At 44.2% G+C, this 72089-nt stretch overlaps 1 non-coding gene across 1 annotated transcript; it reads right to left on the reverse strand.

Annotated features, from left to right (window-relative positions):
- Window positions 1–14270: 14270 nt before the first annotated feature.
- trnaa-ugc (transfer RNA alanine (anticodon UGC)) lies at window positions 14271–14344 on the reverse strand. The gene has a single exon. It is a non-coding gene; the product is annotated as a tRNA-Ala (tRNA).
- Window positions 14345–72089: the final 57745 nt, after the last annotated feature.

Below are 72089 nucleotides of genomic sequence, written 5' to 3' on the forward strand. Positions count from 1 at the left end.
CTCTGGTCTGATGAAACAAAAATAGAACTGTTTGGCCATAATGACCATCGTAATGACCATCGTTATGTTTGGAGGAAAAAGGGGGAGAGCCGAAGAACACCATCCCAACCTTGAAGCACGGGGGTGGCAGCATCATGTTGTGGGGGTGCTTTGCTGCAGGAGGGACTGGTGCACTAGATGGCATCATGAGGTAGGAAAATTATGTGTATATATTGAAGCAACATCTCAAGACATCAGCCAGGAAGTTGAAGCTTGGTCGGAAATGGGTCTTCCAAATGGACAATGACCCCAAGCATACTTCCAAAGTTGTGGCAAAATGGCTTAAGGACAACAAATTCAAGGTATTGGAGTGGCCATCACAAAGCCCTGACCTCAATCCCATAGAAACTTTGTGGGCAGAACTGGAAAAGCATGTGTGAGCAAGGAGGCCTACAAACCTGACTCAGTTACACCAGCTCTGTCAGGAGGAATGGGCCAAAAATCACCCAACTTATTGTGGGAAGCTTGTGGAAGGCTGCCCAAAACATTTGACCCAAGTTAAACAATTTAAAGGCAATGCTACCAAATACTAATTGAGTGTATGTAAACTTCTGACCCACTGGGAATGTGATGAAAGAAATTAAAGCTGAAATAAATCATTCTCTCTACCATTATTCTGACATTTCACATTCTTAAAATAAAGTGGTGATCCTAACTGACCTGAGAGAGGGAATGTTTACTAGGAATAAATGTCAGGAATTGTGAAAAACTGAGTTTAAATGTATTTGGCTAAGGTGTATATAAACTTCTGAGTTCAACTGGAAGTATTTTTCATGATAATCAAAGAGAGAGAAAATTGAGTGATTGAAATCATTGTAAGTTTTTGGTTTTAATCACCTTGCATTTCATATCTTGCCACATGACTCTGTTTTTAGAGGATTGTGGGTAATTTCTTTTTAAGACTTTTAGATTTTTTCACACTGCTGTATACATGTTTGAAGAAAAATGTTTATTTCTATATTAGTATTAAGTCCAGTGAGACATGAGGTGTAATGGATCATGATGAACGCATATCTAAACCGTCAGGCGAATTGACGTTCGGTGAGGACAGCACCCATTCCCACATTACTAGAAGAAGCAAGTGTAGAATCCTGAGTTCTTGCAGTTCAACCCCAGTTAGTGCTGGTGGTTTGAACACTGTCCTTGACAATACCTGCTAAAACTGTATAAAATGGAAAATGATCAAATACATAAAACCAATGTTAACCGTTATTAAGACACCAGACAAAGGGATGTAGTTCTGCACCAAACAGGACTCAGTCTTTTCTCTTAGTGCTGCCAGTCCCTGGCAAGGTGTTGCACAACACTTGATAAAGTGGTGTTACAACACACCATGTCATGTTTCAAAACATCTCAGGATGATGTGTTTCAGTACTCCAGCAAAGTTAAGGTTTCGTCTCCTTCAAGTTGGTGGCAGCTCAATTGGCACTAGTTTTGGTGTTACTAAGCACTTCATTTTAACAGTGGATATTTTAAAGGTACTTTATTGTTAAATGACATGCATGACAACAATAAAAACAAAACAAGCCCATTCATCGACTATCATCCGACTATTAAATCACAATTTCAGTTCAGTGACCCTGTATTCTATCCAAGGAAATTCACAACAAAACTCTTGGCTTTCCCTGTACATGCTAATTGCTGCTTATAGGTGTGGTTGTTAAAGATAGTTTAAAAATAGGATATTGCGTACAAACATGACACAAAATCACTAAGCCTCAGTCCAGTAAACATGAAGGATTAATCATCTCTGTGTTCTATCGTTAGGTCTGTGTGAGGCTGCATGCTACAAAGCACAGTTTGGTGCTGGTGCTCACAGAGAGAGACAGAGAGAGAGAGAGATGGAGAGAGCTGGCACAGTGTCATCCAGGGGACAGGCACAGTTCTCCAGCACCATGGTAGCAGATTGTTTGGCAAAGCAGTCTCTCTTGTTTGGCAAAGCAGTCTCTTGGCACACACACAAGCACACACGCACATGGACGCATGCACGTCCATACTCACAACCACACACATGCACCATACATGCAAACATACATACAAACACTCACAACCACACACACACACACACACACACACACACACACACACACACACACACAACCACACACAGGGCACTCACACTTTCACTCACTGCCATGCTATCTGCTTCTCTCATTTCAGAAATGACTGGTATGCCTACAGGGCAGCATCTTCTGTGGGCTTTGGCCCCAAAGTGACAGAGCCTATAGTTCAACCCATGTAGACCATAAGCCTGTTGTTATTACTGTATTGTAATGGGTATACCTACACCCAGGTCCCCTATGGTATGGTGTTTAACATTATGAATAGGATTGTCTGACAGGCGATGGGGAGGGCGGAAGTGTGAGGTAAAAGGCAGTTTATCACCAGATCTGGTCCCGTTGAGGACATCTGCCACTCCTTTCCTGCTCAGTTATGGTCAGATTGTGACAAAATCAGTACTGGCAATGGAAACGGTGACCAGTGTGACGTGTGTGCGTGAATGCATATGTGTGACGTGTGTGTGTGACGTGTGCGTGTGTGTGTGTGTGTGTGAGAAAGAGACATTGAGGGAGAGAGAGAGAGAGAGAGAGAGAGAGAGAGAGAGAGAGAGAGAGAGAGAGAGAGGAAAAGGGAAAGAGAAAGAAAAGGGGAAAGAAAGAAAGAAAAGGGGAAAGAAAGAGTCAAGGGTGAGGGGGCGAGAGCAACATAGATATCTTCTGATGAGTGTGATGATATTGTATTGGTAATGCTGGATCAGTTACTGTAGAAAACAAGACTGTTGTTTTGTAGAGGTCGCCATAGCAGCCGATCTGATTCTATTTCCTCAGTCGTTAATTGACAAATAGAGATTGATGAGGAGAATAAGGAGGAAGAGAAAGGCCTTAATGATTGATAAGGAGGGCCGGAGAGAAAGGAGAGAGAAGTGATGGAGGGGAAGGAGAGTCCAGTTAAGGCCATAGCCTCCGTCTGAAATGTGACAATATGATTCATCTCAATGACTTTTGTAATGATGTCATTGAAATCTCTGAGTCGATTTAGGCTTTTAGCAGAAAGCAGATCCCACCACCAGTTACCTCCTGCCACCAGAGACACAAGAGAACAGCATGGCCTCTATGTCCCATCTCCACAGTCTCTACCCATGACATCCACATAGTCTGCCATGTGAACAATAAATACAACTCCTGATTTGTATATTTCTCCCCATGAATCACAATGTAATAAATACATAACCAGGAGTAAGCTATGGAACATTAGCTGTATTTGCATGAAATCCATTTGCCCAGAACTCAGCTGAGAGAACAATAAATAGTATTGGTGTATCACTCCCTCATCCTCATAGGGAAATGGATGTATGCCATAACCTAATTTAGATCATAGACATTCTCTTTCAAGTTTCAAGATTTATTATCATGTGTACAAGTGCAGTGATTTTTTTTCTTTCTTGTTAGCTATTTTCCCATCAATGCAGTAATCAATATCAGTAGTACATTTACGATTAAATAAAGTAAAGTAGAAAGAAAACCACGAGAAATAGAGAAAGCTTATGTGCTGATTTTATGTGAGTGTGTGTGTGTGCGTGGCGTCAGTATGAATGTGTCTTGTGAGTGTGCATAGTCGGGTAGCCATTTTGTTAGATATTTAGCGGTCTTATGGCTTGGTGATAGAAGTTGTTCAGAAGCCTGTTGGTGTTAGACTCCGGTACCGCTTGCTGTGCGGAAGCAGAGAACAGTCTATGGCTTGGGTGACTGGAGTCTTAAAACACATTTCTGCGCTTTCCTTTCACACGCCTGATATAGAGGTCCTGGATGACAGGGAGCTCAGCCCCAGTGATGTACTGGGCTGTCCGCACCCCTCTCTGTAGCGCCTTGCGATCGAGGGCGGTGCAGTTGCCATACCAAGCAGTGATGCAGCACGTCAAGATGCTCTCAATGGTGCAGCTGTAGAACCTTTTGAGAATTTGAAGGCCAAATCTTTTCAACCTCCTGAGGGGGAAGAGGTGCTGTTGCGCATTCTTTATGACTGTGTGAGTGGACAATTTTAAGTTCTTAGTGATTTGAACAGAGGAACTTCAAGCTCTCGACCCGCTCCACTGCAGCCCCGTTGATGTGGGCGTGATCGCCCTCCCATTTCCTGTAGTCCACGATCAGGTCCTTGGTCTTATTGACGTTGATGGATAGGTTGTTTTCCTGGAACCACACTGCCAGGTCACTGACCTCCTGTAGGCTGTCTCATCGTCGCCGGTGATCAGGTCTACCACCATCATGTCATCAGCAAATTTGATGATGGTGTTGGAGTCTTGCGTGGCCACGCACTTGTGGGTGAACAGGGAGTACAGGATGGGACCAAGTACCCCCCCCCCCCCCCCCTCCTGAGGGGCCCCCGTGTTGAGGGTCAGCGTGGCAGAGGTGATGTTGCCTACCCTCACCACCTGGGGTCAGCCCGTCAGGAAGTCTGGGATCCGGTTGCAGTGGAAGGTGTTCAGTCCCAGGATCCCAAGCTTAATGACGAGGTTGGAAGGGACGATGGTGTTGAATGCTGAATGGTGAGCTGTAGTCAATAAACAGTATTCCTCTTATCTAAGTGGGTGAGGACAGTGTGGAGTGCAATTGAAATTGCATAGTGTATGGATCTGTTGGGGTGGTATCCAAATTGGAGTGGGTCTACGGTGTCTGAGATGATGGAGTTGATGTGTGCCATAACCAGCCTTTCAAAGCACTTCATGATTACAGATGTGAGTGCTACAGGGCGGTAGCCATTGTGGCAGGTAGCCATTGAGTTTTTGGGACAGGAATGATGGTGGTCAGCTTGAGACATGTGGGGATTACAGACTGGGACAAGGAGAGGTTGAAAATGAACGTGAATATGCCTACCAGCTGTTCTGCACATGCTCTGAGAAAATGCCCTGGAATACTGTCCGTCCCAGTGGCCTTACGAGTGTTGACCTGATTTAAAAATCTTACTCACGATGACCTCGGAGAGAACAAGATCACCCAGTCGTCTGTGGTGACAAGGGCCCTTATGCATGGCTCGGTGTTGTTTTTGTGGAAGCGTATATACAAATGCATTGAGTTTGTCTAGTAGAGAGGCATCATTGGGCAGATCACTGCTGGTTCTTCCTTTGTAATCCGTAATGGGCTGGAGCCTCTGCCACATGCGGCTGGCGTTGGATCCTGTGTAATAGGATTCCATCTTGTTCCTATATTGTCCTTGTGCTTGTTTGATGGCTCTGCGGAGGTCGTAGCAGGACTTCTTGTACTTGTTCGTGTCGTCGGACGTAGCCTCGGGGTTGGCTGCGATAGCCCTGTGTATGGTAGCTCTGTCCTTTAGCTTAGTGCCAACCTCGGTGTTAATCCAGGGCTTTTGATTGGGGAAACAGTGAACCTTCACTGTTGGCACAACGTCGTGATGCATTTCATAATGAAGCCGCTGATGGAGGTAGTTACCTCATCAATGCTATCAGTGGAGTCCCAGAACATATTCCAGTCAGCACTAGCAAAGCAGTCCTGTAGCATAGCCTCCGATTTTGAGGACTATTTCTCTACGGAGTGCGTCACAGGTACTTCCTGTTTGAGCTTCTGCTTGTAGACAGGAAGCAGGAGTATAGAGTCATGATCTTATATGCCGAATGGGGGACGAGGGAGGGCCTTGTATGCTTGCTTGTGGGTAGAGTAACAGTGGTCTGGGACTTTATCGCCCGTAGTGACAAAGGAGAAGTGTTGATGGAAGTTGGGCATCATGTCTTATTGACGCAGAATTAAAATCACCGGCAACCAGAAAAACAGCCTGCGGGTGTATGGTTTCCTGCTTGGTTATAGCCTCATACAGTTTGTTAAGTGTCAGCTTGTTGTTTTTCTTGACCTGAGGTGGAATATATATATACACCAGTCACGATAACAGCTGAAAGATCTCTCGGGAGGGTCAGCATTTGACCATCAGGTATTCCAGGTGAACCATTTGAGTCAGCACACCATTTGCTGTTGATGAAGAGGCCTACCCCTTCCCCTCTCAGATTTCCCTGAAGCCAATGTCCTGTCCGCTCGGTGAAGGTGGAATCCATTGAGTTGGATTGCCATGTTTCAGAAAAGCAGATAATATTGCATTTATGAGAGTCTCGTTGATCCGCGATCGGAGGTCATCCATATTATTATCAAGTGACTAGAATGGAGGGTCAATAGAATGGAGGGAAGAGGTGGACGGTTTTCCCTTAATTTTGCCTTAATCTCAACAGGACTCCCTCTCCTGCCTCTTTTTCACCTGCGTTTCGTCTTGGGTAGCCTGAAAATTGGGTCGGAATTACACAAAGAGCCTAGGGCTCTTAGATCAGAGCTAGGGTCAATACCCTTTCAATTCCTGTCAGTTGAATTGAACATAATATTTTTACAAGACAAATGGAATTGACTTTATTCCAGATGGAATCAAACCCAATAATGATCAGAATAACTACTTTGTCAGAGTATTTAGCATAGAATTAGGAATTAGAATAATAGCATCTCTATGGTATTGTAAATAAGAATCTGTTCTTAACTGACTTGCCTAGTTAAATAAAGGTTTATATATAATAATAAATATACAATAATAAAACAAATGGTATGTAGCCTATTAATGTGCTATAGACAGAAGAACGGCGCTGCTGTGTGTCAGGTTGACTTAGTAAATCCACTTTGTCCTGCTCCTTTCTCTCTCTTGCTTTCTCTCTCTCTCTCTCTGCCCTGGAGACATTTTGCAAAGTCATGCTTCCCTCTGCAGTTGGCATTGGTCTGCCCGCCATTACTTCCACCGTGAAACCACAAAGGGCATAAGGAGTCTGAGGCTATGTGTACACGTGTGTGTTTGTGTGGGTATGAAAGAGATTGTGTGTGTGTGTGGTCAGTAATCTAATGGTATATGGGTGGATTTATATATATGTGTGTGTGTGTTTGTGTGTGTTTGTGTGTGTGCGTGCATGAGTTTGTGTATGTCCACAGTGGATCCCAAACCAATGCTATGTATGTGGGTTTATGTGTCTATATTTGTGTGTATATTTTCTTAGTTTGTGTGTGGTCACAGTTTCTGATTTTCAGTCACGTTGTTATCTGTGTTTTTGGTCTCCAGGTTGCCTAATGCAGCGTATCCAAGGAGACGTGAGGGAGAGTGCGTCATATGCTGCGTGTTTTGCTCCTATTTCGTGAGGTTTATAGTGAGTTTAGACTCAGGTTAAAGTTCTTTGCTAAAGGGTGTAGTCTCTCTACTGCAGCAGAAGCCCTGCATGCGTCCTCCTGTCTCACCAATCTGTGGATATGACTAAGCATTTTATTCTGAGTTTAGCAGTTGCCAAGGCTCAAGACGATGTATGGTGCACATGCACGACACAGTAATAAGATGCTTGTTACATTCTGCACACATTTTGTCTTAGTTGTCAGCTTTGCGGTGTCATCCCAATTGGAATCCTGGCTATAAGTCATTGGATGCAGTGGTGCCAAGCCTATTCAACGGAGGGCAGCGTGTCTCTGGTTTATCCTTTCAGTTAAGACCTAGACAACCAGGTGAGGGGAGTTCCTTACTAAGACCTAGACAACCAGTTGAGGGGAGTTCCTTACTGTGACCTAGACAACCAGGTGAGGGGAGTTCCTTACTAAGACCTAGACAACCAGGTGAGGGGAGTTCCTTACTGTGACCTAGACAACCAGGTGAGAGGAGTTCCTTACTGTGACCTAGACAACCAGGTGAGAGGAGTTCCTTACTGTGATCTAGACAACCAGGTGAGAGGGGTTCCTTACTGTGACCTAGACAACCAGGTGAGAGGAGTTCCTTACTGTGACCTAGACAACCAGGTGAGAGGAGTTCCTTACTAAGACCTAGACAACCAGGTGAGAGGAGTTCCTTACTGTGACCTAGACAACCAGGTGAGAGGAGTTCCTTACTGTGACCTAGACAACCAGGTGAGAGGAGTTCCTTACTGTGACCTAGACAACCAGGTGAGGGGAGTTCTTTACTGTGACCTAGACAACCAGGTGAGGGGAGTTCCTTACTAAGACCTAGACAACCAGGTGAGAGGAGTTCCTTACTGTGACCTAGACAACCAGGTGAGAGGAGTTCCTTACTAAGACCTAGACAACCAGGTGAGGGGAGTTCCTTATTAATCAGGGACCTTAATTCATCAATCAATCAAGTGCAAGGGTGGGCAAAAGCCTGCAGACACTCGACTCTCCGTGGAATGAGTTTTACACATGTTCTAATGTATAGCAAACATGCTCGATTGTCCCTTGACCTGTGACATCATATTAATATGCCTCTATATCCTCTAAAATGGGAATTGCCTAAAAGTTACAGCGGTGTAGCAAACAGTAGCATAGCATTTTGTCACCAAAGCCCCTTATACTACCCACCACTTTGACCTGTACCCTCTCGTTGGCTGGCCCTCGCTTCAGACTCGCCGCCAAACCCACTGGCTCCAGGTCATCTACAAGTCTCCGCTAGGTAAAGCCCCACCTTATCTCAGCTCACTGGTCACCATAACAGCACCCACCCGTAGCACCCCCTCCAGCAGGTATATCTCACTGGTCACCCCCAAAGCCAATTCTTCCTTTGGCCGCCTTTCCTTCCAGTTCTCTGCTGCCCATGACTGGAACGAACTGCAAAAATCACTGAAGCTGGAGACTCATATCTCCCTCACTAGCTTTAAGAACCAGCTGTCAGAGCATTTTACAGATCACTGCACCTGTACATAGCCCATCAAACTACCTCATCCCCATACTGTATTTATTTATTTATCTTGCTCCTTTGCACACCAGTATCTCTACTTGCACATTCATCTTCTATTCCAGTGTTCAATTGCTATATTGTAATTACTTTGCCACCATGGCCTATTTATTACCTTACCTCCCTTATCCTACCTCATTTGCACACACTGTATATATACTTTTTCTACTGCATTATTGACTATATGTTTGTTTATTCCATGTGTAATTCTGTGTTGTTTTATGTGTCAAACTGCTTTGCTTTATCTTGGCCAGGTCGCAGTTGCAAATGAGAACTTGTTCTCAACTAGCCTACCTGGTTAAATAAAGGTGTTCTCAACTAGCCTACCACCTGGTTAAACAAAGGTGAAATAAAATATAAAAAAATTAATAGGCTGTGACAGGTTTGATGGAGACAGTTGTCTGCATATCAGTTCTGAGTGTTAAGAGTACCCAGCTTCACACGTCTCATTGGGCGTGAGGGTATTGTTACTACTGTAGCCCTGGTTATGAACACACAGTGAGAGATGCCCATTCACGGTCTTAGGAAGCAATTAACCCTGTTTCCAATACCGTTGAGCTGATGGTGGGTATTCATTCATTCATTCATTCATCTGTTCATTCATTCCCTCCTCTTTTTCTCTCCATCTCTCACTCTCGCCATCCCTTTCTCTATCCATCTCTCACTCTCTCCACCTCTCACTCTCTCACTCTCTCCCTAGGACTTTGGGACTCTTATTCTAGGACGTAAACCAACAGTGTCAGTAAGAACAACAGCATAGTCATGTTATTTGTAGTTGGGGCTCCAAAGGCCCCCAAAGCAACATCTAGGACCTCTGGCTCCAAAGGCCCCCAAAGCAACATCTAGGACCTATGGCACAAATATGTTATTTGAAACTGATTTTGAAGCCTATATCTTTTAGATAGCAGAAACACTGGACCAAAGTAAAACATCTGAGCGATGAATGAAAATAATCAAATAACACTGTCCCTTGACACAGTACTGTACAGTATAGTACAGAATAGTACAGTAGACTATGATGAACCCCAGGTCAGACCACAGGATGAAGGGCGGTGGAATGAAGAGGTTGATTATGTTGATGACCGTTAGGGGTGAAGGTGAAGTCTTGTGTTGGCTTCTTCTATGAGGCACATTCACTAGATCGCTATCTACGTAGCTCCTATAGCCTGTTCTCCCACTCATCTATTCCCAAGCTAGCAGACCTGTAAAAGTGGGTGGTAGGCTAATCGCTAATAGCATATTTGTATTGGTGTGGGATCAAAGTGGCTGTGTAACCCACCCTTGAGGCACAGTGTTTCAAACATATCTCGCATTTGTAGCATGCCTTCGCTCTGCCCCCTCTTGAGAGCTGACGGATGGTGTGTGTGTGTGTGCGTGTGTGTACGTGGAGTATGTTAAGTGGAGTTCAATGTAACGGAATGCGCTAACAGCGATCGATAGCATCGAGTGTGAACCGGAGGCCCTTGCTGCGCGCTTGTGCGTGTGTATGTGTGTGCGTGTGCGTTTGTGGATTGTTGCCTGAATGGCTGTCTGTGTGAAGTGGCCCCTGTGAAGACCCCTAGGGGACAAAGACAGTGCTTGTGTTTATGCCTGAGAGGCGTGCCCACCGGGGGTTTGTCTCTTTCCCGATAAAATACAATCAGGCCTTTGGTCTGACGTTTTTTTTTTTTTTTTTTTTAAGTCTCTCCAGTTTTTTTGTTTGGCCTCGAAGACATTCTTCTGGGGCTTTCTGGGCGGCCGACAGCTTGGGTTTGTCCACCAGTGTCTGGTGTTTCTAGACTCTCATAGAGAGGCAGAGGAAAAGTCTGGAGTGGAAGAGGGCTTTACCGAGCAGCTCTGTCTTTGGTCAGTCAGTCAGTCTCCTAGTCCCTCTAAACCTACTCAGAGTTAAATCATTAGATTTAGCTGGCTTGATTTAGCTTTAGGATTACAGGCATCAAGTGCTCTTTGTGATGATTGTCTACGTTAATGGAATAAAAGCAGTTTTCGTTTAACGTCATATCGTAGTGTGTGTGTGTGTGTGTCTAAACACAAAGAAAATGTTTTAAAACACTTCACAATAAGCCTTGAAGTCTGTAAATTAAAGAAGTAAATCTTAGTGATTATAGCTAGGGCTGGGGTATTTTGCTTAAAACTCATATATCCATTTTTTTCAAACTTATGGGCAATTCAGGATATACTACATGCCAAAAGTTTTAGAACACCTACTCATTCAAGGGTTTTTCTTTATTTGTACTATTTTCTACAATGTAGAATACTTGTGAAGAAATTAGAACTATGAATAACACACATGGAATCATGTAGTAACCAAAAAAGTATTAAACAAATAAAAATATATTTGAGATTTGAGATTCTTCAAATAGCCACCCTTTGACTTGATGACAGCTTTGCACACTTTGCATTCTCTCAACCAGCTTCACCTGGAATGCTTTTCTAACAGTCTTGAAGGAGTTCCCACATATGCTGGGCACTTGTTGGCTGCTTTTCATTCAATCTGCGGTGTGACTCATCCCAAACCATATTTTTTTCTATAAATAAGCTTTTTTGTACAATTAAACTTCAAATACATTGCATTTAAACAGTCAGCAACAATCGAATGAATTCAGAGCTTCATACCTTGGCTACATATAGGCCTTCCACAACCATAAGACCCACTAATAATTACATTATTTTATCAAAATAATGTACCTGTTTTTTGTTGTTGCAGTAATCACTGATCTGCCTTTCAGGTCTGTCTATATAAAATGATTTTTTGTTGCAAATTGAATTAGAACTATGCATAATGCAGATTCACTAATCATGTAGCAATCTCTCAAGCACAAGCCCATGTGCTAGTGAGTAGCCAGCTAATATTTATATTTCAAGTTTAGCAAACTTGGATAAAGGTGTAATTATTTCAAAAGCTCTGAATTCAGTTAATAAGACAAAACAGTTGAATTGTTGTAAACACACCCTTCTGTCCGTCTCCAACTGTTATGAACACACCCTTCTGTCTGTCTCCAACTGTTATGAACACACCCTTCTGTCCGTCTCCAACTGTTATGAACACACCTTTCTGTCCGTCTCCAACTGTTATGAACACACCCTTCTGTCCGTCTCCAACTGTTATGAACACACCCTTCTGTCCGTCTCCAACTGTTATGAACACACCCTTCTGTCCGTCTCCAACTGTTATGAACACACCCTTCTGTCCGTCTTCAACTGTTATGAACACACCCTTCTGTCCGTCTCCAACTGTTATGAACACACCCTTCTGTCCGTCTCCAACAGAATAAACAGCATGCTAGCCTGTCCATTTGGTTCAAGTGTTGAAATCAAGTGACTTACCTTATTTCTCAGAATGGGAACGAGTTGCCAATTCCAATATATAATTATTTAATGCTTATTGCACATTTATGAAACACAGACTAAACAGATAGTACAACATTCTTTATTTGACTAAAATGCTGCTAGCGATGTGTGGTCCCGTAATGCGCGTCAAACTGACCATTCAGTTTCCAGAATGAATGTTCCTTGGTACATCTGCTTTAGCAGTGTCTGCTCTGGTCAAAATCATCTGAGGTATTAGACATTAATATAGTATGGTTCAACAGGTTCATTTCTCCTCTAGTACAGTAAAATAATGTATATCCATGTGTTTCAGTGTCCATATGACCGATTCTGTTGGACCAAACCTCAAATGCAAATAGCGAGTTGAAACCGTTTGTCAGAGAGGAAGAAATGATCTCTCTTTGTTGTTGTGAGTGGTAGGGGGGTGTACTTGGGAGAAAGAGGCAATGCGAGAGGTTTCACTCCCTTCAATATCTGTCCAAAATAAGCCCAATGCACTTCTATGCGCTTAATTTGAACCTAAACTTGTCGGCTGCCTTCCCGCCTTTGCGATATCGACTCCCATTGTTAGGGCGGAGACATGAGCGTCTCGTCATTATATACAGATCTCTGGTGTAAATGGTAAGGTGCACAGCACAGGAGCGAACGAGGCGAGACAACAAAGATAACATGACAACAAGCAGACATAAACTCTCATAAAAACGACAAATATCGTGCCCAGACCCAATTATAGCCTCTAACACTGTAATTAGTATTACAATAGCTCAAAGGACTGCATGCTTTGCTTTGGTTAACCTGAACAACAATATGCTTAAAACAGCCCATGTCAGTGCAGCAGGTAATTACACCTCTCTTATCAAGTGGCCTGCAGGAATCTGAGGGGTCAGTGGGAAGTGGTCATCTATCCCTGTTTCTTATACTATGCCCTTTAGGGCGTCTGGGGAGAACAGACAGGAGACAGTCAAGGCTTAAGGTTGTGGGTACAATAGACTTTATCAGATCAGAATTGTATCAAGTAGTGTGTACTAGCAAATATATCCAAACACTCACACTGCTTTGTTTTGGATCCACAGCAGCATGTTTGACTCCATGGGGCCGTTGTAGGGAACAATAGGATGAATATGTTTTGATCTTCCTTCCAATGCTAATCAGCTGAGAGGAACCCATTGACAGCAACCTGGTCTTTCAGAAGTTTCTGCAAGTGAGAAAATCAACAACAAAACAAACCCAAAGTTCCCTATAACGAATAGTTTGATCGCCCAGAAATGCCACGAGCTGTGATAGCTGCCTAGTGTCCTTATCATAAGACTCCACTAAGTGGGGTTGATTTTATGAATTTGTGAAGTGTGTGTTGGCAAAACAGAGGTGGTTTTGTGTGTCTGAGTGTGTGCACTGTATCAGTGCTAGAACTTCCTTGGCATCACTCACAGGTCATCACTCACAGGTCATACTCTTGCCTGCTCTTAGCTCTACCAGTCCTTGATGACCCACACCAGACACCAGAGCTCTTTGGCTGCTTTTAAACATATTATTTTGAGTCGCCAAATAAACCATACAACTGGATTTCAATGAACAGTTTAGAAAAGTCTCCTACAGTTCATTTAGGTTTTGATCGGAGATCTCAAGTACGGACTAGATTTCCATTGCATTGTCCATGGTCTCCTGCTGCAGTACAGCTCATCTTTCCAAACCTGTTCAGCTGACCGTCCCGATCACAGGAGCAGGTGCACAGCTTGCTTTTCTGTCTTTTGAATATCAACAATGCCACACACGCGCAGGAGAGCACGCACCTCTCCCTGTATCAAGACGTTATTTACCACCCTCCTCCTGGATATCAGCGAGGGGTAATGGCCGCGTGGCGGACCTTGAAGTCAAGGTTAAGGGCCTGCGTGGGAACCGCCAGTGTTTTTGAGCATCTATTATAAGAGGTCGAGTGGAGCATCCAGGGGTCAATACACACCTGATGAGATGCCTAACCTGTCTCTGATTGGTTAGCACTAGGCTGTGCACACAACACAGAAGCTGGTCATTCCAGGGTACTCCTGTAGTCGTTTTTCATATGGCGTCTTCCATTTTTACATTTTAGTTATTTAGCAGGCACTCTTATCCAGAGCGACTTACAGTAAGTAGTGAGTGCACACATTTTCATACTTTTTCGTACTCGTCCCACGTGGGAATTAAACCCACAACCCTGGCGTTGCAAGCGCCATGCTCTACCAACTGGGCCACACGGGACCATTCCCCGGTTCTTATTCTAATTAACCTCCTGGAGCACATTAATTACACTCACGCATGCGTACATGAGTATTTCCTTGCGCACACACAAACACGAACAAATACACACACAAACCCCACCTCAACCACACACTCTTATTCTCTTCATTCTCTGAAGTGGTATTAGGATGCCAGACCTGGAGATTTGCCGAGGTGACTGGTAGCATGCTCTGGGGTGTGTGTGCTGACGAGATTACTTAAAAGTGAATTCTCCATTGTTTCAGTGGAATGCAGTTATTCATGTCCGATGGCTCCACAGTTCAGAACTTGGTGAATATAATGCTCTGTGTGTGTGTGTGTGTGTGTGTGTGTGTGTGTGTGTGTTATGAGCACTTTCGTCCATGCATCTATGTGTGTAGAGTTGTTGACTAAGACTGAAGCCCAGTGTTTCCCCTGTCTTTTGTGTGTACGACTTCATGAATCTATCTTGGCTAAGCTGCTGTAGGTCTGTGTGACACACCACAGCTTTACATCTTAATAGCTGCTTTTCAGCGTTGTGATTCTGAAGTCTCCTTTGAGGGAAACGGGCTTTGAAGCTTTTCAGGATGAAAGTTATTGCTGGTTCTTTGCCCATGATGAGTAGGCATGTTGGCATAATGTTGTTGTAGTGAGAATAAGATGCTAAGGACTCTGGTAGTGTCCCTAGTACTCATATTCTTACAGTTTTTATAACAATGGTTTAGCCTATATCTTTGTTGTTGAATCCTATTTTTTAAGGAGTAGGCTAAAGGAATGAATTGTTTTGTTGGGGATTTACTTATAAATCTCAATCCAGTTTGATTCATAACTGTTCACATTCAGGCCAGCTGGACTTTCCTACACACACTGAATACAAATTGAATTCTAAGTCTATGCCATTTAGCAGACTACTTTGGCGGAGATGCATTAGCAGACTGGGGCACTGGGGAAGTACCCCCAGAAAGAGTCACTGTTTCTGGGTAAGACTCAGTGAATCTACTCCTGGTGAGTAGTGACTGACTGGATAATACCCCTTACTAGCACTGACCTTAGTAGCACTGCCCTTAGTAGCACTGCCCTTAGTAGCACTGCCCTTAGTAGCACGGTCCTTAGTATCACTGCCCTTACTAGCACTGCCCTTACTAGCATGGCCCTTACTAGCACGGCCCTTACTAGCACGGCCCTTACTAGCACTGCCCTTACTAGCACTGCCCTTAGTAGCACTGCCCTTAGTAGCACTGCCCTTAGTAGCACTGCCCTTAGTAGCACTGCCCTTAGTAGCACGGCCCTTACTAGCACCGCCCTTAGTAGCACTGCCCTTACTAGCACTGCCCTTAGTAGCACCGCCCTTAGTAGCACCGCCCTTAGTAGAACTGCCCTTACTAGCACTGCCCTTAGTAGCATCACCCTTAGTAGCACCGCCCTTACTAGCATCGCCCTTAGTAGCACCGCCCTTAGTAGAACTGCCCTTACTAGCACTGCCCTTAGTAGCATCGCCCTTAGTAGCATCGCCCTTAGTAGCACCGCCCTTACTAGCATCACCCTTACTAGCATCGCCCTTATTAGCACGGCCCTTACTAGCACGGCCCTTACTAGCACGGCCCTTACTAGCACGGCCCTTACTAGCACGGCCCTTACTAGCACTGCCCTTAGTAGCACTACCCTTAGTAGCACTGCCCTTAGTAGCACTGCCCTTAGTAGCACTGCCCTTAGTAGCACGGCCCTTACTAGCACCGCCCTTAGTAGCACTGCCCTTACTAGCACTGCCCTTAGTAGCACCGCCCTTAGTAGCACCGCCCTTAGTAGAACTGCCCTTACTAGCACTGCCCTTAGTAGCATCACCCTTAGTAGCACCGCCCTTACTAGCATCGCCCTTAGTAGCACCGCCCTTAGTAGAACTGCCCTTACTAGCACTGCCCTTAGTAGCATCGCCCTTAGTAGCATCGCCCTTAGTAGCACCGCCCTTACTAGCATCACCCTTACTAGCATCGCCCTTATTAGCACCGCCCTTAGTAGAACTGCCCTTACTAGCATCACCCTTACTAGCATCGCCCTTAGTAGCACCACCCTTAGTAGAACTGCCCTTACTAGCACTGCCCTTACTAGCACTGCCCTTACAGGCACTGCCCTTACTCGTCAATTTAACTAACATTCTGGTGAAAGGAAGACGTGGTTTTCCTCGTTGGGCCTTTGCTCTCACCCTAATTTGATTCTATTAAAACGTCCTCTCAGATGTCTAAGAGGGTAGAGGAGGCTGGAGAAGAAGCATGCTTTCTCCCCCTGCAATCTGGAGTAGTTTAGTCTGTAATCCGATGAAGGGGGACTGCCTGAGTAGAAATTAGATGAGCATTTTGGAGGGTTAATCTATATGCTGAATTGGTATTAGCTGGAGTGCAGCGCTCGGTTTGTGATAGTGGGGTAGGGGGTATTGGGGTCATTACTGAGCTATTCTACATTGGTTGAGAGTGTGTGTCTGTGTATGTATAGAGGGGTGGTATCTAGCACTGGCCTATGCGTGCCCATTCACTGTTGCCAGTCAGAGCATCTGCTTGTGTCTCTTTCACTCTGATTCTCTCCCTCCTTTCCTCTCTTTCTCCCTCCTTTCTTCTCTATTTATCCCTCATTTCCTCTCTCTTTCTCCCTCCTTTCCTCTCTCTTTCTCCCTCCTTTCCCCTCTCTTTCTCCCTCCTTTTCTCTTTCTCCCTCCTTTCCTCTCTATTTCTCCCTCCTTTCCTCTCTATTTCTCCCTCCTTTCCTCTCTATTTCTCCCTCCTTTCCTCTCTATTTCTCCATCCTTTCCTCTCTCTTTCTCCCTCCTTTCCTCTCTATTTCTCCCTCCTTTCCTCTCTCTTTCTCCCTCCATCCCTGAAGTCTCAGCATTCAGAACGGCTGCCAGTAATTACCACACCAGGGATAGATATAGCTGAATCAATTTATGTGGCTCCAAACTGAACCATCTTGGATGCAACTAGACTCCAGTACAGGTTGACTCACTGTCTCTTCGACCAACCATTAAGTCATGGATTAGTAGTACTTCTAATGAGTTATGATGTCAGTTTAGTGTGTGTTTTGTATTTCATGGCTGTTGGGTGTGGCCATTTTTTCCATCATACCCTAATGTGTTTAATTGACATGATATTACAGGTCTGAAAACAGCAGAGTTGAACCCGAGCAGGAATCAACCGCAGGCATGGATGCTAGTGCCCTGTACATTTTAAGTGATGTATAACTCATTAAATGTGTTTGTGTGAATGCCTCTCAGACAACTCTATTCGTAATTAGTGGGAATTGCCTAATGAGCGTGGAACTATAAATAACTAAACTATAAATAAACGATCAACTCTCTCTGTCTCTCTCTCTCTTTACACCTCTCATTCTGAGATGAAGCTGTTGACATTCCCCAGAGGGGTGTGTGTATTCACCTTCTCCACATGTGTATGTTCACTCTTCCTGGGGTGTTTTACCGTCGATGTAGCTTTCAGTGTTAGGCAAGAGGATGTGAGGACGCTGCTTGGCTGCAGCTGTTTAGTTGCTGGTGAGACTGATGTCGTTGTTGGACAGCTTTCCAAATTCTATGGAGCTCAGATTCAGAAGCACTTGACTACAGGGGTTTGGAAGTGTGTGAGTTTTGCCATGATGCTTATTATAGTGGCCAGAATCCTTTGCTACCATACTGTACTGTATTCTTTCTTCCTCCTATAAGCTTACAGTATGTGGTACAATCCTAAAAGCAGGCTTACAATGTTTTCCTTGTGTAATTGTTCCTGCAGTAGTATATGGGCTGTATCTACAGGCTGTGTGTGGTCTAGGGGTATCTACAGGCTGTGTGTTCTCTGTGTGGTTTAGGGGTATCAACAGGCTGTGTGTGGTCTAGGGGTATCCACAGGCTGTGTGTGGTCTAGGGGTATCCACAGGCTGTGTGTGGTCTAGGGGTATCCACAGGCTGTGTGTGGTCTAGGGGTATCCACAGGCTGTGTGTGGTCTAGGGGTATCCACAGGCTGTGTGTGGTCTAGGGGTATCCACAGGCTGTGTGTGGTCTAGGGGTATCCACAGGCTGTGTTTGGTCTAGGGGTATCTACAGGCTGTGTGTGGTCTAGGGGTATCAACAGGCTGTGTGTAGTCTAGGGGTATCTACAGGCTGTGTGTTCTCTGTGTGGTCTAGGGGTATCTACAGGCTGTGTGTTCTCTGTGTGGTCTAGGGGTATCTACAGGCTGTGTGTGGTCTAGGGGTATCAACAGGCTGTGTGTGGTCTAGGGGTATCAACAGGCCGTGTGTGGTCTAGGGGTATCAACAGGCTGTGTGTTCTCTGTGTGGTCTAGGGGTATCAACAGGCTGTGTGTTCTCTGTGTGGTCTAGGGGTATCTACAGGCTGTGTGATGTCTAGGGGTATCTACAGGCTGTGTGTGGTCTAGGGGTATCCACAGGCTGTGTGTGGTCTAGGGGTATCCACAGGCTGTGTGTGGTCTAGGGGTATCTACAGGCTGTGTGTGGTCTAGGGGTATCCACAGGCTGTGTGTGGTCTAGGGGTATCTACAGGCTGTGTGTGGTCTAGGGGTATCAACAGGCTGTGTGTTCTCTGTGTGGTCTAGGGGTATCAACAGGCTGTGTGTTCTCTGTGTGGTCTAGGGGTATCTACAGGCTGTGTGTTCTCTGTGTGGTCTAGGGGTATCTACAGGCTGTGTGATGTCTAGGGGTATCTACAGGCTGTGTGTGGTCTAGGGGTATCCACAGGCTGTGTGTGGTCTAGGGGTATCCACAGGCTGTGTGTGGTCTAGGGGTATCCACAGGCTGTGTGTGGTCTAGGGGTATCCACAGGCTGTGTGTGGTCTAGGGGTATCCACAGGCTGTGTGTGGTCTAGGGGTATCTACAGGCTGTGTGTGGTCTAGGGGTATCTACAGGCTGTGTGTGGTCTAGGGGTATCTACAGGCTGTGTGTGGTCTAGGGGTATCAACAGGCTGTGTGTAGTCTAGGTGTATCTACAGGCTGTGTGTTCTCTGTGTGGTCTAGGGGTATCAACAGGCTGTGTGTTCTCTGTGTGGTCTAGGGGTATCTACAGGCTGTGTGTTCTCTGTGTGGTCTAGGGGTATCTACAGGCTGTGTGATGTATAGGGGTATCTACAGGCTGTGTGTGGTCTAGGGGTATCCACAGGCTGTGTGTGGTCTAGGGGTATCCACAGGCTGTGTGTGGTCTAGGGGTATCTACAGGCTGTGTGTGGTCTAGGGGTATCCACAGGCTGTGTGTGGTCTAGGGGTATCCACAGGCTGTGTGTGGTCTAGGGGTATCTACAGGCTGTGTGTGGTCTAGGGGTATCTACAGGCTGTGTGTGGTCTAGGGGTATCTACAGGCTGTGTGTGCTCTAGGGGTATCTACAGGCTGTGTGTGGTCTAGGGGTCTACAGGCTGTGTGGTCTAGGGGTATCCACAGGCTGTGTGTGGTCTAGGGGTATCTACAGGCTGTACATATCGTGTCTCTGGTCAGGCAGTGGTATGGACTATGGTGTGTTTGTTTGGTATGTGTCCTCATTCTGTCTGGTAGTAGGCTTAATATGACATATCTCTCTCTCTCTTCTCTTCTCTTCTGTTCTCTTCTCTTTTTTTCTCTCTCTCTCCTCTTCTCTCTCCTTGTGTGTGTGTGTGTGTGTGTGTGTGTGTGTGGGGGGGGGGGGGGGGGGGGGGGCTCAATGTTAAATCTGGCAGTAGTACAGTATAGCCATTAATATACGTGTGTGTGTGTATGGGCACTCTTGTGGGCTCAGTGTCTCGTCTGGCAGTAATAAAAGCTCTGTATGTGTGCTGGCTGCTCAGTGGTGTAATAGTGGTGGGTCCTGATCCTCTCATCTCCCTCACTGAGCACAGAGGAGTGTGAGTGTGTACCTCATTACCTTACCTGCTGGCTTCTGGGACGGTCTCTGGTCTCTCTGTTGCTATTGACATGTGTGTTCATACACAGGGACACACACACACACACATTTCCTTTATAATTTGGTTTGTTTCGACCTTGATTTCAGTTCTGGTGTGGAGAATTCATCATAGAAGGATTGAGAGTGACCTACAGTATGTCTATGTCTTATAATTTGTAATATAATAAATCCTTCCCTTGATCCTTGGTCTTGGATTCCTGCCCAGGTAGCCAGGTTGTCTGACAAAATGCCCAAATGTTGGTCTGTGCCAAATCTCCCTCTCCCTCTCCCTCTCCCTTGCTTCGCCTCTCACTCTTTTTTTTTCTCTCTCCCCGTTTCTGCTATATTCTGTGTTTTGGATTTGTTCAATTTGTTTGAACGCGATGACATCTTAAGTAAATTAATTTTAGGAAACAAGAGGAGTGGTATTCTATATCATGATTTTGCTTTTCTGGAATTCAGAAATGAGAACCATGTGTCCATCGCTTTCCTTCCTCTCTCTCTCTCTGTCTCTCTTTCTCTCTCTGTCTCTCTCTCTTTCTCTCTCTCTCTGTCTCTCTCTGTCTCTCTCTCTCTCTGTTTCTCTCTTTCTCTCTCTCTCTCTCTCAGGCTGTTTGGGATGGAACGCTCAGCACTGAGTGTAGACATCTGAATAAAGAAAACATTTTCACTGCATAACCAATATGCACCCTGTTCAAAATGGATTGTTATTTCAAAGACCCAAGACCACAAAGAATGGATCTCACACCCACAGAGCCAGATCTCTTAGACAGGTTTCTCTGTTTTTGCGTCAGAATGAGTACACTCTTAGAAAAAGGGTTCCAAAAGGGTTCTTCGGCTGTCCCCTTAAGAGAACCCTTTTTGGTTACAGGTAGAACTCGTCTGAGTTCCATGCAGAACCCTCTGTAAAATGTTATACATGCAACTCAAAAGAGTTTTTACCTAGAACCAAAAAAGGTTCTTCAAAGGGTTCTCCTATGGGGACAGCCGAAGAACCCTGTAAGGTTCTAGATAGGCAACACTCTTAGAAAAGAAGCTGCTATGTTTTACACGGCAGACGGTGTGGTGACGTTTCTTAACACCGTAACCTGGAGTCATGCATACAGAGGCTTCTGAAGCTGGTGGCCAACTTTTCCTTTTTTATCCCCTCAGCATGATAACATCTCTGAGACGGATGTCCTTTGATCAGTAGAGTTGCCTATATGGAAGAGCTACACTGGGCGCCAAAAGTATTGGGACAGTGAAACATTTTCTGTTATTGTAGTGGTGAAAGGTTAGCATGTCTTGGGTATGATACACACACACACACACATACATCATTAATGAAAATAATCTGAAACACAACCAAAACAAACATCAAATGAATCCAACAAGTTTGTCAAGTCACAAGCTTGATGTAATCATTGCATGCTAGGATATGGGACCAAATACTTCACTTTTTACTACTTTAATACACATTTAAGTGAATTTGTGCTAATACTTTTGGTCCCCTAAAAGTGTACAAAAAGTGCTGTAATTTCTAAACGGTTCACCAGAAATGGATGAAAATACCCTCAAATGAAGGCTGGCAGGCTGCACTTTAACCTCCCAGTCAGTCATTGTATCATTTCAAATCCAAAGTACTGGAGTACAGAGCCAAGACAACACAACGTGTGTCACTGTCCCAATACTTTTGGAGCTCACTATGTATTAGCCTGGTAGGCTGGCAGGTGGGAGAGGAGGCCTAGACCTCCTGCATTTAATCACATTCAGGATTAGGCCTTATTTAGAGGATCACTGAACGTAAGCCACAAATAAATAAAAAAAGGGATGAAATTAGCCCATCTGTTAATTGCTTAGTCTAACATAAGGGATGCCCACTGAGCACACACACACACACACACACACACACACCTGCTAGACAGGGTGGCAGAGGGTGAAGGAAGGTTGAAACTCCTCCCCATTTTAAACCCACTCCCAGATTACACATTCATCCCGTTCATCTCTGTGTAATCCTCCAGTGTGACTCTAAATCAAAGTGTAGAGGGAGGAGGGCCTTTTCAGTTCCAGTCACTCCTCCTCCTAGCCTTTCTGGCAAGCTCCAAGGAGACTGTAGCCATCACTTCTGCTACCTGGGTCACTTTGCTGGGTGGAGTTAGCGGGAGTAAAGGGGGCGTGGTCTTATTATAGTAGTATATTAACCTGCAGAGGAAGCTATAAGCTTTGCCATCACATTGAGGATTGGGGGCCAGCTCTGAGATTTAATCATGTGTTTCTATAGAACTCTATTTTAGAGGGAAGTGTATTTTTGGAGAGGGGAGGAGGGATGGAGTATTGGGTATATATCGCCAAAAGGCAGGGTCTGTGAATAGCACCTATTTTCTCCCTATACACCTACAGTATTCATCAATAAATGATGGTGTGCCCCTTTTTAGAGGAAAGAGAGGGTATAGCCTTCACAAAATATATTTCTCTCGACATATTTTGTAAAACACGAGGTAAGCAAGCATGAGGTGCCAAGCTACCTCAGAGTGATACGGGCCAGTGATACGTGATACGGGCCATTCTTTATTACACAATGTACCATGTTCCTTTTAATTTCACCAAATACATAACTAGTTGATTGTTTCTTATTGTCAACAGAAGACGGAAGACAATTACACACAGAACCACCCACCAAGTATTGTTTTATCATTGATTTGTAATGAAATACATTCATGGTTGAATGCTGTAAATGCTTCCAAAGCTAAATCTGATCATTTAAAATGCTAATATATTCCTCACTTGAGCATACCGCTCCTCTCCCCCGGAGGAAGCTTAGATTGCTCAAAGAAATCCATGAATAACTTAACACAGCTTTCCTTTTATGATGATAAAAACTAAATTGTAGAACCACTCAGTTTCAGAAGTTTATCAATTTGTTTTGTTCTTGTCATTAGCTTAATGATTAACTGATCGCAGCCATACCTGCATAATGTTTTTCGAGTTATGCCTGTGAAGAGTAGAGATCGACCGATTAATCGGAATGGCCGATTAATTAGGGCCGATTTCAAGTTTTCATAACAATCAGTAATCGATACTTTTGGACGCCGATTATGGCCGATTATATTGCAATCCACGAGGAGACTGCGTGTCTGACTGACCACCTGTTACGCGAGTGCAGGCAGCAAGGAGCTATGGTAAGTTACTAGCTAGCATTAAACTTATCTTATAAAAAACAATAAATCTTAACATAATCACTAGTTAACTACACATGGTTGATGATATTACTAGTTTAACTAGCTTGTCCTGCATTGCATATAATCAATGCGGTACCTGAAATTGTGTCACTTCTCTTGCGTTCAGTGTAAGCAGAGTCAGGGTATATGCAGCAGTTTGGGTCGCCTGGCTCGTTGCGAACTGTGAAAAGACCAGTTCTTCCTAACAAAGACCGTAATTCATTTTCCAGAATTGTACATAATTATGACATAACATTGAAGGTTGTGCAATGTAACAGTAATATTTAGACTTCGGGTTCCGTATTTCACTGAAATAATAAATATTTTGTTTTCGAAATGATCGTTTCTGGATTTGACCATATTAATGACCTAAGGCTTGTATTTCAGTGTGTTTATTATATTATAAGTCTATGTGTCACGCCCTGACCTTAGAGCCTTTTTATTTCTGGCCGGGTATGGTTCCCAATCAGAGGCAGCTGTCTATCGTTGTCTCTGATTGGGGATCATACTTAGGCAGCCCTTTTCCCACCTTTGATTGTGGGATCTTGTTTGTGTGTAGTTGCTTTCTGCACTGCTTGTAGCTTTTCCTTTGGTTTTTGGGTTATATTTTGTTGTTTTTCCTGTGTCATTTAAATAAAATAAATGTAAAAATGTAAGCCTACCACGCTACACTATGATTTGATATTTGATAGAGCAGTCTGACTGAGCAGTGGTAGGCAGCAGCAGGCTCGTAAGCATTCATTCAAACAGCACTTTCCTCCGTTTGCCAGCAGCTTTTCGCAATGCTTGAAGCACAGCGCTGTTTATGACTTCAAGTCAACTCCTGAGATTATGCTGGCAATACTATAGTGCCAATAAGAACATTGACTAGTCAAAGGTCTATGAAATACAAATGGTATAGAGGGAAATAATCCTATAATAACTACAACCTAAAACTTCTTACTTGGGAATATTGAAGTCTCATGTTAAAAGGAACCACCAGCTTTCATATGTTCTCATGTTCTGAACAAGGAACTCAAACGTTAGCTTTTTTACATGGCACATATTACACTTTTACTTCTCCAACACTTTGTTTTTGCATTATTTAAACCAAATTGAACATGTTTAATTGAGACTAAATTGACTATGTATTATGTTAAATTTAAAGTGTTCATTGTTCGTTCAGTATTGTTGTAATTGTCATTATTACAAATGTAAAAATCAGCCGATTTTAATCGGTATCTGCTTTTTTTGGTCCTCCAATAATTGGTATCAGCATTGAAAAATCATAATCGATCGACCTCTAGTGATGAGGCTATTGAACTCCAATCTGTGTGGTGTGTGCTGGTGTGTGTGTGTGTGTGTATCAATCAAATGTATTTATAAAGCCCTTTTTACATCAGCCAATGTCACAAAGTGCTTATACATAAACTCAGCCTTATCAAAGCACAAGGCGAGACCCAGATGTAGACACAGGAGGCAGATGGTTGTAGTCTCACAATGTTTATTAATCCAAAAAGGGGTAGGCAAGAGAATGGTTGTGTACAGGCAAAAGGTCAAAACCAGTTCAGAGTCCAATAGGTACCGAAGGGCAGGCAAGGTCAGGGCAGGCATGATGATCAGGCAGGCAGGAAAGTAGTCCAGAGTCAGGCAGGGGTCAGAACCGGGAGGACGAGCAAAAGGGAATAGAAAATGAGTACGGGGAAACCACCACGCTGGTTGACTTGACTAAACATACAAGATGAACTGGCACAGAGACCCAGGAAACACAGGGAAAAAATACACTGGGGAAAATAAGCAACACCTGGAGGGGGTGGAGACAATCACATTGACAGGTGAAACAGATCAGGGCTAGACAAGCCTAAAACCCCAAACAGCAAGCAATGCAGATGTAGAAGCACAGAGGCTTGGAAAAACTCCCTCCCTCTGCGTGCTTCCTCATCAGTAGTTTTGACTATGTTACATAACAGTACAGTAGAGTAGAAGACAGTGTATAGTGGAACGAGGAGGAGAGGAAGCCCTCATTTTAATTGCAGATTTGTGAGAGCTGTGCCTGGTAGGATTCTGTGTCTTTGTCTGCTCATCTCAGTGGGACCATCTTAGAGAAAGAGGGAGGGAGGGACAGAGAGAGGGAGACCATCATTATTACCATTGTCATATCCTTGGTGTTGGGCCAGACGGAAGCTGAAATGCAGTGTCATTCTGTTCCTCCATGTAACACAGATATAGCTGTGTGTTGACACCTTGAGGGCACAGGCTCATAATAATGGCTGGACTCAAACACATGGAAACCATGTGCTTGAGGGGTTCCATACCATTCCAGCCACTAATATGAGCCCTTCCTCCCCAATTAAAGTGCCAACAGCATTTGAAGGACTACTGCTGTAAATTGGCTCTACTGCTGTAAATTAGCTCATGTGGGGCAGTTGATTATTCAATGCATGAATGATAGGACTACTGAAAGGTGTGTGTATGTGACAGCTTGTTAGCTATGTGGTTTCTCCTCTGAATTCTTTAATATTTGTAAAAGATTTAACTAGGCAAGTCAATTAAGAACAAATACTTATTTATAATTACAGTGGGTTAACTGCCTTGTTCAGGGGCAGAACGGCAGATTTTTAAACCTTGTCAGCACAGGGATTTGATCCAGCAACCTTTAAGTTACTGGCCCAACGCTCTAACCACTAGGCTACCTGCCACCCCCTCTGTAGGGAGGACTCTTACCTTGATCTGCTGTCTGTCTGGCAAGTGGAGCTTGTAGCTGTCAAAGTGTGTCAGTTAAGTTTAGGCCAGACATTTCTAGTCCTGGAGCTGTGAGCTGTGTAGGGAGCCCTCAGCTCTGGATATCTGTACTCTCACTATAAAGCTGGACACGTTGTTCTGAGTGGGGTTGAAGGGAGGGGATGTGAGCCCCCCCACTGAGCATTAGCCTATAGAGCTAGCTAACCACTCGTATCGTACCGCCTGGCTGAGAGGCTTTAAATTGATACAGCTGGAACAATAGCATTACAAACACGAACAGCTTGCCTCGCCTGCCCGGATCCGACGTACACGAGGAAGCAGTTGCATGGAAGAGCCAGCATAAGCCAGGAAACTATAAAGTGTATAGAGCCGGAATGGGCTCCTATAGGACGGAATAGAGAGCGAGTTTCTGGATAAGTTATCGAGGAAAATGGCAATAAATGCTTGGTCTTTTGAACATAGCTTTCAATATCTCTAGGGGTTTTGCGTTGGTAGTTATGACACTTAAAATTAAATATGCATGATTCTATGCAGGTTGGTTCTGTCTAACAGTCTCTCTCTCTCTCTCTCTGTTTTTTACACCCTTGGGAGCCTTCTTTCTCTTTTCTCGTTCTCTTCCTTTCTTTCTCTCTCTGTATCACTTCTCCAGTTCCAGGGGACACATCAAAGCCCCTTTACCTATAGGCCAGTCAGCCATTATCCTATTCAACTTATTCTGTAACCAGTGACCCACATGTTAGTAAAGTACCACACTTACCCTTAGCATAACCTACCTACAGCACAGATCAAAGCCACTAGATCCATAGGACATGGATATGGGCCCGGGACAAACATCTCTGGCCACAGCTGGGTTGTCCTAATGACTCCACTCCACATGGGGACATCATGGACACACACATACACACATACATACAGTGCCTTGCGAAAGTATTCAGCCCCCTTGAACTTTGCGACCTTTTGCCACATTTCAGGCTTCAAACATAAAGATATAAAACTGTATTTTTTTGTGAAGAATCAACAACAAGTGGGACACAATCATGAAGTGGAACGACATTTATTGGATATTTCAAACTTTTTTAACAAATCAAAAACTGAAAAATTGGGCGTGCAAAATTATTCAGCCCCCTTAAGTTAATACTTTGTAGCACCACCTTTTGTTGCGATTACAGCTGTAAGTCGCTTGGGGTATGTCTCTATCAGTTTTGCACATCGAGAGACTGACATTTTTTCCCATTCCTCCTTGCAAAACAGCTCGAGCTCAGTGAGGTTGGATGGAGAGCATTTGTGAACAGCAGTTTTCAGTTCTTTCCACAGATTCTCGATTGGATTCAGGTCTGGACTTTGACTTGGCCATTCTAACACCTGGATATGTTTATTTTTGAACCATTCCATTGTAGATTTTGCTTTATGTTTTGGATCATTGTCTTGTTGGAAGACAAATCTTCGTCCCAGTCTCAGGTCTTTTGCAGACTCCATCAGGTTTTCTTCCAGAATGGTCCTGTATTTGGCTCCATCCATCTTCCCATCAATTTAAACCATCTTCCCTGTCCCTGCTGAAGAAAAGCAGGCCCAAACCATGATGCTGCCACCACCATGTTTGACAGTGGGGATGGTGTGTTCAGCTGTGTTGCTTTTACGCCAAACATAACGTTTTGCATTGTTGCCAAAAAGTTACATTTTGGTTTCATCTGACCAGAGCACCTTCTTCCACATGTTTGGTGTGTCTCCCAGGTGGCTTGTGGCAAACTTTAAACGACACTTTTTATGGATATCTTTAAGAAATGGCTTTCTTCTTGCCACTCTTCCATAAAGGCCAGATTTGTGCAATATACGACTGATTGTTGTCCTATGGACAGAGTCTCCCACCTCAGCTGTAGATCTCTGCAGTTCATCCAGAGTGATCATGGGCCTCTTGGCTGCATCTCTGATCAGTCTTCTCCTTGTATGAGCTGAAAGTTTAGAGGGACGGCCAGGTCTTGGTAGATTTGCAGTGGTCTGATACTCCTTCCATTTCAATATTATCACTTGCACAGTGCTCCTTTGGATGTTTAAAGCTTGGGAAATCTTTTTGTATCCAAATCCGGCTTTAAACTTCTTCACAACAGTATCTCGGACCTGCCTGGTGTGTTCCTTGTTCTTTATGATGCTCTCTGCGCTTTTAACGGACCTCTGAGACTATCACAGTGCAGGTGCATTTATACGGAGACTTGATTACACACAGGTGGATTGTATTTATCATCATTAGTCATTTAGGTCAACATTGGATCATTCAGAGATCCTCACTGAACTTCTGGAGAGAGTTTGCTGCACTGAAAGTAAAGGGGCTGAATAATTTTGCACGCCCAATTTTTCAGTTTTTGATTTGTTAAAAAAGTTTGAAATATCCAATAAATGTCGTTCCACTTCATGATTGTGTCCCACTTGTTGTTGATTCTTCACAAAAAAATACAGTTTTAAATCTTTATGTTTGAAGCCTGAAATGTGGCAAAAGGTCGCAAAGTTCAAGGGGGCCGAATACTTTCGCAAGGCACTGTATATACACCAGTCACGATAACAGCTGAAAGATCTCTCGATAGGGTCAGCATTTGACCATCAGGTATTCCAGGTGAACCATTTGAGTCAGCACACCATTTGCTGTTGATGAAGAGGCCTACCCCTCCCCCTCTCAGATTTCCCTGAAGCCAATGTCCTGTCCGCTCCGTGAAGGTGGAATCCATTGAGTTGGATTGCCATGTTTCAGAAAAGCAGATAATATTGCATTTATGAGAGTCTCGTTGATCCGCGATCGGAGGTCATCCATATTATTATCAAGTGACTAGAATGGAGGGTCAATAGAATGGAGGGAAGAGGTGGACGGTTTTCCCTTTGCCTTAATCTCAACAGGACTCCCTCTCCTGCCTCTTTTTCACCTGCGTTTCGTCTTGGGTAGCCTGAAAATTGGGTCGGAATTACACAAAGAGCCTAGGGCTCTTAGATCAGAGCTAGGGTCAATACCCTTTCAATTCCTGTCAGTTGAATTGAACATAATATTTTTACAAGACAAATGGAATTGACTTTATTCCAGATGGAATCAAACCCAATAATGATCAGAATAACTACTTTGTCAGAGTATTTAGCATAGAATTAGGAATTAGAATAATAGCATCTCTATGGTATTGTAAATAAGAATCTGTTATTAACTGACTTGCCTAGTTAAATAAAGGTTTATATATAATAATAAATATTCCCAACACCGTAACCTAACCCTAACCTTAACCCCTAAGCCTAACCTCTAATCCCTAAGCCTAAAATAGCCTTTTTCCTTGTGGGGACTGTCATATTGTCCCCACTTTTTGTGTTTTACTTTCCTTGTGAGGTATTCTGGTCCCCACAAGGATAGTAAAACCAAAGCATATACACACACACACACACACACACACACACACACACACACACACACTGGAACAGAGTGTCTGGAACAGACTGATGTCGTGCTGTTTCCACTAGCTGTATGTGTATCTTCATTCAATTACTCACAGTCCCCAGCCACAGGTAGGAATCCACAGCCCTGTGCCACTACACTCCTGCTCCAGCTGTAGTGTGTGTGTGTGTGTGTGTGTGTGTGTGTGTGTGTGTGTGTGTGTGTGTGTGTGTGTGTGTGTGTGTGTGTGTGTGTGTGTACTCACTCACTCACTCTCAATCAGTGTGTGTATCAAATTCATCCCTTGCGAGCATGAGGAAGCTCAACTGTGCCAGGATGTGTTGTAATACTCAATGTCATGGTGGAGTATTAACACTGTCGGTGGAGATCTCTGTGTGTGTGTGTGTGTGTGTGTGTGTGTGTGTGTGTGTGTGTGTGTGTGTGTGTGAGTGTGTGTGTGAAACAGCCCACTCACTCAGGAGCTCTCTGCTGCATAAAATCCTGGGTCTATTTTGGGTCTGGATTGGGGTGTGGAGCGGTGCTGTGACAGACACAGCCCTGGGTCTGGCCCCTACCTCCCCCACTCCTTATTCCACACCACTTCAATTTAACTTGCAGAGAGGAACACTGAGAGGGACACTGCCGAGGGCTTCAACACTGTGTGTGTGTGTGTATTTATTGTACATGAATGAATAGCAGCATGGGTGTTTTTCCTCTGAGTAAACAGTAGGAGGGTTAACTAGGGTTAATGAGGATAGTGGATATGAAGAACCTGAATGTGGTGACACTAGACAGTGTTTTGTTTAGACTGGTGCTGATTTAACTGCTACTGGCTATTGCATTGAGATCAAGATTGAAATAGCTCAGTGCTCGCCAAGTGACAGTGCCGATCAATCTCTCGCTGTGTGTAGCCCGAGGTTTGCAGGCCCCAGTTTTTAATATGGCTGTCCAGTGCATAAAAAGATTCGGAGCGTATAGGACTGTTGGTGCCAGGGTGCCTTTGGGCTGGGCCATATAGCCAAAATATATGATCCTATCACGGTATTTAAAAATAAATTGACAGTATGACAGTTTTTTATGTTTTTGTTTTAATAAATGTTCTAAATGTGGTTTGTGAGTAGTGATTGACCCGAGGGTGGCAACAAAGTCAGGCTTTCTCCATTCTGATTGTTTTATACTGTTCAATTCAACTTAAACCTAAACTCAACCTAAACTCAGCAAAAAAAGAAACATCCTCTCACTGTCAACTGCGTTTATTTTCAGCAAACTTAATGTGTAAATATTTGTATGAACATAAGATTCAACAACTGAGACATAAACTGAATAAGTTCCACAGACATGTGACTAACAGAAATTGAATAATGTGTCCCTGAATAAAGGGGGGGATCAAAATCAAAACTAACAGTCAGTATCTGGTGTGGCCACCAGCTGCATTAAGTACTGCAGTGCATCTCCTCCTCATGGACTGCACCAGATTTGCCAGTTCTTGCTGTGAGATGTTACCCCACTCTTTCCACCAAGGCACCTGCAAGTTCCCGGACATTTCTGGGGGGAATGGCCCTAGCCCTCACTCTCCGATTCCAACAGGTCCCAGACTTCCTCAATGGGATTGAGATCCGGGCTCTTCACTGGCCATGGCAGAACACTGACATTCCTGTCTTGCAGGAAATCCCGCACAGAACGAGCAGTATGACTGGTGGCATTGTCATGCTGGAGGGTCATGTCAGGATGAGCCTGCAGGAAGGGTACCACATGAGGGAGGAGGATGTCTTCCCTGTAATGCACAGCGTTGAATGACAACAAGCTCAGTTCCGATGATTCTGTGACACACTGCTGTGACACATTCCTTCTTCGATAAACGCAAATCTGACCATCACCCCTTGTGAGACAAAACCGTGACTCGTCAGTGAAGAGCACTTTTTGCCAGTCCTGTCTGGTCCAGCAACGGTGGGTTTGTGCCCATAGGCAACGTTATTGCCGGTGATGTCTGGTGAGGACCTGCCTTACAACAGGCCTACAGGCCCTCAGTCCAGCCACTCTCAGCCTATTGCAGACAGTCTGAGCACTGATGGAGGGATTGTGCATTCCTGGTGTATCTCGGGCAGTTGTTGTTGCCATTCTGTACCTGTCCAGCAGGTGTGATGTTCGGATGTACCGATCCTGTGCAGGTGTTGTTAAACGTGGTCTGCCACTGCGAGCACGATCGGCTGTCCACCCTGTCTCCCTGTAGCGCTGTCTTGGGCGTCTCACAGTACGGACATTGCAATTTATTGCCCTGGCCACATCTGCAGTCCTCATGCCTCCTTGCTGTATGCCTAAGACACGTTCACGCAGGTGAGCAAGGGACCCTGGGCATCTTTCTTTTGGTGTTTTTCAGAGTCAGTAGAAAGGCCTCTTTAGTGTCCTAAGTTTTCATATCTGTGACCTTAATTGCCTACTATCTGCAAGCTGTTAGTGTCTTAACGACCATTCCACAGGTTCATTAATTGTTTATGGTTCATTGAACAAGCACGGGAAACAGTGTTTAAACCCTTTACAGTGAAGATCTGTGAAGTTATTTTGATTTTAACGAATCATCTCTGAAAGACAGGGTCCTGCAAAGGGGACTTTTTTGTTGTTGTGTGTGTGTGTGTGTGTGTGTGTGTGTGTCAAGACTCTGCAAAGCTGTAATCAAGGCAAAGGATGGCTACTTTGAAGAATCTCAAATATAAAATATATTGTGATTTGTTTTAGCACTTTTTTTGGTTACTACATGATTCCATTTGTGTTATTTCATAGTTTTGATGTTTTTTCTATTATTATTATTTTCTATTAATTAAAAATAATTAAAAACCCTTGAATGAGTAGGTGTGTCCAAACTTTTGACTGGTACTATACACTACACATGGCATATCACATTTAATAAACCAAACATTCAAATACCGTTATAGAAAGTAAAGTAAAAACCCAAACCAGTCCGTGCATCAATACCTGTATGTAGTCAAATACGGTATACCACCCAGCCCTAGGGTGCCTACCAATACCAATTAATCTGAGGAGGTGAGAAAGATGCCTTTAGGATGGTGTGGTTTTGTCAGGCTAACGTCAGGCTAACGTAAGGCCATCTCTCTGGGAACATAACCTGAACACTGTGTTAGCCTAACATGAACACTGTGTGAGCCTAGCATGAACCCTGTATGAGCCTAACATTAACACCGTGTGAGCCTAACATGAACACTGTGTGAGCCTAACATGAACACAGTGTTAGCCTAGCATGAACACAGTGTGAGCCTAGCATGAACACTGTGTGAGCCTAGCATGAACACTGTGTGAGCCAAGCATGAACACTGTGAGCCAAGCATGAACACTGTGTTAGCCAAGCATGAACACTGTGTTAGCCAAGCATGAACACTGTGTGAGCCTAGCATGAACACTGTGTTAGCCAAGCATGAACACTGTGTTAGCCAAGCATGAACACTGCGTTAGCCTAGCATGAACACTGTGTTAGCCTAGCATGAACACCGTGTTAGCCTAGCATGAGCAACACGGTTCACTCCAAAAGGCAAGGAGGAAAATAATAGTTTTCCAGGTCTAAGAAATGGAAACAGTGAAGCTGTTATAGTGTCACTACTATATAAACCTTTCAAAGGAGGTCATGGCTGCTAAAATATAAATAGTTAATAGCCCCCTGACTGGCAGATAATAGACTTTCAGAGTCTAAACATAGACTTTAAGAGACAAGGTGGGCCACTTCTGGGGCTTTGTGACAAAGCATTGCACCTGTCATAAACAGGTTAAACCTCTATTGAGTAGTTTAGAATTGGAGGGAGGGAGGGAGAATTATAGGAAACAACGGAAACACTTTCCACATGCCGTATAATGCATGGCTTACTTTCTTTTCAGGAAATAGGGATTGTAATAAAATCATAATGTAAATATTGAATTCATGAGATAAATATTTGGACCGAGCTGTCAAATATAATTTGGCCCAATCTGCAGTTATGAATAGCTTTCTGCGGATTAGCATAATATGGAGCTGTAGAGCTAAAAACAAATGTGAGGCTAGCTCGTGGTTAGATTCATGACATTTATCAACTTCCCTCATAACAAACACCTGTATAGAGGAGTTCTGTTCATAATAAGGTTTTCCAAGAGACTGGTAGACCCCTTTCTGTTTCTTAAAACAAAGGTGGATGACGTTATTCTACACTGAAGAATCTGTTCTGTGTAAAAAAACAACATGGGTTTAAATGCATATAACTGGATGAAAACACAATTCTGAGATAGTGACTGGCCTCCTCAGTAAGCATTGTGTATGCAGGAGCAGTGTATGAGTGACTGCTTGGGCCTGTCTGTCGTTATGTTGAGCTGGAAACATTACGTCTAACAGGGGAGCTCGTAAAACAGGGAATGGTCTCTCTATTTCTTAGTGTTCCCTTGTCTGAGCAGTGAACGTAATTTAAATACGACCTGTGGTTGACACCTTTGGAAATCCCTCTAGATCCACATGTATTGCGTTCTCCCATTCTGGTTTATGACATTTTTCCTGGGATCGTTTTAGCTCAAACCATTTACGTTAAACCTGAGCAAAAGCTCCTGCCTGCCCTATTTTCTTCATATTTTTGACATACTGTCACGCCCTGACCTTAGAGGGCCGTTTTATGTCTCTATTTGGTTAGGTCAGGGTGTGATTTGGGGTGGGCACTCTATGTTGTCTATTTCTTTGTTTTTGGCCGAGTATGGTTCCCAATCAGAGGCAGCTGTCTATCGTTGTCTCTGATTGGGAATCATACTTAGGCAGCCCTTTTCCCCACTTTCTGGTGTGGAATCTTGTTTTTGTTAGTTGCTGGTTTAACGCTACATTATTTTAAGTGTTGTTTATGTTTCTTGTTTTTTTGGTGTTCATTTAATAAATTCAAAATGTACGCCTACCACGCTGCACCTTGGTCTCATTTCGACGACAGCCGTAATACATACAGCAGCATCCGCTGGATGACAGTCACGCAGAGCATTGTCTGTCTGTGTCCCAAAGAAATGCTTCCCTGGGGAAACATCATAGTTACATTGTGTTAAAGATACAGCGTCGTCGTCACATGATCTGATCTCTTTATTCTCTCTGCCATTTCCTCTCCTTCCATTTATGTGCCTGTCAGAGTTTGTGTGGTTAGTATGTGCCTGTCACTGTGTATTTGTATTTATTATGGATCCCCATTAGCTGCCAAGGCAGCAGCTACTCATCCTGGGGTCCAGCAAAAGTAAGGCAGTTTATACAATTTTAAAAACATTACAATACATTCAGACTGTGCCCTCATGCCCCTACTCCACCACTACCACATATATACATACAAATCCATGTTTACGTGTGTGTGTGTATAGTGCGTATGCTATCGTGTGTGTGTGTGTATGCACCTATGTTTGTGTTGCTTCACAGTCCCCGCTGTTCCATAAGGTGTTTTTTAAATCTAATTTTACTGCTTGAATCAGTTACTTGATGTGGAATAGAGTTCCATGTAGTCATGGCTCTATGTATTACTGTGCACCTCCCATGTATTCCTGTGCACCTCCCTCTGGACTTGGGGACTGTGAAGAGACCTCTGGTGGCATGTCTGGTGGGGTATGCATGGGTGTGTGCCAGTAGTTCAAACAGACAGCTCGGTGCATTCAACATATCAATACCTCTCATAAATATAGGCAGTGATGAAGTCAATCTGTCCTCCACTTTTAGCCAGGAGAGACTGACATGCATATTGTTAATATTGGCTCTCTGTGTACATCCAAGGGCCAGCTGTGCTGCCCTGTTCTGAACCTGTTCTGAACCAATTGCAATTGCAAGTCCTTTTTTGTGGCACCTGACCACACGACTGAACAGTAGTCCAGGTGCGACAAAACTAGGGCCTGTAGGACCTGCTTTGTTGACAATACTTCTCCCCATCCTAGCTACTGTTGTTTTGTTATGTTTTGACCATGACAGTTTCCAATCCAGGGTAACTCCAAGGAGTTTAGTCACCTCAACTTGCTCAATTTCCACATTATCTATTACAAGATTTAATTTAATTAATTTAATTACAAGAGGTTTAGGGTTTAGTGAATGATTTGTCCCAAATACAATGCTTTTAGTTTTAGAATTATTTAGGACTAACTTATTCCTTGCCACCCACTCTGAAACTAACTGCAACTCTTTGTTCAGTGTCATTTCAGTTTCTGTAGTAGCTGACATGTACAGTCATGGCCAAAGGTTTTGAGAATGACACAAATATTAATTTCCACAAAGTCTGCTGCCTCAGTGTCTTTAGATATTTTTGTCATGTGTTACTCTGGAATACTGAAGTATAATTACAAGCATTTCATAAGTGCCAAAGGCTTTTATTGACAGTTACATGAAGTTGATTCAAAGAGTCAATATTTGCAGTGTTGACCCTTCTTTTTCAAGACCTCTGCAATCAAATCAAATCAAATCAAATCAAATTTATTTGTCACATACACATGGTTAGCAGATGTTAATGCGAGTGTAGCGAAATGCTTGTGCTTCTAGTTCCGACAATGCAGTAATAACCAACAAGTAATCTAACTAACAATTCCAAAAACTACTGTCTTATACACAGTGTAAGGGGATAAAGAATATGTACATAAGGATATATGAATGAGTGATGGTACAGGGCAGCATAGGCAAGATACAGTAGATGGTATCGAGTACAGTATATACATATGAGATGAGTATGTAAACAAAGTGGCATAGTTAAAGTGGCTAGTGATACATGTATTACATAAGGATGCAGTCGATGATATAGAGTACAGTATATACGTATGCATATGAGATGAATAATGTAGGGTAAGTAACATTATATAAGGTAGCATTGTTTAAAGTGTCTAGTGATATATTTACATCATTTCCCATCAATTCCCATTATTAAAGTGGCTGGAGTTGAGTCAGTGTCAATGTCAGTGTGTTGGCAGCAGCCACTCAATGTTAGTGGTGGCTGTTTAACAGTCTGCTGGCCTTGAGATAGAAGCTGTTTTTCAGTCTCTCGGTCCCAGCTTTGATGCACCTGTACTGACCTCGCCTTCTGGATGATAGCGGGGTGAACAGGCAGTGGCTCGGGTGGTTGATGTCCTTGATGATCTTTATGGCTTTCCTGTAACATCGGGTGGTGTAGGTGTCCTGGAGGGCAGGTAGTTTGCCCCCGGTGATGCGTTGTGCAGACCTCACTACCCTCTGGAGAGCCTTACGGTTGAGGGCGGAGCAGTTGCCGTACCAGGCGGTGATACAGCCCGCCAGGATGCTCTCGATTGTGCATCTGTAGAAGTTTGTGAGTGCTTTTGGTGACAAGCCGAATTTCTTCAGCCTCCTGAGGTTGAATAGGCGCTGCTGCGCCTTCTTCACGATGCTGTCTGTGTGAGTGGACCAATTCAGTTTGTCTGTGATGTGTATGCCGAGGAACTTAAAACTTGCTACCCTCTCCACTACTGTTCCATCGATGTGGATAGGGGGGTGTTCCCTCTGCTGTTTCCTGAAGTCCACAATCATCTCCTTAGTTTTGTTGACGTTGAGTGTGAGGTTATTTTCCTGACACCACACTCCGAGAGCCCTCACCTCCTCCCTGTAGGCCGTCTCGTCGTTGTTGGTAATCAAGCCTACCACTGTTGTGTCGTCCGCAAACTTGATGATTGAGTTGGAGGCGTGCGTGGCCATGCAGTCGTGGGTGAACAGGGAGTACAGGAGAGGGCTCAGAACGCACCCTTGTGGGGCCCCAGTGTTGAGGATCAGCGGGGAGGAGATGTTGTTGCCTACCCTCACCACCTGGGGGCGGCCCGTCAGGAAGTCCAGTACCCAGTTGCACAGGGCGGGGTCGAGACCCAGGGTCTCGAGCTTGATGACGAGCTTGGAGGGTACTATGGTGTTGAATGCCGAGCTGTAGTCGATGAACAGCATTCTCACATAGGTATTCCTCTTGTCCAGATGGGTTAGGGCAGTGTGCAGTGTGGTTGAGATTGCATCGTCTGTGGACCTATTTGGGCGGTAAGCAAATTGGAGTGGGTCTAGGGTGTCAGGTAGGGTGGAGGTGATATGGTCCTTGACTAGTCTCTCAAAGCACTTCATGATGACGGAAGTGAGTGCTACGGGGCGGTAGTCGTTTAGCTCAGTTACCTTAGCTTTCTTGGGAACAGGAACAATGGTGGCCCTCTTGAAGCATGTGGGAACAGCAGACTGGTATAGGGATTGATTGAATATGTCCGTAAACACACCGGCCAGCTGGTCTGCGCATGCTCTGAGGGCGCGGCTGGGGATGCCGTCTGGGCCTGCAGCCTTGCGAGGGTTAACACGTTTAAATGTCTTACTCACCTCGGCTGCAGTGAAGGAGAGACCGCATGTTTTCGTTGCAGGCCGTGTCAGTGGCACTGTATTGTCCTCAAAGCGGGCAAAAAAGTTATTTAGTCTGCCTGGGAGCAAGACATCCTGGTCCGTGACTGGGCTGGATTTCTTCTTGTAGTCCGTGATTGACTGTAGACCCTGCCACATGCCTCTTGTGTCTGAGCCGTTGAATTTACTTCTTTGTCTCTGTACTGACGCTTAGCTTGTTTGATAGCCTTGCGGAGGGAATAGCTGCACTGTTTATATTCGGTCATGTTACCAGACACCTTGCCCTGATTAAAAGCAGTGGTTCGCGCTTTCAGTTTCACGCGAATGCTGCCATCAATCCACGGTTTCTGGTTAGGGAATGTTTTAATCGTTGCTATGGGAACGACATCTTCAACGCACGTTCTAATGAACTCGCACACCGAATCAGCGTATTCGTCAATATTGTTATCTGACGCAATACGAAACATATCCCAGTCCACGTGATGGAAGCAGTCTTGGAGTGTGGAGTCAATCTGCCCTGGCATGCTGTCAATTAACTTCTGGGCCACATCCTGACTGATGGCAGCCCATTCTTGCATAATCAATGCTTGGAGTTTGTTAGAATTTGTGGTTTTTTGTTTGTCCATCAGCCTCTTGAGGATTGACCACAAGTTCTCAATGGGATTAAGGTCTGGGGAGTTTCCTGGCCATGGACCCAAAATATCAGTGTTTTGTTCCCCAAGCCACTCAGTTATCACTTTTGCCTTATGGCAAGGTGCTCCATCATGCTGGAAAAGGCATTGATTCGTCACCGAACTGTTCCTGGATGGTTGGGAGACATTGCTCTTGGAGGATGTGTTGGTACCATTCTTTATTCATGGCTGTGTTCTTAGGCAAAATTGTGAGTGAGCCCACTCCCTTGGCTGAGAAGCAACCCCACACATGAATGGTCTCAGGATGCTTTACTGTTGCCATGACACAGGACTGATGGTAGCGCTCACCTTGTCTTCTCCGGACAAGCTTTTTCTGGATGCCCCAAACAATCAGAAAGGTGATTCATCACAGAAAATGACTTTATCCCAGTCCTCAGCAGTCCAATCCCTGTTCCTTTTGCAGAATATCAGTACCAGTACCTTTATGCAGTTTGTGCCTGTCACTGTGGTTAGTATGTGCCTGTCAGTGTGTGTGTGTGTGGTTAGTATGTGCCTGTCACTGTGGTTAGTATGTGCCTGTCAGAGTGTGCGTGGTTAGTTTGTGCCTGTCAGAGTGTGCGTGGTTAGTATGTGCCTGTCAGAGTGTGTGTGTGTGGTTAGTTTGTGCCTGTCAGAGTGTGCGTGGTTAGTTTGTGCCTGTCAGAGTGTGCATGGTTAGTTTGTGCTGATGCCCTGCAGAGGCGGAAACCATTTACTTCAGTCACTGTTCCTCTTGGCACTCCTGTCACAAGGATGTGTTTTCCCCTGTTGTTGCCTCTGCCCTGCTACGGCATGCATATTAGGACATCCTCAGTTCTCAGCCTCAACTCTCATCTGTACCCTAGTCATCTCTCAACCCTGTACTATTTAATCTCCTAAACTGTGCCTGAGGATGTCCTAATGTGGTTGCCCTACTGCCCTTTTATTTGAAGATCTATGGTGACTCAGGGGATGGGGAAGCAACAGCTTGTCATATTGTCCAACTCCTCAGTTCTTAGAACAAGAGAAAAGTGACAGCTGTTCTCCTCAAATGGCCTGCACTGGCTTCAATAAACTAGCAGTGACAGTTATGACCACACTTTCCAGTCATTCTCTGTTAAAGGGACCTAATGTTATCAACTGCAGTTTGACCTAGCCCTGTCAGACCTCCTCATTGGTTACTGCTTCAATTACATTCAGCATAAATAACACTGATAGGTCAGTATGACATTTCAGTGGACCAATGATTCTCCCTACTGAAAGCAGTCAGGTATCAGGACCATTTTTTTTTTTTTGCCTGATGAAAAAGTATGTACAAATACTGTCTGTGATGCAGCTCTGGGGCAACGTACTGATTACATCCTGACCAGCTGCTGCAGACAGACACTCCCCTCACCCAGTAAATCACATCATATGGAGAGAGCACACAGGTAGAAGACTCTCTCTCCTTCTCCCTTTCTTTCTCTCTCTCCCTCCCTCTCTCTCTCTCTTTCTCTCGCTCCCTTCTCTTTCTCTCTCTCCCTCCCTCTCTCTCTCTCTTTCTCTCGCTCCCTTCTCTTTCTCTCTCTCCCTCTTTCCATTTCTGTCTATCTCTCTCTCCCTCCCTCTCTCTTTCTCTCACTCCCTTCTCTTTCTCTCTCTCTCCTTTCCATTTCTGTCTATCTCTCTCCCTGTCTCTCAGTCTCTCACCGTTTGCTTCACTTGGATTATTCTTTCTAATGCTCTTCTTGTGCACGAATGCTTGCTCTCTGTTCTGTGTGGGAGACAGTGTACGGTGGTGTGTGATTGGCTGCACTCGGCGGGTGGACATTAACCATCCTCTTCAGCCCCTGGTATTTCCAGGAGGAAGAATTGCGCCTCTCCTTTTTTCATCCTTTTTGTTTTATTCCTCTTGTCTCTTCCTTATCTTGGCTCTTGCGGTCTCGCTCACCCTAATTCCATTCACCTCTTTCTCTCTCTCTCTCTCTTCTCTCTCAATTAATTTAATTTCAATTCAATTCAAAGGGCTTTATTGGCATGGGAAACATGTTTACATCACCAAAGCAAATGAAATAGATAGGAAATAAACAATCAGAAATTAACAGTATACATTACACTCACAAAAGTTAAAGGAATATAGACATTTAAAATGTTATATTATTGTCTATGTATGTAGTGTTGTAAAAATATGCTAACAGTTGAAGTATTAAAGGGATAAATAAACAGATAAATATAGGTTGTATTTACAATGTTTTTTTGTGCTCCACTGGTTACCCTTTTGTCATGGCAACAGGCCACAAATCTTGCTGCTGCGATTGCACACTACGTTATTTCAGATATGGGAGTTTATTAATGTTTGATTTGTTTTTCAATTCTTTGTGGTTCTGTGTGATCTGGGGGAAATACACTATATACACAAAAGTATGTGGACACCCCTTCAAATGAGTGGATTTGGCTATTTCAGCCACACCCGTTGCTGACAGGAGTATAAAATCAAGCATACAGCCATGCAATCTACATAGACAAACATTGGCAGTAGAATGGCCTTACTGAAGAGCTCAGTGTCTTTCAAAGTAACACCGTCATAGGATGGCACTTTTCCAACAAGTCAGTTCATCACATTCCTGCCCTGCTAGAGCTGCCCCGGTCAACTGTAGGTGCTGTTGTTGAGAAATGTAACCATCTAAGAGCAACAATGGCTCAGCCGCAAAGTGGTAGGCCACACAAGCTCACAGAACGGGACTGCTGAAGCGTATAGCGTGCCCGAAGGAGGAGTAATGGTCTGGGGCTGTTTTTCATGGTTGGGTCTAGGCCCCTTAGTTCCAGTGAAGATAAATCTTAATGCTACAAATTACAACGACATTCTAGACAATTCTGTGCTTCCAACTTTGTGGAAACAGTTTGGGGAAGGCCCTTTCCTGTTTTAGCATGAAAATGTGCCCGTGCACAAAGCGAGGTCCATACAGAAATGGTTGACTTGCCTGCACAGAGCCCTGACCTCATCACTATCAAACACCTTTGGGATGAATTGGAATGCCGACTGCGAGCCAGGTCTAATCGCCCAACGTCAGTGCACGACCTCACTAATGCTCTTGTGGCTGAATGGAAGCAAGTCTAGTGGAAAGCCTTCCCAGAAGAGTGGAGTCTGTTATAGCAGCAAAGGGGGGACCAACTCCATATTAATGCCCTTGATTTTGGAATGAGATGTTCGACGAGCAGGTGTCCATATACTTTTGGTCATGTAGTGTATGTGTCTCTAATGTGGTCATACATTTGGCAGGAGGTTAGGAAGTGCAGCTCAGTTTCCACCTCATTTTGTGGGCAGTGGGCACATAGGCAGACCTTGCCCTCGAGAGGACAGGCTATGGCGGCCTCTCTCAATAGCAAGGCTATGCTCACAGGTATTCTGCCACTGTGTACTCTCTGTTTAGGACCAGATAGCATTCCAATTTTCTCTGTTTCTTGGTTGATTCTTTCCGGTGTTTCAAATAGTTTATCTTTTTGCTTTTTCATCATTTGGTTGGCTCTCTGTCCCACCTCGCAGGGCAAACAGAGAACTGACTTGTTCCTGACAAAGATATTATAATATACTATTGACAGAAGTAGTTCCTGCTTCCGAGCCAGCCAGTCAGAATAGAGACTGGGCGTGGTTTAGACTCACCCAGCCTATCGTTGATTGTTGGCGCAGAGCTGGTCCCATCCCCCGGGCGCTCCAGCGGTCAGTCGTTGTAATTGTGTAGAATATACAGTTATCAGGCACCAGGCTCCTGTTATCTAACAAAAGACCGTTTGTTCTCGCAACACTACGTTCTGAATGTGCCCCCCCAACTCATTGCACAGTTCCTGTCTTCATGTTATTCTGTATTTTTCCATCATGAGAAAGACCCATGGCCCTGAAACTGTTAACAATGTCTCAAGTCAGCTATGTTGCATAACACATACATCCACACAAGCCAACAGCAGATAATATTCAATCACATATATGGTAACGGGCTATAGTGCATAACACAGAATCCTCATAGTAATACAGTGTGCTATACAACAAAACTGGCGACGAGGAAGAAATGTTCTCACGTTTGCGGTCATTATCTTCGGCAGAAAGTCTGAGTTAAATTCGTAATTTTTTTTCCGCTGTAGAAAGACGCAAACAAAACGTGGAGCTAGCCAGTCGAGTGATGCTAACTAGCTTTTGATGTCACAGCAATGAGACCCTCGAGGGATAGGAAGAGTTTCGCTGCGGGAGAAAGTGAAGTCAGCGTGAGTTAAAAGAAAAAACGGTCTGGGAGTAAGGGACCGTCTGAAAAGTGTGAGAAATAAAAAATAAATGGAAAATGTCTGCATTGGTTTGAAATATAGGAACATTTGATGAATCTGTGGAACAATGGAGTTCTTACACAGAACGTTTGGAGTACTTTGTGTTGGCAAATGGAATTAAAGCAGAAGTCATTGTGCCAACATTTTTGACTGTTATGGGAGGAAAAACATTCAATCTACTGCGCAGCCTAGTAACGCCTGAAAAACCTGGTGATAAATCATATCGTGATTGTGGCTACCTTAAAAAGGCATTATTCTCCCAAACCACTGATAATCGCAGAGACATTCAGGTTTCACAAGAGAAATCAAGAAGAGGGGGAATCAATCTCACAGTTTGTGGCTGTATTGAAACAGTTGTCTGAACACTGTGAATTTGGGCGATCAATGAGTGACACTATACGTGATAGGTTAGTGTGTGACATGCGCAGCGAGGCAATTCAGAAACGCCTTTTGATTGAGAGTAACTTAACATTGCAGAGAACAATAGAAGTGAGTACGTCAATGGAAATGGCAAATAAAGACGCACAACAGCTAAGTGCATCGACCAAAGTGCATAAGGTGTCTACGTGGTTAAAAAACAAGGCACGAGGTGGGAAGCCATGCTATCGCTGTGGGAAACCAGGTCACCAAGCAGAGGAGTGTTGGTACAAAGACTTAGACTGCAGAAGTTGTGGGGAAAAGGGTCACATCGAACGTGCATGTAAAAACAAAAAGACACAATCAAACAAAGGTACTGAACAAAGGAAAAGCCACTTCAGGAAGTACAACAAGAAAGTGCATAAAATGGAGCACACAGAGGATGAACAAAGTGATACCCTGTCTGAAGGGGAAGAATCTTTGCATGTTTTGTCCATTTCAGACAATGGATACGGATACTGGGTGACACCGCTACGGGATGGAAACGCAGTACCGATGCAAGTGGACACTGGAGCAGCCATATCTTTGCTGCCTGAGGCTGTATACAAGGAGAAACTACATCACCTCACACTACAGCCCACAAAGATGATGCTGAAAACATACACCGATGAGATTGTTCCAGTGAGAGGAAGTGTGATTGTTACAGTGGAGCTCAACAAACAGAAGGTAAAGATACCACTCTACATTGTGAAAGGCAACCATTCAGCATTGCTAGGACGCACATGGCTGGAAAAGATCAAACTAAACTGTCAGGAAGTTCACATGGTTACAAAAGAGGACACAAACCTACATGGGATATTAAGGATATCATGGAAAGGAAAACTTGGCAGTATGAAGGACATAACAGTTAAACTGACCGTGAAACCAGACAGCAAGCCAAAATGCTTCAAAGCTAGACCTGTCCCATACGCCATAAAACCAAAAGTTCAAATTGAGCTAAGACTAGTGGAGAGTGGAGTATTGGATCCAGTGAATGTTAGTGAATGGGCTACACCCGTTGTTCCAGTCATGAAGAAAGATGGATCACTAAGACTTTCAAAGTCACCATTAACCCAGTCTTGACTGCTGAAAAATATCCACTACCCCTCATTGACGACCTCTTTTCTGTTTTAGCTGGAGGATAAACATTCAGTAAGATAGACTTATGTCAGGCCTATCTACAGATGCATGTGAACCTAGAGTCACAAGAACTGTTGACCATAGTGACTCACAAAGGACTGTACAGATTCCTTTTGGAATCACCTCAGCTCTGTCCTTGTTTCAGAGAGCTATGGACCAGATACTGAGTGGGCTCACTGGGGTCCAATGTTACCTCGATGATCTACTCATCACCGGCAAAAACGAGCAGGAGCACCTGAGAAACCTGAATGTTACACTACAGAGATTAGAGGAGTATGGTCTGAGGGTCCGAAAGAACAAATGCAAGTTTTTCCGGCCCTCTGTTGAGTACCTGGGCCACGTCATCGACAGTTCGGGGCTCCACAAGGCGCCATCGAAGGTGAAGGCCGTTGCGGAAGCTCCATCCCCACAGAACGTGAGTCAGCTGAGATCAGTCTTAGAACTACTGACATACTATGCAAAGTTTGTGCCAAACCTAGCTGACATGTTAAAGCCACTGCATGAACTTTTGAACAAAACCAAACAGTGGAAGTGGACAGACAGACGTGAGGAGGCCTTCAAGTGAAAACAGCCTTAGCTCAGTCAGAGGCCCTAACCCACTTCAACCCCAACTTTCCATTACAGTTGGCATGTGATGCATCGCCTTATGGCGTTGGTGCGGTTGTCTCACACATCATTCCATCAGGTGAAGAAAGGCCAATTGCTTTCGCATCACGGACCTTAAGTAAAGCCGAGAGCAATTATGCACAGATAGAGCGTGAAACACTCGCCATTGTGTTTGGAGTTAATAAGACATTTCATCAGTTTCTGTTTGGCCGACGATTCACACTGCTGACGGACCATAGACCCCTCACCTCCATCTTTGATCCCCACACCGGCATTCCGTTGCTTGTCCAAACGATGAAGCAAGCTTTAAAATCATCACAAGGGATCGGATCCCTCAATAGGCGCCTAAACACCTTCCTGTTAACCTACAGAAACACTTCCCATGCTACAACCAAAGTGGCACCCGCGTCAGCCATGATGAAAAGTCAGCTTCACATGCGACTCAACCTGAGACCTGGACTGAAAGACTTAACAGGTTGTACAGACACAACAGCGAGCACAGGTGGAGAGACAGAGCAAAGCAAAAAAACAGAAGCTTCATAGCTGGAGAGAGAGTTCTTGCTCGGAACTACTGCAAAGGTCCAAAGTGGATACCAGCCGCTGTGGTTGCACAAACAGGGCCTGTGTCCTACAGAGTTCACACACCGGAAAACATCATCTGGAGGAGACACGTGGATCAACTGTTGCCAGGAACCAACCTCAGAGATGACTCATACCAAGTGACAAACCAAGATCAGCTACTGGAGACCTACCATGACTACGAGCCATCACCTGAACATCCACTGCAGCAACCTACAAATGTGGAAAGTGCTCCGGACTAACCTGAACCAGCCAGAGTGCCTACTCAGGGTACTGTTGCACCCCTGTCTGGGCATACACCATCACCACTCAGACTCAGAGATAATGTGACTGTAGACTCACCTGTACGTCGTCATTACCCTGCAAGAGAAAGACGACCCCCTGACAATTTGACTATTTAGTAACCCCTGACATTGGGGCAGAATACACCCCAGGGTTAAGTCTGGGAACTGAGGCAATCGACCCTCTTTCCCTAGTTTAAAAAAGGTTATTCTGAAAAGTTAATTTATTTACATTAAGAGGACTTATGTTAAAAAGAAAACAATAGGCAAAACAGTTAATATTTACATTGAATATTTTCCTTATGAGTCATCAAAGGAATATGTTGTGTATTGATATTCTAGTTTTGTCCCTTTAGGGCACCTGTAACCCCCCCTTGCTTACCTACGTTAAAATGCTTGGAATGTTCTTCCTGTGAGACGCATTAAACAATGCCCACATTAATTTCCACTCGTGTCTCATGTCCTGTCCTTATAGTAGTTGTATAAGTAATACAGTGTGCTATACAACACTTCCCCTGTCTTTTCTATTCTGTATCTCTCTCTGTATAGCCCCCCCTCCCTTCCTCTCTTCCTTCCTTGAGCACAAGGCTGTGTCTCACTTAGGTCCTGCCTGCCTGGATTCCACATTACAGTCCACCCCAGCCAGAGGAGACGTCCAACTGCCTCTTTCCCCTTATTCTGTCTCTCTGAATGACAGACAGAGAACTTTCTCCAACCACACACAGAGGAGAAAACACTGTGTCATGTCACCGTAGCAGTGTGCCGTCTGTCACGTCACAGGACAATACCAGAGCAGAGTCAGCAAAGGAAAATCATCAACTGAAACACATCTAAGATTGTAGAAAAGGCTTCATGATTTCTGTTCCTTGCAAAACCGTAGTCTACAGTATTGGTATGTGCTTTACCTTGTACTTCTCAGTAGCATTTTACAGCCCCGTTGCAAAGCACCTTCAGGAAAAATGCAGTACATTATTTAAACATCTCTTTGGTTAGCATCATTCCTATAGTCAAAGGCTATCAATGCCTTCCCAATAACCTAAAGATACATTTTACGATTCACGCTTGCAGTCTTGAAGCACTTGATTGCCGGGTTATAGCGACACAAATTAGCCAGATTTATTACAGTATTATGTGAACATTTATTGTAGAAATGTCCACCTGTCAAATCAGTTAACATTCAGTCATTTTCAATAGTCTGATATTCTTGTCATTACACCCACTGACATTAACAATACGACTTAATACTGTACCAGACAGCGTTCCCATGAGAACAAAGACATTGCTGTTGGTCTAGATCAGTATTCCTCTCAGGGAGGTGAGAGAGGGGAACATGCTGCCCACTGCCTGGTCACGCTCTGTCTGTCCCCTCTCTCTTTCCTCCCTTCTCCCCCCCCCCCTCTTTCTCTCTACTCCCTTCATGTCTGTCTCTCTCTCTCTACTCCCTTCTTGTCTGTCTCTCTCTTCCTCCTCTCCCTCCCTCCCTCTGCTCTGCACCAATCTGTGTCTCTGTCTATGGGACTGAGGCTCTTTTTGGTGGGATGGGGTGAGGAGTTGTCTCTGACATTCATCTGACCAGCCCTCTGAGAAGTTGCTGCTAGCCGCTACCGCGCGCAGGATGGCTTCACTGACTGGCCAGAACATACACATTCACTGAATTAGATATTGATGTGTGTGTGTGTGTGTGTGTGTGTGTGTGTGTGTGTGTGTGTGTGTGTGTGTGTGTGTGTGTGTGTGTGTGTGTGTGTGTGTGTGTGTGTGTGTGTGTGTGTGGATTGATAGACAGATATCTTGATAGAAAGAGGATGATGGAAAGTCTGTCTTATTATCTTCCTCCCCTCTGACCCTGTTGAACAGGAGGCTGGAAGAGGAGGACATAGTTCATGACCCTGCTACTGACTCTGGGTTACTATAAGACTTGGAAAAGACATGCCTTAGCACTCTGGGTGATGAGTAGCATAGGTCAAGCCATAGCTTGCCTTATACTGTGGTAAACAATACCTTGTCTTACATAGAGATACTATAGATAGCATATCTCACAGCCAGGTATGGTCTCCCCCCCTTTCTCTCTCTCCCTTTCTCTCTTTCTCTCTCTCTCTCTCTCTCTCTCTTTCTCTCTCTCTCTCTCTCGCTCTCTCTCTCTGTCTCTCTTTGTGTCTTTCTCTCTGTATCTCTCCCTCTCGCTCTCTCTCTCTCTCGCTCTCTCTCTCTCTCGCTCTCTCTGTATCTCTCCCTCCCTCCCTCTCGCTCTCTCTCTCTCTCGCTCTGTCTCTCTCTCTCTCTCTCTCAATCTCTCTCTCCTTTTCTTTCTCTGCTGCCTGTTGCTGAGGAGGGGGGCGTTGTTGTTAGCTTCCCTGTGGAGCCTCAGTATCTGGCTTCAGTCCAGGTGTGACACACAAACACATCTAATCTGTGTTCCCATGTACATGTATGTGACCTTATGCCCTTCATCAATTGTCTAATATTAACCTGCTGTTTTTCTATCTCCTCTCTTTTAGGTAAGTTCAAATATTATGGACAACTGTTTTGTACCTGGTTTGGTTCTGAAGGCTTGTGGTACCTGTTTTGTACCTGGTTTGGTTCTGAAGGCTTGTGGTACCTGTTTTGTACCTGGTTTGTTTCTGAAGGCTTGTGGTACCTGTTTTGTACCTGGTTTGTTTCTGAAGGCTTGTGGTACCTGTTTTGTACCTGGTTTGTTTCTGAAGGCTTGTGGTGTACTTGAGAAACTTGGACCATGATTACAGTTCAATACTGTGAGCTAAAAGTCCATGCAGGGCTTTTTAGATTACTTGCAGTGAGTTTGTTATGTGTTTTACTTATATCTGTGACTGGTTGTCTTCGATTAGTTCTCTGGGGGGTTACTCTACTCTACTGTGAAGGATCCGGGAGGGTTTCTCTAATGACCATGACACAGATTCTAATAGTACTATTCCACCAACAACACTCATTATATCCCCCTGTGCTGTTATTGTTGGACTGTCACAGGCTCCTCTTCACCTGGAATAATGGCTGTTGGGTGTGTCTGTGTGCGTGTGTAACCTGTGTAAAGTGTGTTTACAGACGAGCTACGCTGCCCAGCTCAGGTTTATTTCATGAGGAAATTAGAAGTGACTTTCCCTTCCCAAAACAAATGGATTCCCATGGGAATTCAGTCTAACCTTGGCGGGACATTGAACGATAAATGAATAAAAACTGAACGACTAAAAACAAGGAAGGAAAAGCAAAACTTAAAAGGTGTTTTAAGATCTCTTTTAAATATGTCCACAGTTTCAGCCCTCAGGTTCTCTGGCCGGCTATTCCAGAGGCTGCCTCTTGCTCCTATGTATTGGGATAGTTAAAAGGCCAGGGGACCTGAGGGACCTACTGGGTACAGAACTTTAAAAGCATGTCTGACATGTATTGGGGTGCACAATCATGGATTGATTTAAAAACCAATAGGAGATTCTTAAAATGAATTCTAAAACCCACAGACAGCCAGTCAGAGACCTTAAAACCAGTGTAATGTGTGCCCTCTGTCTAGTCTTGGTCAGTACCCATGCTACAGCATTCTGTATGTTTTACAGTACAGAGACCTTAAAACCAGTGTAATGTGTGCTCTCTGTTTAGTCTTGGTCAGTACCCGTGCTGCAGCATTCTGTATGTTTTCCAGTTGATCAATGGCTTTCTTGGGTAGATCAGACAGGAGATCATTACAGTAGTCAAGCCTGCTTGTAATAAAAGCATGGATGAGTCTCTCTGTATAAGACTGAGAGAGAAACGGCTGCACCTTGGCAATGTTCCTCAGGTGGTAAAAAGATGTTTTGGTCACATGACTCAAAATGGAGTTCAGAATCTAAAACATCACCTAGGTTTCTTAACCTGGTGTTTTATCTTTATTGCCCGTGAATCAAAATTTGCGGCCAGATGAAGTTGTGAGCCATCCAAGTATTTCAATCACTAATACAGTCTAATAATTTATCCGTGGAGCTGAAATCCTCTGGTGACACAGACATGTAAAGTTTGTGTATTGTCTGCATAGCAGTGAAAATCAATGCCGTGTTTTCTGATAATGCTGCCAAGGGGTAACTAATATTAACTGAACAGTACCGGACCCAAAATCAAAGTCCCACTCCATCTATTTTATAACCTTTCCTGTTGAAAAACTATATTACAAGTGTAAATACAGTAAAGTATACACACTTAAGGGTCCCAAAACTATTTATTCAGAAAATGTGTTTTTTAGACACAATTGCGAAATTCAAGGGTTTGATAATTCAAGGAGTTGGTCTGATGGTGCACTCTGACATCATCAGCCTCCCTACCTGCTTGCTGGAACAATAGAGGTACAATAGAGGGACAAAAGAGGAAAGCCCCCCCCCCCCCCCCCCCCCCCCACCTGTGCTATGTCAGAGGACACCTGGACCGCCTATTGAGATGTGCCTTTTGATAAACTCATTTATCACCTGATTTACTTTTCAGCTTTTTAAGATAACTAAATGGGGTCCAATACTGAGCTTCTGCTGTATGAGAACCAAGAGTTCAGAGGTCTGATTGAAAATGGATACCCGACTTCATAAGATTAATGCCCATCGACTTCTGCATTAAACTTTAAAAGTTAGGTTGAAAGTCTCTGGCAAAAGTGAGTGAGTGAAGATCCTTTCACTGTATCAGACAGTATAATGGTTTGAATGATATTACAATTTCAAAGTTAATATCATTTCTGTGTCTGGAGTGTGTCTGTCTTCTTTTGCCAATGCAAGGTTCTCTAAATGCTTTCTCAATGTTGAGAGAACATTAGCATGTCCTATGCTTTTGGACCACATGACCAGACTAGGAAAAGATTCTGAGGCCCTAGTTATGCAATAGCCTGCTATGGACTGGAGTTCTTCCTGGCTGGATCATGTAGATAGGAAAAACTCAAGCAAAATGGTTCCCTAGGGCTCACTCTCTCAGATCCCGAACAGAGAGTTAAAATAGCCTGTGGTTAAACGGGCTACGCATAACATAACATTCTATGGCACGAATGTCCCTGAGTGACTTCACATTGATGTTTCTAATTGTATGTTTTGTCCCAACATGGCTGTAGGAGATATGTTTCAACTAGTCTGTACAGACGGCAGGTAGCCTAGTGGTTAGAGCGTTGGGCCAGTAACCGAAAGGTTGGCGGATTGAATCCCTGAGCTGACAAGGTAAAAATCTGTCGTTCTGCCCCTGTACAAGGCAGTTAACCCACTGTTCCCAGGCCGTCATTGTAAATAAGAATTTGTTCTTAACTGACTTGCCAGTTAAATAAAGGTACAATAAAAAAGACATGAAACACTCATCAGTTTCAATTGCAATCAATGGTAGCTGGGCAGGAAGTCAACCCCTATGCCTAACACACTGTTCCCAGCAATGTACAGCACTAACTGTAACTGTGGTAGCTAATGTTGTGGTGATATATTTTCAACAAGGCTATCAGTGTAACAGATGATACTGTATCATACACTCTGCGGTCAGTTTATTAGGTACACCCATCTAATACCCGGTCAGACTCCCCTTTGCCTCCAAAACAGCCTGAATTCTTTGGGGTGTGGAAACATTGCTCAATTGGATATCAAGGGACGTATCGTGTGCCAGAAAAATATTACACCACCGCCAGCAGCCTGTACCGTTGACACCAGGCAGGATGGGGCCATGGACTCACGCTGCTTACACCAATCCTGACTCTGACATCAGCATGACGCAACAGGAACTGGGATTCTTCGGACCAGGCAATGTTTTTCCATTCTTAAAATTGTCCAGTGTTGGTGATCGCGTGCCCAATGGAAACGTTTCTCCTTGTGACAAGGATAAACGAGTTGTGTGTTCTGAGGTGCCGTTCTGTACACCACTGTTGTACTGCACTGTTATTTGTCTGTTTGTGGCCCGCCTGGTAGCTTGCACCATTCTTGACATTCTCCTTCGACCTCTCATCAACAATCTGTTTCCACCCACAGGACTGACTGGATGTTTTTAGTTTGTTGCACCATTCTCAGTAAACTCTGGACACTGTCGTGCGTGAAAAGCCCAGGAGGGCGTCCGTCTCTGAGATACTGGATCTGGCGCTCAAAGTCACTTAGGACACTGGTTTTGCCCATTCTAACGTTCAGTTGAACAGTAACTTAATGCCTCGATGCCTGTCCGCATGCTTTCTATAGCAAGCCACAGCAACGTGACTCATTGTCTGTAGGAGCGAACCATTTTCGTGAACGGGGTGCTGTACCTAATAAACTGTCCACTTAGTGTATGTTGTTTACTGTTAGAGGTAATCAAGTCTTCCCACCACTATATGTACAATCAGAATCACCTTTATTATACAGACAGAATATACAGCCAGAATATATAACTAGAATATACAGAAAGAATATATAGACTGGATATATAGACAGAATATACAGACAGAATATATAACCAGGATATGTAGACAGAATATATAACCATGATATGTAGACAGAATATATAACCAGAATATATAGACAGAATATATAGACAGAATATACAGACAGAATATATAAACAGACTATATAGACAGAATATATAGACAGAATATATAACCAGGATATGTAGACAGAATATATAATCAGAATATATAGACAGAATATATAGACAGAATATATAAACAGAATATATAAACAGAATATATAGACAGAATATATAGACAGAATATATAGACAGAATATATAACCAGTATATGTAGACAGAATATATAACCAGGATACGTAGACAGAATATATAGACATAATATACAGACAGAATGAACAGACAGAATGAACAGACAGAATATACATATATAATGGAATTTACACATAATCCACATACGGTATGAATGTGTCACTATATAGTGCACTAATTTGGACCAGGACCCATATGTCTGTGGTCAAAAGTAGTGCACTATATAGGGAATAGGGTGCCATTTGGGGGCTCACATTTGGTCTCTGTAATATGCAGTCCTCTCCTAGGTCCAAGCGTCAGTAACACAAGCACAGAACCTGAGATCACTGACAGTTCTTAGATCAATACTGTTAATGATGGGTAATGACGGGTCACAGAATGGATCTATGTACCCTTCCCTGTTAGCCATCTGTTAGTGCCATAGCTGCTGACACAGGCCTACCCATGATTTGTAGTGATACAGTATTTCATTAGAGAGGGAGAGAGAGAGAGACAACACCGTATGGAGGTTTTCCCACTGGTCCTAGACCAGTTGTGGCTGAGTTATGAATCAGGTGTCATCTCCCTGTGGCATTCTGAGTACCCCCCCTCTACATCTGATTTAGGATCAGGCGATAAACGTGTTTCACTGAAAGACATGGAAAAGATGGATGGAGAAAGAAAAGGCTGATGCATGCAGTGTGTGTGTGACTGTGTGTGTGTGTGTGACTGTGTGTGTGTGTGTGACTGTGTGTGTGTGTGACTGTGTGTGTGTGTGTGTGACTGTGTGTGTGTGTGACTGTGTGTGTGTGTGACTGTGTGTGTGTGTGTGACTGTGTGTGTGGCGGTGATATATGTCTGGTGTTAGTCATGTGATGGAAACAGTTACTGTCCCTTCTCCCATGCTGTGTTTACGGGTTATTCTAGGTACCCCATACTCAACTGATGGGCCGCGGACCCCCCCCCCCCCCCTGTATCATATAAACACACATAAAACATGAAACAATGAGTAGAATTGCAGGATATTTGCATTAAAACAGAAAAAAAATCTCTGCCCAATGCAAAATGTGCCACCTAGGACATTTGTGTGACCGGACCTTCTCAAATGGTACTTGAGTACCCCTGGCCTAGGTTATAGAAGAGGTATTTCAATGTAACACTTCTATCTATTGATGTCTATGGAAGAGGTATCTCATTGTAACACTTCTATCTATTGATGTCTATGGAAGAGGTATCTCATTGTAACACTTCTATCTATATGTCTATGGAAGAGGTATCTCAATGTAACACTGCCATCTATTGGTGTCTATGGAAGAGGTATTTCAATGCCATCTATTGGTGTCTATGGAAGAGGTATCTCAATGTATTACTGCCATCTATTGGTGTCTATGGAAGAGGTATTTCAATGTAATACTGCCACAGATACAAACAGATATATACTGTATTAGACAGCTGTAAACACTAACAGATATATACTAACAGATATATACTGTATTAGACAGCTGTAAATACTAACAGATATATACTGTATTAGACAGTTGTAAGTACTAACTGATAGATACTGTATTAGACAGTTGTAAACACTAACTGATATATACTGTATTAGACAGTTGTAAGTACTAACTGATATATACTGTATTAGACAGCTGTAAATACTAACAGATATATACTGTATTAGACAGTTGTAAGTACTAACAGATATATACTGTATTAGACAGTTGTAAATACTAACAGATATATACTGTATTAGACAGCTGTAAATACTAACAAATATATACTGTATTAGACAGCTGTAAACACTAACAGATATATACTGTATTAGACAGCTGTAAACACTAACAGATATATACTGTATTAGACAGCTGTAAACACTAACAGATATATACTAACAGATAGATTTGACAGCTGTAAACACTAACAGATATATACTGTATTAGACAGCTGTAAACACTAACAGATATATACTGTATTAGACAGCTGTAAACACTAACAGATATATACTAACAGATAGATTAGACAGCTGTAAACACTAACAGATATATACTGTATTAGACAGCTGTAAACACTAACATATATATATACTGTATTAGACAGTTGTAAATACTAACAGATATATACTGTATTAGACACCTGTAAACACTAACAAATATATACTGTATTAGACAGTTGTAGATACTACAGTAATTACTGCATCCTTCCTTGATATTGTAACTTCCTTAGAGAAATTGCTTATCTGACATTACTGGGATGGATGGTGTTACTTTCAGATATGCAACGGCTGTGTATGATCACTGATTACTTCACAGAATGGAGGGAAGAAGGAACGGTTTAAAAGTCTCCAAACATTGTCTTAGATCCATCATGTGTGTTTGCCACATCGATTGCCCTTGATATATCTCCTCCGATTTATTCTGCTGTAGTGAAGTTGCCCTTGGAAATGAGACCTTCTCACAGATGTGTGTGCAAACCCTCTGTTATGTTTTGCTAGCACTATACATAATTAATATCATAAGTAACAGCCTCACAGGGATTCTGATGACTGAGGGAACCTTGCAGAAACAATGTAGCTTCATTATGACACGCTTTGACAGTTATCGGAAGTGTGAAGTTATGGATCATTTGGCTAGATTATGCGAAACAGGGATACTAATGGATTCCTTTAAACCAATCAAACATGTGCTCTTTAATCACTTCCTCTTGCTCTTTTCCTGCGCAGTAGACCTGATTAATCAATGACCCAGTACTCATCTCCAGTCTGGCTGGCAGTAAACAGCAGCAGAAGGCCCCAGCATGTCATAAATGATTGATGCTGTCTGAAGTCTTAATGACCTATGAGGCGGGTCACGCTAACAACCCGTAATGACCAATGAGGCGGGTCACACTAACGACCCCCATTTATCCTTTATGAGCAGCAGGGATGATGCGGTGTGTGTGTGTGTGTGTGTGTGTATAAACAAACAGAATTATTAAACTCTAAAGGGCATCCAAGATGAAACCCAGGGGAAGACTGTGGTTGGAAGTGCACGGCAATGAACTTTATTGATATACTGACTGTAATAGAGTTTTGGTAGAACCCTGGCATTGTAAGCACCATGCTCTACCAACTGAGTCACACAGGACCACCATGACTGACTTGTATAACCTGTGTGTGAGAGGTTGAAGTACTGTAAATACAGTGTGTTAATACAGGGTGTAAATACAGTGTGTAAATACAGTGTGTAAATACAGTGTGTTAATACAGTGTGTTAATACAGGGTGTTAATACAGTGTGTTAATACAGTGTGTAAATACAGTGTGTAAATACAGTGTGTTAATACAGTGTGTTAATACAGGGTGTTAATACAGTGTGTAAATACAGTGTGTAAATACAGTGTGTTAATACAGTGTGTTAATACAGGGTGTTAATACAGTGTGTAAATACAGTGTGTAAATACAGTGTGTAAATACAGTGTGTTAATACAGTGTGTTAATACAGGGTGTTAATACAGGGTGTTAATACAGGGTGTAAATACAGTGTGTAAATACAGTGTGTAAATACAGGGTGTAAATACAGGGTGTTAATACAGGGTGTAAATACAGTGTGTAAATACAGTGTGTAAATACAGGGTGTAAATACAGTGTGTAAATACAGGGTGTAAATACAGGGTGTAAATACAGGGTGTTAATACAGTGTGTAAATACAGTGTGTTAATACAGTGTGTAAATATAGGGTGTTAATACAGGGTGTTAATACAGTGTGTAAATACAGTGTGTTAATACAGGGTGTTAATACAGTGTGTTATTACAGTGTGTAAATACAGTGCCCAACTCGTCTATATACCTTGTGCCAGCCAATGCCAATACTGAGGGCTTGAGTAAGCTCACATTTCAGGTCTGCAGTGAAGGTTAGTTCTCACCTGTCCCTTTTCCAGAGGTCTGTCCAGGACTGACTCTGACAGACAGAAAGCTGTGGTCTAGAGACCCTTTGATATCATATGGACCAAGGTTATGGGCAAGAATAATGACATCACTGGTGTTGGGCCCATGTTCCAGGTAGAAGTTACTATTTTAGGATCACAGTTGCCCCTAACCACAGATCTGGGATCTGATTACCCTATTCCCTAATCCTAACCTTAACTGTTATCTGTTAACTGGATGAAAAATGCTCAGGTTAGCATTTTTCATTATGAATCTTGTTCTGGAGGCAGCTCTGCAGAATGCTCACTAGCTGGCACAGCCACAAAGTCATAAAATCGGATTTTTAACCAAACCCTAGCCTTAAGTACACTTGTTTTCATAGGTTTTTACAATGCAGACAATGTTGACTTTGCAGCTGGCCTATCTAAGGGGAACTCGCTCAATTCTGCCTCTAGGAGTAATGCCAATAAACGTCAAACTGCAAAAACGCCGGATCCTGATATATAATAAACTGGATGGTTCGAGCCCTGAATGCTGATTGGCTGACAGCCGTGATATATCAGACCGTATACCATGTGTATGACAAATCACTTATTTGTACTGCTCTAATTATGTTGCTAACAAGTTTATAATAGCAATAAGGCACCTCAAGAGTTTTATGATACATGGCCAATATGCCACGGATAAGGGCTGTATGCAGACACTCCGCGTTGTGTCGTGACTAAGAACAGCCCTTAGCCGTGGTATATTGGCCATATACCACACCTCCTCAGGCCTTATTGATTATTCTGCACACTCTGTCTGTGTCTCAAATGACACCCTATCTCCTATAAAGTGCAGTCAAAAGTAGTGCACTATATAGGAAATAGGGTACTATTTGGGATGTTACCTCTGTGTATTGCCAGACTGTATGGTCCATTCATAACAGGGATCATCAACTAGATTCAGCCCTGGAACAATTTCTTCAATGAGCGGGTGGATGGTCAGGGGGGCTGAAACATAATTTCAAATCATTTGTAGACTACAAATTGACAGCAAGAAGTACAATTGGCCCAGCGTCGTCCGGCTTTGGCCAGGGTAGGCCGTCATTGTAAATGAGAATTTGTTCTTAACTGACTTGTCTAGTTAAATAAAAATAAATAAATAAATGTATTAATAGGCGTGGCTTTCCAATAAAGCAACGTAGAGGAAACACCAGTAGAGGGCGCAATGCACACACCGACAGACCAGCTCTGCTTGAATATTGACCAGGATTATAAGGGAGAGATGTATTCGGCACCAATAAGGAGTTTGATTATGGTGCTAATCCAGTATAAATAGATAACTGATATTGTGTCGTGAATTATGTATCAAGCCGTTATAAACTCCAATCAAGTTTTTGTTCAAATTCATGTCACCATCTTTGTGTTCATAAAGGCTTTCAGTGTATCTCTCCAGAGGGAAGGTCAATGTATCCGTAAGTGTGTTGCCTGTGTGGGTTTTGTCTGGGTCATTAATCGCTGGTCTGCAGCTGCTCTCTCTCTCTATCTCTCTCTCTCTCTCTCCCACTCGCTCTCTCTCTCTCTCTCTCTCCCTCTCCCTCTCCCTCTCTCTCTCTCTCTCTCTCTCTCTCTCTCTCTCTCTCTCTCTCTCTCTCTCTCTCTCTCTCTCTCTCTCTCTTTGTCTCCCTCTCTGTCTCCCAAATCAGTTTAGAAGAAACACAAACAAGGATCTTGTATTATTGTGAAGGGGAGACGAATGGAGTGCTAGGGATGGGCATGTGGCACTGATGCATGCATGACGATGCCATATGGTGCCATAATGTCTAGAGAAACAAACCATATTGTAATGGATGGGCATGGGTAAATGTAAAGATAAACAAATACTATTAAATAAGAGAGAGGGAGAGATAAGGGAATGAGAACAAGAAAACAAGCGAGAGGGAGAGAGAGAACAAGGGAATGAAAACAAGAAAACAAGTGAGAGGGAGAGAGAGAACAAGGGAATGAAAACAAGAAAACAAGTGAGAGGGAGAGAGAGAACAAGGGAATGAAAACAAGAAAACAAGTGAGAGGGAGAGAGAGAACAAAGGAAAGAAAACAAGAAAACACGTTTATTTTTCACACCTAGTGTTGCTGTATTTTCCCAATAATAAACTTAGCAGTTATATTTTCTCTTAAGGCATAAAATCAGAACGCTTTATTTCTTGAAAAAAGAAAGTCACTACGTTTGAGTGAGGAATGTTTTTATGCATCATCCATGCTCCCTCTCCCCCTTTGTCCCTCCCCCTTTTTCTAGTCTCCTCACTGTAGAGTACCACAGTAGAAGTCATAATACCCATAAAACCTAGCGGTCAAACAAGGAAATTGTTCCAATCTTTTTTCCAAGCAAGTGACCACACCCTAACTGTAAAGCCTACCCTCTTGTGGATTTGCGATGAAACTTTCTGTTTCCTTGCTCCAGAAATGTAAATATCGATCTCACCATCCCTCCATTGTCTGATTGGTGGAAACCAGAAGTCTTGTTTCAGCTAATTTAAATAACGAGTTAATTAGTGCTATTTCTAAAATAGCTGGAGTAATTTCACGACTGAACACTGCAGCTATAAAAAGGGAAAAGGCTATTTCTCATCGTCATGTGTCTAGTTTTTGTCATCTTTCTGTCAGAGCGAATGAGAGCTGCTGTGATTTCAGATAGGATGTGAAGCACTTGATAGATTGTTAGAGAGAGATTTGACTGTCTGAAAGAGATATACCTTTTCTATCCACTCCAGCAATGGTCTTATACCTTCAATGCATTTCTCTTGTTTCTGAAAAGGGTGTGGCTTTTTATTTTACAGCATGCTTGCGTGCACACACACACACACACACACACACACACACACACACACACACACACACACACACACACACACACACACACACACACACACACACACACACACACACACACACTCCAACAGAATGAGCGACAGCCATACTCTGAGGGTCGATTCATCTCTTAGTCTTTTATCCACTGGAGGAAAATCACTTCAGACACCTTTCCACCCCTCCACCCCTTCACCAGACACTCCATCCCTCCACCCCTTCACCAGACACTCTACCCCTTCACCCCTCCATCCCTCCATGACTACACCACCTCCTCCATCCCTCCATGACTACACGACCTCCTCCGTCCCTCCATGACTACAACACCTCCTCCGTCCCTCCATGACTACACCACCTCCTCCATGACTACACCACCTCCTCCATCCCTCCATGACTACACCACCTCCTGCATGACTACACCACCTCCTACATGACTACAACATCTCTTCCATCCCTCCATGACTACACCACCTCCTCCGTCCCTCCATAACTACACCACCTCCTCCATCCCTCCATGACTACACCACCTCCTCCATGACTACACCACCTCCTCCATCCCTCCATGACTACACCACCTCCATCCCTCCATGTCTACACCACCTCCTCCGTCCCTCCATGACTACACCACCTCCTCCATCCCTCCATGACTACACCACCTCCTCCATGACTACACCACCTCCTCCATGACTACACCACCTCCTCCATCCCTCCATGACTACACCACCTCCTGCATGACTACACCACCTCCTACATGACTACAACATCTCTTCCATCCCTCCATGACTACACCACCTCCTCCGTCCCTCCATAACTACACCACCTCCTCCATCCCTCCATGACTACACCACCTCCTCCATGACTACACCACCTCCTCCATCCCTCCATGACTACACCACCTCCATCCCTCCATGTCTACACCACCTCCTCCGTCCCTCCATGACTACACCACCTCCTCCATCCCTCCATGACTACACCACCTCCTCCATGACTACACCACCTCCTGCATGACTACACCACCTCCTACATGACTACAACATCTCTTCCATCCCTCCATGACTACACCACCTCCTCCGTCCCTCCATAACTACACCACCTCCTCCATCCCTCCATGACTACACCACCTCCTCCATGACTACATCACCTCCTCCATGACCACACCACCTCCTCCATGACTACACCACCTCCTCCATCCCTCCATGACTACACCACCTTCTCCATGACTACACCACCTCCTCCATGACTACAACACCTCCTCCATCCCTCCATGATTACACCTCCTCCTCCATGACTACACCACCTCCTCCAAGACTACAACACCTCCTCCATCCCTCCATGACTACACCACCTCCTCCATCCCTCCATGACTACACCACCTCCTCCGTCCCTCCATGACTACACCACCTCCTCCATGACTACACCACCTCCTCCATCCCTCCATGACTACACCACCTCCTCCATCCCTCTATGACTACACCACCTCCTCCATCCCTCCATGACTACACCACCTCCTCCATCCCTCCATGACTACACCACCTCCATCCCTCCATGACTACACCACCTCCTCTGTCCCTCCATGACTACACCACCTCCTCCGTCCCTCCATGACTACACCACCTCCTCCATCCCTCCATGACTACACCACCTCCTCCATGACTACACCACCTCCTGCATGACTACACCACCTCCTACATGACTACAACATCTCTTCCATCCCTCCATGACTACACCACCTCCTCCGTCCCTCCATAACTACACCACCTCCTCCATCCCTCCATGACTACACCACCTCCTCCATGACTACATCACCTCCTCCATGACCACACCACCTCCTCCATGACTACACCACCTCCTCCATCCCTCCATGACTACACCACCTTCTCCATGACTACACCACCTCCTCCATGACTACAACACCTCCTCCACCCCTCCATGATTACACCTCCTCCTCCATGACTACACCACCTCCTCCAAGACTACAACACCTCCTCCATCCCTCCATGACTACACCACCTCCTCCATCCCTCCATGACTACACCACCTCCTCCGTCCCTCCATGACTACACCACCTCCTCCATGACTACACCACCTCCTCCATCCCTCCATGACTACACCACCTCCTCCATCCCTCTATGACTACACCACCTCCTCCATCCCTCCATGACTACACCACCTCCTCCATCCCTCCATGACTACACCACCTCCATCCCTCCATGACTACACCACCTCCTCTGTCCCTCCATGACTACACCACCTCCTCCGTCCCTCCATGACTACACCACCTCCTCCATGACTACACCACCTCCTCCATGACTACACCACCTCCTCCATCCCTCTATGACTACACCACCTCCTCCGTTCCTCCATGACTACACCACCTCCTCCGTCCCTCCATGACTACACCACCGTCTCCGTCCCTCGATGACTACACCACCTCCTCCATATCTACACCACCTCCTCCGTCCCTCCATGACTACACCACCTCCTCCGTCCCTCCATGACTACACCACCTCCTCCATGACTACACCACCTCCTCCGTCCCTCCATGACTACACCACCTCCTCTATCCCTCCATGACTACACCACCTCCTCCATGACTACACCACCTCCTCCATCTCTCCATGACTACACCACCTCCTCAATCCCTCCATGACTACACCACCTCCTCCATCGCTCCATGACTACACCACCTCCTCTGTCCCTCCATGACTACACTACCTCCTCCGTCCCTCCATGACTACACCACCTCCTCCATGACTACACCACCTCCTCCATGACTACACCACCTCCTCCGTCCCTCCATGACTACACCACCTCCTCCATCCCTCCATGACTACACCACCTCCTCCATCACTCTACGTAACCCCTGTATTTGATCGGACCAGATAAATACCCCCTCCCTCCCTCCATCCCCCTCTTATCTCTCACCCCTGCCCCCATCCAGAATCCCTCCAAACCACACCCACCGTCTCTGTCCCCATCCAGAATCCCTCCAACCCCACCCCCCTCTCCAATATTGTCTCTTTTTTTTTATATCTCTACTAGTGAAAGCCCCGGTTGCTATGGTTATCCCACTTAGATTGCATTACTATAGCAACGTTGTTTCCCTGGGCCTAGGATAAAAGTTACCCAGCAGGTCTCCTAGGTAGTGAGACAGACACACAGCTCAGCACATGACCCGTAATACCACAATGTAATACCACTATATTGCTGTTCGGGTGTCCCAGCCATATCATTATCAACATTTGAGGAAATAATATGCTGTCATTTGGGAAGCCACAATAAGAAGATCTTGCTTGTTGAAGCGTTGTATAACACATTGCATTACTTTAAAAGAGGAGACGTCAACATTGCATTCACTGTAAATTCTAGCCGAGCCAACGCCCATATCCAGATCAAGCCAAATCACTAAATACAGTGGCAAGAAACAGTATGTGAACCCTTTGGAATTACCTGGATTTCTGCATAAATTGGTCATAACATTTGATCTGGTCTTCATCTAAGTCACAACAATAGACAAACACAGTCTGTTTAAACTAATAACACACAAACAATTATACATGTTCATGTCTTTATGGAACACACCGTGTAAACATTCACAGTGCAGGGTGGGAAAAGTATGTGAACCCTTGGATTTAATAACTGGTTGACCCTCCTTTGGCAGCAATAACCTCAACCAAACATTTTCTGTAGCTGCGGATCAGACCTGCACAATGATCAGGAGGAATTTTCTGAGATCTCTTTTGTGCAAGGCATGGTTCACATCAGGCAATGCTTCTTTTGAATAGCAAACTCACATTTTGTGAGTGTTTTTTTATAGGGCAAAGCAGCTCTAACCAACATCTCCAATCTCCTCTTATTGATTGGACAGGTTAGCTGACTCCAATTAGCTTTTGGAGAAGTCATTGGCTTCAGGGTTTCACATACTTTTTCCAACCTACACTGTGAATGTTTAAATGATGTATTCAATATAGACAAGAAAAATACAATAATTTGTGTGTTACTAGTTTAAGCACACTGTGTGTGTCTATTGTTGTGACTTAGAAGAAGATCCGATCAAATTTGATGACCAATTTATGCAGAAATCCAGGTAATTCCAAAGGGTTCACATACTTTTTCTTGCCACTGTATATTGTATTACCATAAGTATTTCAGCCCTGTTTTACATGTATATCCTACTACCAGTCACTTTTCAGCCCTGACCTGTATATACTGTATAACCACTCCAGTACCCCTGCACATTGAATAAGGTACTAACACTGACCTGTATATACAACCACTCCAGTACCCCTGCACATTGAATAAGGTACTAACACTGACCTGTATATACTTCCATTCTCGTGTTTCTTTAACTCTCATCGTAGTTCTTGTGTGTTTTTTATTCATACTGTTGTATCCTGTGTACATGGTGAATAGACTTTGAAACTAGATGCTGAACCCAGTTTTTAAGGTTATATTGACATGGCACAACATATAGTCTACCCTCCAACTTTCCAGTAGCAGAACTCCTTACCGTATTAATAGCTTATATGTTGATACAGCATGACTATGGACAGCAGCCTCTTCTTCCATCATATTTCATGCAGAACAAGACTGATCAGTATCTATGATGTCATCATCATTCTGCCCAGCTGGCAAACCAGCTACTATTTCTGAGGTCATGTTTTCCTGTAGATCTCTGCCTGTCAGCACAATCAATTCCTCATCAGTTCTGTTTTTAGAAGTGCCCTAATATTCATCAGTTATCAATACTGTATAGAATCAGAACACGTGACCCTTCCCTCCCATCCCTCCCCCCTCTCTTCCTCCCCTCCCATCCCTCCCTGCTCTCTTTCTCCCCTCCCTCCCTCCCTCCCTCCCTCCCTCCCTCCCTCCCTCCCTCCCTCCCTCCCTCCCTCCCTCCCTCCCTCCCTCCCTCCCTCCCATCCCTCCCTGCTCTCTTTCTCCCCTCCCTCCCTCCCTCCCTCCCTCCCTCCCTCCCTCCCTGCTCCCTCCCTCCCTCCCTCCCTCCCTCCCTCCCTCCCTCCCTCCCTCCCTCCCTCCCTCCCTCCCTCCCTCCCTCCCTCCCATCCCTCCCTGCTCTCTTTCTCCCCTCCCTCCCTCCCTCCCTCCCTCCCTCCCTCCCTCCCTCCCTCCCTCCCTCCCTCCCTCCCTCCCTCCCATCCCTCCCTGCTCTCTTTCTCCCCTCCCTCCCTCCCTCCCTCCCTCCCTCCCTCCCTCCCTCCCTCCCTCCCTCCCTCCCTCCCTCCCTCCCTCCCTCCCTCCCTCCCATCCCTCCCTGCTCTCTTTCTCCCCTCCCTCCCTCCCTCCCATCCCTCCCCCCTCTCTTCCTCCCCTCCCATCCCTCCCCGCTCTCTTCCGCCCCTCCCTCCCTCCCTCTCATCCCTCCCCCTCTCTTCCTCCCCTCCCATCCCTCCCCGCTCTCTTCCTCCTCTCCTTCCCTCCCTCCCTCCCATCCCTCCCCCCTCTCTTCCTCCCCTCCCTCCCTCCCCCTCTCCTCTCCCCTCCCTCCCCCCTCTCTTCCTCCCCTCCCTCCCTCCCCCTCTCCTCTCCCCTCATAAAACATTCATGCCCTGGCTGGCTGGTGTCCAGATGGCCCATGGAGCTCTGCCAGCCAGCTGAGATGGCACGTGGCCCACCACAGGCAGAGGGGGTCGGGGGCAAGGTGGAGCGGGTAGCGGGTACGGAGCTGGGCATGCACAGCAGTTTCCGTGATGTGAGCGTCGCTGCGCTGCCACAGCCGCCTGCTGCCTATGACATTGATGGGGCTGTCGAGGTGGTGGGTGGTTGGGGGCCGCCAAAATTTGCTCGCTTTTTGTCAGGGAGCTAAATCGCTTGCACACAGCAGCGGAGGCTAGACACTGCAGAGAGGCTATTCCTGGCCCTGTGTTTTCATTAAACCAACTGAGTGTGATGTGTCACTAGGTTTTCTTGCTCATTAGTCTTGCATACTGCTGGAGTGGAGACGCGGTTTCCATTGCTCTCTTTCTCTCTCGCTACACTCTCTAAATTTGTCTTTAGAAATTAGTCTGGAGACATGGCTCTTGTTAAAAGTGTGGCAGACAGGTCAACAATGGTGTCCTCAAGTAGGTTGTGTGGAGTTTGAAACATTTGTCAGTAAATCTCTTTTGATTGTGTGACGGCGGGATCTCTTTTGATCCTTTGTGACAGCGGGAGAGATATTTAGTGGGCCGCTGGAATGTGGGAGGTTCTTTGGTCTGTGTGTGTGTGTGTGTGTGTGCGTGTGTGCGTGTGTGCGTGTGTGCGTGCGTGCGTGCGTGTTCGATCATTAAACCCCTGGTCTGTCAGACCAGACACATATGAAGAGTCCCACTCACACCGTTAAACCCTTATAGGCTTGAGCCAATGTCCAAGGCTCTTGTTCGTTCCTCCTCAGTCCTCAGCCTGCCAGACATTTCTCTCCCATTCTCCTCGCCGCGGTTCCTTCCAGGTTAGGTGGGTGTGATTGAGTATCTCCCGGACGCTTTTGTTCTCTCTCTCTCTTTTTCTTTCAATTCCATTTCAATTCAATTCAAAGGGCTTTATTGTCATGGGAAACATATGTTTACATTGCCATAGCAAGTCAAATAGATAATATACAAAAGTGAAATAAACAATAAAAAGTGAACAGTAAACCTTTCACTCATATAAGTTTCCAAAAGAATAAAGACATTTCAAATGTCATTCTGTCAATATACAGTGTTGTAACGATGTGCAATTAGTTACAAAATAGTACACAAGGGAAAATAAATGAACATAAATGTGGGTTTTATTTTCAGTGGTGTTTGTTCTTCACTGGTTACCTTTTTCTTGTGACAACAGGTCACAAATCTTGCTGCTGTGATGTCACACTGTGGTATTTCACCCAGTAGATATGGGAGTTGATCGACATTTGATTTGTTTTCGAATTCTTTGTGGATCTGTGTAATCTGAGGGAAATATGTGTCTCTAATATGGTCATACATTGGGCAGGAGGTTAGGAAGTGCAGCTCAGTGGGCAGTGAGCACATAGCCTGTCTTCTCTTGAGAACCATGTCTGCCTACGGCGGCCTTTCTCAATAGCAAGGTTATGCTCACTGAGTCTGTATGTAACAGTATAACTTTAATCCGTTCCCTCGCCCCTACCAGGGACTTTCTGCACACATCAACAACAGTCACCCACGAAGCATCGTTACCCATCGCTCCACAAAAGCCACGGCCCTTGCAGAGCAAGGGGAACCACTACTTCAAAGTCTCAGAGCGAGTGACGTCACCGATTGAAACGCTATTAGCGCGCACCACCGCTAACTATCTAGCCATTTCACATCTATTACATGTACATAGTCAAAGCTTTCCCTAATTTTGGGTCAGTCACCATGGTCAGGTACCGTGGTCAGGCCACTGTGTACTCTGTTTAGGGCCAAATAGCATTCTAGTTTGTTCTGTTTTTTTGGTTAATTATTTTCAATGTGTCAAGTAATTATCTGTTTGTTTTCTCATGATTTTGGTTGGGTCTAATTGTGTGGAGCTGTCCTGGGGCTCTGTTTGTGTTTGTGAACAGAGCCTCAGGACCAGCTTGATTGGTTGTAGAATTGAACGTCTCTTTTCTGGATTTTGATCATTAGCGGTATCGGCCTAATTCTGCTCTGCGTGCATTATTTGTTGTTTTACGTTGTACATGGAGGATATTTCTGCAGAAATCTGTATGTTTGTCCCATTTTGTGAAGTCCTGGTTGGTGAGCGGACCCCAGATCTCACAACCATAAAGGGCAATGGGTTCTATAACTGATTCAAGTATTTTTAGCCAGATCCTAATTAGTATGTCGAATTTTATGTTCCTTTTGAAGGCATAGAAGGCCCTTCTTGCCTTGTCTCTCAGATCGTTCACAGCTTTGTGGAAGTTACCTGTGGCGCTGATGTTTAGGCCGAGGTATGTGTAGTGTTTTGTGTGCTGGACCTTTTTTGGAACACCATTATTTTTTGTCTTACTGAGATTTACTGTCAGGTCCCAGGTCTGAAAGGATCTGTACAGAATATCTAGGTGCTTCTGTAGGCCCTCCTTGGTTGGGGACAGAAGCACCAGATCATCAGCAAACAGACATTTGACTTCAGATTTGAGTAGGGTGAGGCCGGGTGCTGCATACTGTTCTACTGCCCTCGCCAATTAGCTAATATATACAGTATGTTGAAGAGGGTGGGGCTTAAGCTGCATCACTCTCTCTCTCCCTCTGGGTCCCTGACTGTGTGAAAACACAGAGAAATGAACAGCCATGAACCACTCCTCCCAGTGAGGGTCCCTGTAGGAGACACTCTCCAGTAAATAGCCAATCAGCTGGGACCAGATGGGGCCTCCTACTGGAGAATGTGTGTGTGTGTGTGTGTGTGTGTGTGTGTGTGTGTGTGTGTCAGTGTTATTATTACAGCTTGCACGTTTGCACACATGTACACTCTCACACGGCCTTTCTGTTTAGTGGGACGGTCCTACCTCTGTGGAATGAAATGCATTTGATGCTTTGAAATGGATAAAGGGTGTCTCTAGAAAGGGAGAGTGTGTATATGTGTGTGTGTGTGTGTGTGTGTGTGTGTGTGTGTGTGTGTGTGTATATGTGTGTGTGTGTGTGTGTGTGTATGCTTTAATTTAAACTGCATTCTTTCATTGTTCGATGTGAATGAATTAAACAGTGAAGTCATATCCTCTTCAAAGCCAAGTACAAAGGACTGCCAGGCTGTCACACAGGAGAACATCTGAGGCTGCATTGTGCCATTCTGCCAGATCAGATCCTAGATCTCTGATAGTTAACTGGATGCTCTGTAATACCGTCTTTATTGGTACAATAATGAGAGTTAAGCAGAGTAATATGATACTTTATGTGTGGCCTTGTTGTGTGTACTGTGATGAAACAAACAGTGGGAGCCTGCTTGTTGTGTGTACTGTGATGAAACAAACAGTGGGAGCCTGCTTGTTGTGTGTACTGTGATGAAACAAACAGTGGGAGCCTGCTTGTTGTGTGTACTGTGATGAAACAAACAGTGGGAGCCTGCTTGTTGTGTGTACTGTGATGAAACAAACAGTGGGAGCCTGCTTGTTGTGTGTACTGTGATGAAACAAACAGTGGGAGCCTGCTTGTTGTGTGTACTGTGGGGAAACAAACAGTGGGAGCCTGCTTGTTGTGTGTACTGTGATGAAACAAACAGTGGGAGCCTGCTTGTTGTGTGTACTGTGATGAAACAAACAGTAGGAGCCTGCTTGTTGTGTGTACTGTGGGGAAACAAACAGTGTCAGCCTGCTTGTTGTGTGTACTGTGATGAAACAAACAGTGGGAGCCTGCTTGTTGTGTGTACTGTGATGAAACAAACAGTGGGAGCCTGCTTGTTGTGTGTACTGTGATGAAACAAACAGTGGGAGCCTGCTTGTTGTGTGTACTGTGATGAAACAAACAGTGGGACCCTGCTTGCTGTGTGTACTGTGATGAAACAAACAGTGGGAGCCTGCTTGTTGTGTGTACTGTGATGAAACAAACAGTGGGAGCCTGCTTGTTGTGTGTACTGTGATGAAACAAACAGTGGGAGCCTGCTTGTTGTGTGTACTGTGATGAAACAAACAGTTGGAGCCTGCTTGTTGCTGTCTAACACATCTGCCAGAAACGGGAGCAGAATCACTGACAATGGCTTATTGACTAGTAATTGTGCTTCTCGCACGTTAATATTGCTCTTGTTAAATTTTTATGATTAATTAAATTCTGCAGGGTTAAAAACTACAGAATGTCGACTACTTACATATTCAAATTGTTGTTGTTGTTGCAGAAATCACTGAATAGCCTATTGACTAGTGCTATAAAATGTCGAAAGACAACATATATTTTCTTTCACATGAATGGCTGAATACTACTCTGAAAGCTCTCTACAGTACAGCTTGAATCTGTGGCAGGTTGTCTTTGCCCAACCTCGTAGAGTAGGACAGCCCTTCCCAACACGGTTGCATTCATTAGGCTCCGGGTTGTATTCATTAGGTTCCAAATGTAATAAAACTGACTGAAACAGGGTGGAACTACCTGAACTTGTCCTAGTTTTTGTTTTCAGTTCCAAAATGTTTTGCTACAGTGTGCTGTAATGAATACGACCCAGCAGTAACCTACTGTATATCCTGGTTGGTTACTGTTGAATAGATACCTCTGTGATCTCTGTTGCCATTTATCTATAAAGACTCTATAACGCATCTATAAACAGATGCTGCTGAATGGCCTCGCCTTCTAGAGATACCAGGGCCTATCCCTTTGATATCTACCGATATGTCTTGATATCAAGGTTATTATAGTTTTGTGATTTTTCTATACATTTTATTTCTATTCGTTTTGACATTTTTATTATAAATTCAGTTTAGTTTCAGTTGGTTTTCAGACTTGATTTACTCATTTTTATTTGTAGTTTGAGTTTTATAAAATTATTTTTATATTATTTAGTTTTAGTTGTAGTGTTAGGGACAGAAAGTAGCCTTACGCGTGGGAGGCTAGGAGACGTTTATGTGTTGTCGGGCCATAGTTTTTTAGAATATCACTTCTTGCCACTGGGGGGCAGTAATACATAAAGTGATGGGTCCTATTCTATGAGAAACTAGCATAGGTTTGATTATGTTTAAATTATAAATCAATCTTAATGTGACTTGGATTTAAAGGATAATACAACCGGACACTATTTAACACTATGGAACACTATGGAACACTATGTAACGCTGGGGAACACTATGGAACACTATGTAACGCTGGGGAACACTATAGAACACTATGTAACGCTGGGGAACACTATGGAACACTATGTAACGCTGGGGAACACTATGGAACACTATTTTTAGACATTTTTGCAGTGCCGTTCAAAGCTACAGTGTGGCCAGCTCTGGTTGCTGTTGGTCACTGGTGTTCTCTTGACCGGTTCTACAATAGCTCGATAGCCTTGACTCTGTTCGCCCTGTTACGATGAGTAGGATCTTCTCCTCTGGTATGTCCCATCCGTCCAATCTGCAGTGAATTACCTTTCCGGTGGGTGCTAAATCCTGATGGAGGGTGAGCAACACATGCTGTGCCTAGTTTGATGGGTATGCTGATATGCCCATGAACAAAGCAGTCAGTCCTTTCTTGCACCATCTGTCTACACACAGGGTAATTTTGTTATGCCTCTTTCAGAATCTCCTTAACTTTCTGGGTTTATGTGTCCATTTGCAAAGCAATCAACCCGTTTACTCTAGCAGCGCCAGGAGTTTTACATTTGGTGTTTGGTAGAATTTTCTGAAGGCTGGCACATCGCAGACTGGATGATTAAATTAACCCGTGCTTCTTCTCTTTTTAATCGGATTTGAATTGGGTTGCCATGTTTCTGCTCTTTTATGCAAACTGCTAAAGTTGGTTGTCCTGACGTTGCAGCTCCTATTATCTGGCGGCTGTCTCACCTTGTCTTTATCCTCAAATTGTTTGTATGATTCTTTAAGGTTGGTTGTTTTTCCCTTTATTCCTGTTCCACACTACAATACATGGTTCTTTCCAGCGATGTGCTCAAAACAATCCCATACAGGGACTCACCTTTTGCTGCCGCCATTGTTCATGCTCACGCCTATCTGATGTATTCGCTGTTCGCTAGTTTTACATTTTAGCAGACACTCGTATTCTGAGCAATTTGGGTTAAGTGTCTTGCTCAAGGGTATATCAACAGATTTTTCACCTTTTCGGCTTGGGGATTCAAACTAGCGACCTTTCAGTTAGTGGCCCAATGATCTTAACCACTAGGCTACCTGCCTCCCTAGTGATAGTGAAGCCCCAGCTAGGTCTATTTGAAACATCGCCATCTACTGGCAGCTAGTGATAGTGAAGCCCCAGCTAGGTCTATTTGAAACATCGCCATCTACTGGCAGCTAGTGATAGTGAAGTCCCAGCTAGGTCTATTTGAAACATCGCCATCTACTGGCAGCATTTACCCACCAGATTCAGAAGCTTGAAAGCCATTAGATTTTTGCCCAGTTTAGAACGAAAAAAAACCTGAAACTTAACATCATTTCTGATGTTTTTATTTGATTTCACACCAAACAAAAATATAAACGCAACATGCAACGATTTCAACGATTTTACTGAGTTACAGTTCATATAAGGAAGTCAGTCAATTGAAATAAATAAATTAGGCCATGATCTGGATTTCACATGACTGGGCAGGGGTGCAACCTGGGAGAGCATAGGCCCTCCCACTTGGCAGTCAGGCCCATCCACTTCCCACAAAAGGGCTTTATTACAGACAGAAATACTCCTCATTATCTTGGCAAAGAAGAAATGCCCACCAACAGGGATGTAAACAAATTTGTGCACAAAATTTGAGAGAAATAAGCTTTTTGTGCATATGGAACATTTCTGGGATTTTTTTTATTTCGGCTCATAAAACATGGGACCACTTTACATGTAGCGTTTATATGTTTGTTCAATGTAGTTAGTTTTGCAGTCATATAATAGTTTCAGTATAGTTTTAGTTTTTCAAGTGTTTTTCTTAATTATTATATTTCAGTTTCATTAAATACATTTTCCAATTTTAGTTTTTATTTTAATTTCAGTTTCATCTACTCTTTCAGTTTTGTCTACTATAATAACCTTGCTTGATATTATATCTCTTGATATCGTTTGATATCTCTTTATATCGTTTGATATCTTTTACTCAACTTCTGATCAATCATTTTAATAAAAATGAGAGAAACAGGAAATGTTAATGTTCGTTGAGAGAGAGAACCTAATGTAGCATGAATCCTTATAGTGTTTATCAGTGGATCAGTTTGCATTGGTAATACACATTTAGAACTGGACTCATCATAAGCAATGTGATGAAAATGGTAGAATTCAATGAATTACTTG

This window comes from Oncorhynchus clarkii, chromosome 21 (genome assembly GCF_045791955.1).
Source record: "Oncorhynchus clarkii lewisi isolate Uvic-CL-2024 chromosome 21, UVic_Ocla_1.0, whole genome shotgun sequence".
NCBI lineage: Eukaryota > Metazoa > Chordata > Actinopteri > Salmoniformes > Salmonidae > Oncorhynchus > Oncorhynchus clarkii.